Below are 72,089 nucleotides of genomic sequence, written 5' to 3' on the forward strand. Positions count from 1 at the left end.
GTTCTCAAATTTGCCCTTTATTTGCTTATTATCTATTCTTCAAATAGTCCTTCAGGTGCTGCCTCTTACAAAACATACATTTTGTTTTACTATCAAGTTAGTGTTATCTAATCATTTAAAAAATCCTATGGTATATTCTACACAATTAAGTGCAGCAGTAAAATTGCTGTGTATAATTTTGAGAACATCAACTATTTCAGCTTAACCTCATAACTAAGCTACTTGCCTTTGAAGAGCTATTTGAGTTTGTTAGCCTATGTTAAAAATTATCTAACTATGTGTTAAGTACATATTCAGCATTTAATGAATGTTTATTATTTTGTATTCATTCTGTAACGTATCAAACGCTCATCAATTTTATCTTTCTGGTGAAGTCCTGTGAAACTTCTATTTGTTTCATTTAATCTTGTCCTCAGGAAAGTAGTACTACTAAACATGTGAATATTATGAAATCTTAGTAATATTTGATTAACCAAGGAAGTAAAAAAAGGTACATGTATCATACCCATTTGGAGCTGAGTGGGAGGAATGAACCAACCTGGGCTTCAGTCAATGTGATGTTCCAATTACAAACAGAAGTAAAGATGACTATTTAGTCATAATTTACTAAGGCTAGCTAAAGTGGAAACTTTGATGATTTATAAAATGCTATTTTTCTTTCTAATTTCCCATGGGTCATATGGGTAGTTTAGTCAAGGTTGAAGCAGGTAATAGAGATTTCAGTACAGTATGCTTTCTCCTTGTTTCATGACTTTGTATTAGGCGTGTAGGACCAATTTTAGCACACTTATGCATATGCATAACTCCCTCTTTATGAGGAACACTCAGTTCCATAAGAGTTCTACTGCCATTCATACACACTTCCAATTAGTATTCTTCTTAATTATTAGAAATTTATTACATCCCAAGGAACTACTAGCCAACCTTACCTGGTACATATCTAAAGATGCAGATTATAAGTATCATTTAGGGAATGAGTTAAGGGAAAAATGTAACAAGAAGTATTCTGCAGGGCTCAGTTCCCATATCAGTTCTATTTAACATTTTCCCAATGACCAGGATGATGGACTATCAAGTATGCTTGTTAAGTCTGCTGATGACATCAGGTGGAAGAAATAGCCAATATCTTGGATAATGGAATTAGAATTAAAAATTGCCTTAATAGTATGAACAGTGGTCTAGAATGAATAAAAGAAAAAAAAAAGGTTGAATGTGTGTACGTCCCTGCTGCATATGCAATACAGGATTACATTATGTGCACTTAAGATAACAGAGGACAAAGAAAATGCAAACCAATAAGGAAACTTTTTTTAGGGTCAGAGGAATTAAACTGAATAGTATTGCAATTGAAGGTCATTTGCTTGTCTTAAAAGGACCAGAATAAGAACTACTGCAATAACAGCAATAATTGAATGTTCTTAGGAGCAAATACCAACTATTTATAAAAGAACCTATCTTCAGTAATAATCATCAGCCAAAATATCCATTTGCCTCAAACAGATGTCTTTTTTTTTTATAACCTATCATTTAAAAGGTAAGTGATCCACCCAAGATATTAACAACTTAAGAGAAAAGGGGAGATTTACACAAATTTAAGAAATCAGACATTTATATTTTTACTCAATTGAATCATCTTATGTAAACTTTTGACCTCAAAATTTTAACTCCTTTGTAAAAATTTATTCACATACAGCTTGTCTCATGGTGCAATTTGAGGTGCATGGACTGGGACCTCTAGAGGAGGAGTCATATTTTAGAGAGTTATTGATTTGAAATTGTAGAATTTCCTTCACTTTCTGAAACAACACTGTAAATAGCTTAGTTGGTAAGAGCATTTCCTTTATAAGTCAGAGTGGTCCCTTTGTCTTACTTAGCCTTTCAGGTTGCAAGAAGGTAAAGTTTTATAGTGTTGGGCTTATATGCTTTGTGGAGGTTACTTTCAATTATTCCAAGAGTTTTTTTTTTTAAATTTATTTAAGAAAGGAGACATTAACAAAACCGTAGGATAGGAGGGGTACAACTCCACACAATTCCCACCACCAGATCTCCATATCTCATCCCCTCCCCTGATAGCTTTCCCATCCAAGAGTTTTTAGTTTGGTCCAAAGACTTCTTGGGTAGTCAAGACCCATTCTAGTGGCGTGTGATGTCAAAGCTATTTTTTGATAATAATAAGGTGTTTGTGAATTTTTATGATCAATCTTTCATATAGTTAAGTTTTCTAGACGTGTGCTATTACAACAGATTAAGTGCAGAAGCAGATATGATAACCAAGTTATGCTATTTTAAGTCAGAAGTTGTGGTTTGTGTTTTAAATATGTTATTTATTTATTTTGGGTAGAAGCAGAGAGAAGTTGAGAAGGAAGGAAATATAGAAATGGAAAGAAAAGAGATCATTGCAACACTGCTTCGCTTCTTTTGAAGCGTTCCCCACTACACGTGGAGACTGAAGACTTGAACCCAAGTCCTGTAATGTGTGTGCTCAGTCAGATATGCCACCACCTGGCCCCCAGATGATAAGATTTGCAATAATGTAAAACATTACGAGTTCTCTCAATAAAATTTCATTTTGTGGAATACAATTTTAAAAAGAAACATATACCATGTTTAACATATAACAAATTTATTTTGAAATAAATTAGCACTTCTAAATTTACCAGTTTTAATATCTAATACGGCAAATGTTAAGAGACATAACTCTCTAATGAGAAGAAACTTGAGCAGGATTCATAGAACTCACCAGCCATGCCAACATCGCATTCCAGCCTGGTCCTCATTATAGTGGGAGAAGTTGCTCTGGAGTCTGTCTCCCCCACCCCACTCACTCTCTCTCTTCCTACATCCCCTCCCTCCCTCTTTCCCTCTTTAAGATTTCATAATATTCACATGTTAGTACTACTTACCTGAGGACAAGATTAAATGAAACAAATAGAAGTCTCACAGGACTTCACCAGAAAGATAAAATTGATGAGAGTTTGATACGGTTACAGAATGAATAAAAAATAATAAACATTCATAAAAAAAAAACAGCTGCCCCCAGAGCAGAAAGGTTAAGCCCCAGTACGAGGCAATCTAGGAAGTAGCAGACGTAGTGTTGATTCACATTCACGCATGACACACTGACTTTGATAAGTAGTACTGCATATGCCAGAGTGATGCTGTGGTTTTATCTCCCCCCTCCAAATATATGAAATTTAAACTTATTTTTAAAAAATATTTATTAATTTTCCCTTTTGTTGCCCTTGTTTTATTGTTGCAGTTATTGTTGTCGTTGTAGTTGGATAGGATAGAGAAAAATGGAGAGAGGAGGGGAAGACAGTAAGGGGGAGAGAAAAACAGACACCTGAGACCTTTGTGACATCTCTTATTCCTCTTCCTTCACCATCTCCTTCTCTTCCCTTCCCATCCTCCTCCTCCTCTTCTTCCTTCATATACATACATATATATATATATCAGAACACTACTGGATTCCAGTTGATGGTTATGCAGGTTGATGGTGGTGCAGGAAATTGAAGCTGGGACTTTGGAGTATCAGGAATTAAAATATTTTATTTTTAAATTTTTACTTATAAAAAGGAAACACTGATAAAAAACAGGATAAGAGGGGTACAACTGCACAAAATTCCCACTGCCAGAACGACCTAACCCATCCCCTCCCCTGATAGCTTTCCTATTCTTTATCCCTCTGGGAGTATGGACCCAGGGTCATTAAGGGATGCAGAAGGTGGAAGGTCTGGCTTCTGTAATTGCTTCCCCACTGAACATGGGTGTTGACAGATCGATCCATACTCGCAGTCTTTCTCTCTCTTTCTCTAGTGGGGTGGGGCTCTGGGGAAGCAGAGCTCCAGGACACATTGGTGGGGTAGTCTGCCCAGGGAAGTCTGGTTGGCATCATCTTAGCATCTGGAACTTGATGGCTGAAAAAAGAGTTAACATATAAAGCCAAACAAATTATTGACTAATCATGAACCTAAAAGCTGGCATGGCTCATGATGAGTTGGGGGGGGTCTCCGTTTTGTAGATAGTTAGTAGGCCTATTTTAGTTATATTCCAGAGAACCCATGACTATACTAGTTTTGTTTGTTTGTTTTTTGAGCTTGACATCTGATATGCAGGTGGACCCAAGTTATTGTCTGGGAAGATGATGTCATGGCTGGAAAAAGGACCAGAAAGCTGGATCAGGGAAGAGAGTAGCTCCCTAATATGGGGAAGGTATATAAATATTGTTGACTGTAAATCCCATTGATTTGATGTGATCTGGGGCCCATATTCAGCTTAGGAGCCTATGTGACCTCTGCATCCCTGTAGATCTGAGCTCACATTCTGTGGTCATGAGTAGGATCGTTCCAAGATGCCTCAGTTTCAGGACCCATCTTCCCTGGGTGGAACATAGAGTATATTGTCCATCCTTCCTTCAGAGGACAGAACATTCTCTACCACTGTTGATCCAAGTTGAGGACAAGGTCCTATGGGGGCCCACAAAGGAGTCTATTCTGTTGTACTGGATAGAGATGACTGGTAATATTAGGGAGAGGGATTTATTCGAAGTCTAGGCACATCATGACTGTTTTGGAATCCCCGACTACGGCCCCAGCTGATGGGGTGGCCTGATGGTGACTAAAGAGTCATCATTAAAGTGTGCCCATCTCTTGCCTTTGAAGTCTTTTTGAATAACTGTTTCTCTGTCTTCCCCACCTACACTAATGGCATATTAGTACATTTCTGTGGATCGCAACCAGACTTCCCTGGGCAGACTACCCCACCAATGTGTCCTGGAGCTCTGCTTCCCCAGAGCCCCACCCCACTAGAGAAAGAGAGAGAAAGACTGCGAGTATGGATCGATCTGTCAACACCCATGTTCAGTGGGGAAGCAATTACAGAAGCCAGACCTTCCACCTTCTGCATCCCTTAATGACCCTGGGTCCATACTCCCAGAGGGATAAAGAATAGGAAAGCTATCAGGGGAGGGGATGGGTTAGGTCGTTCTGGCAGTGGGAATTTTGTGCAGTTGTACCCCTCTTATCCTGTTTTTTATCAGTGTTTCCTTTTTATAAGTAAAAATTTAAAAATAAAATATTTTAATTCCTGATACTCCAAAGTCCCAGCTTCAATTTCCTGCACCACCATCAACCTGCATCACCATCAACTGGAATCCAGTAGTGTTCTGATATATATATATGTATGTATATGAAGGAAGAAGAGGAGGAGGAGGATGGGAAGGGAAGAGAAGGAGATGGTGAAGGAAGAAAAATAAGAGATGTCACTAATGTGTGTTCATTGTGATGTGTTTTCTGTAGAGGGGCATCACTTGTGCAAAAGTATGTGTAGATTAAAAGGTTATATTGTTAACTGTTTTCCATTTGCAGTGGAAAAACATTAGATTGACTTCATTTTCCCATATTTATGTTCAGTTCCTAGTTTCTCTGTTATAGAATGATTTTTAGTGATTTTTGTTGTCTCTAAAATCTAGTTTGCTACAAAGTGTCTTTTACTAAAAGACTGTTAATGAAGTATTAATATTAAAATATTTTAAAATATTTTTAAATCTGAGGTTTTTATGATAAAAATAAAACCCTTTTTTAATATATAGCAAATTAACCCTTTTAAAGTATTAATGCATAATAGGCTAAAGAGAAACATTGCATACTCATATACTTATAAATATACATATTTATTAGATATAATCTTTGCATAATTTACTCTTTATATCAGTTTCTGAGTAGTTAGTGAGAAGAGAAAATATTCTACTTGTGATAAAACCAGTATTTTAACATTTATTTTTTTACTTTCATATGCTATTTTATTTCCCTTTTTTCTTGATTACTGTTTTATTTTTTATGTCATGTATTTCTTGAGACAAAATCATTCTTTTTCTCTCTATGTTAATTCCCTGCTCATGAACTATAACGTATACTTTGTCCTCTAGTAAATACACATGAAATATTAATTATCAATAAGTGAAGCTTGTAAACTATATTGTGCCCAATTATATAACAGCCATATGGAAATACTTTGTTTCACAGTAAATTAGTTATTGCTGATATGAAAGCACAAACTATTCTTTGGCAAGATGAATGAAAATAATTATGTAGTCAGATAATGAATATTCTAAGAATCAATACCCATGTACAATATACTCATTGAATAAAATGCTTATTAATTTCATGTTATTGACAGTTGGGAGTCTATTCTTTTTAGTTACTCTTTTTTTTTTTTTTTTTACTATTTCATGAGTTTATATTTTCCATATCTAGGCACTCTATATTGCTCAACAGTTTTAACCATGATAAAAGAATAGCATCAAGCTTGTTTTATTCATTCTACACTAATTTATACTAATAAATCAATTTAGGGAACTTTCCTTAATTTTGTGTTGATTTATATTTTGATATCACCAACTGTATTTTCCTTTTTTTTTTTTTTGCTTCTTAAGTAGGAAAGAATATGTTATGTTCCTCATAGTTGCTTTTTCCTCGCAGAACTCCCCTGGCTCAACACTGACAGATCTTGATATCCAAGAGGGAGTTAGTTTGCAGGATTAAAGGCAAGAACCTCAATTAGACACTCTCTGATTTCTTCAGATGTTTTTTCTAATCTTTTAATATGGGATTATAGGCAGCTAGAACCTATGCTGCTATTGCAAAAAATAGAGAAGACTCTTTGTTCCAAATTATAAGCACTCAACATTTTTAAATAAAGTCTATTTTTCTTAATTTGAATTAATTCTGGTCTAGATGAGGATAATGAAGTTTGGTCAGCTCTTTGCAGTTCTGAGTACAAAATAGCTTGATGAGCACTGTGAAGCACACACACACACTTCTCAGAATCTGCTGGAAAACTCCCTCAGAGACTGATTAGCTCACACTTGTCACAAATAAGGGAGATAATTATGGGGCTTAACAGTCTATGTGGTAGATCTTTTGAGAGGCAATGGGTAGATCTAAGACTGTCTTTGGATCAACCCTAATTCTTATTATTGCACATATCGTGTGTGTGTGTGTGTGTGTGTGTGTGTGTGTGTGTGTGTGTTTAGCCTATCCCCAGGCACCAAATATTATCTCTTCCCAGAGAATGACAACACATTTCTTTTCCAGAAGATAAAATTGTCCAAATTAGATTATCTTTAATTAGTCTAATCTTATGAGCCATTCCATAAAGTTTATTGCACTTGTGCTGGCACCATGTTACAAGATTCTTATTGAATGAACTAATCTTTTGCCATGAAAATGATGCTTATAAACAATGTTGCTAATTCCTTTATTATAATAAAGATTTCCTTATCTGAAACTTCAGGTTTCAGTAGCTGTTTTATGCTTCTCAGTAATGCAAAATGACTTTGTTTTAATGAGAATGTTGACTAATACCAATTTTCAATTATTACTAAGTTATTATACTGAAAATGCCTTCAGAGTGACAAAAAAGCATATCATGAAAGTTTCAGAATGTTTCATTCCTGTAATAAGTTATTTGGGGAAATGTGATTTCCTGTTTTAACATTAAAAAAACAACAACTCATAGTTGGCAAGATATTACACCTGAGAGGGTGACTACTTTGCCATGTTTGAGACCAGTTTTGAGCCCAGTCTTCACAATACAAGGTGAAATTTTGTTGCTGTGGTGTCTTTCTCTCTTCTTCTCCATCTCTCTGTCTCTGCCTGTCTAAAAATGTTAGACTGGTGTGGTAAAACCACAGTACATATAAAAAAAAAAAACAGAGGAGGGTGGAGCCACGATGACAACTTGGAGGCAGCTGCTGGCGTGAGCTCCAGCAAGCAGTGGCTTGTTACCTAGGATTCTCTGGATAGGGTAGGATACTGGGCCATCAGCAGGAGGGTGAAAAAGGGGTCCTAAGTGTGACACCAAGGTGGGGTCCTGTAGCTCACTCTTGGGTTAGAAAATGGAGGCCAGTACCAAAGTAAAAACCCTGGGTGGAGGGTGAGGGTGGATGTTTAGCTTCATGGGGTGGAGCGGGGGAGGGCATGGGATATAGTCTTTTGGTGGTAGGAATGGTGTTTATGTACACAATCCTATCAATTTGTAGTCATATAAATCACTAATCAATATGAGGGGAAAATTGAATGTCTCAAACTTTTTAAAGCATAGACTGAGTCTTTTTAATACATAGGTGGAGTCTGTGATTTGTTGACTCTCTTAAAAGTTTAGTCCAGGGAGAACAAAAGCAACTGGTGGCATAGCTATATGCAAACAATGTCAAAGGACATGAAATATGGTGAGGGTGTGTATGATACAGCAAATCCTAACAAAGGAATTTTTCAAAGTTAACCCAATTACCACACAATGTGATTATTGCAATAACTATCTATTGTCTTCTTAAACCCTAAGACAACAGGAATCTCCTGCTTCCTCTGTAGAGCCTATGTTTCTCCAATCCTGGAAAGCAATACCAAGTGTTTTTACTCAGAAAAGCAGCTTTTATACATACTAGCCAAGTAGGGTATAAACAGGGTGTCGTATGCTTTACATTGGCTTGTTCTAGCCCTCCCCCTCCAAGAGAATTGGATGAGTCCTGTTAATTTCGTGGGCCTGCTGGGCCCCGCCCCGAAGAAACCCAGAGAGAGGGTTCCCGAGTGACAGAGTTCCTGAGTTCCGGAGTTCGAGAGTGCCAGAGTTTCAGAGGGCTCTCAAGTACGAGAGTTCCAGAGTGCCAGAGTTCCTGAGTTTCTGAGTTCGAGAGTAAGGGAGAGGGTTCCTGAGTTCCAGAGTAAGAGAGAGTGCTTGTGCCGCCGCAAAGAGACAGCCGAGTTCTGTTTGGTGATTAGTTTGTCTTAGTTTGTGAATCGTTGTTCCTGAATAAAGAAATACAGCTGCCCTGCCCAGCCGTTGTCTCCGCGTCTCTGTTCACCACCGTGAAGCTAGCCCGGCCAGCTGGAGCCGTCCGGAAATTTTAACAACACAGGGTGTGATGTAGAGAAGGTGAAGCAAAAAAAGAGATTGGTGAAAATCAGGGTGTGGCAAGGAGAGGGGGCAGAGCAGGCAAGAATTCTACCACAGAACCACCAATGCCCTGGAGGGAGGGTGGTGCTTAGTTAACAGTGGTTTACATAAATAGACCGCAGCTTTGAGTGGGATCAAACCAATGCCATGCAAGCATATCGTGCTTAGTTAAGCAGGATTAGAGACAGAAGCTTTAAGCTGGGGGAGCTGGCATACTATACAACACCAAAGGGTTAAAGAATAGAAAAGCTAGCAGTGGAGGGGATGGGATACAGAGGTGTGGTGGTGGGAATAGTGCGAAGCTGTACCCCTCTTATCCTATCATTTTGTCAATGTTACCTTTTCATAAATAAAAAATATAAAAAAAAGAAATAAAACAGAGGCCAAAAGGAAATCTTTTGATTATTTCTGAAGCTCACCCCTCTACCACCCCAGAATCAACCCCCAGGGGCTGGACAGCTGCTCCTAGCAGGCTTCATGCAGAGCTATTTTCTTTACCAGGATTCCTGGCTCACCAGGGGTGACATTCCAATATTTTTACTTTTTGCTTTCCTTCTCTTTTTTTTCTAAGTGGCTGGAGGTCTATTTGAGTGACAAAATATTTGACCAATCAGAGCCTCACCCCTGCCTGGGAAAGACTACCTGGAGGGTTTTTTTTGTTTGTTTGTTTGTTTTTGATACTTTTTACAATTGGCTGTCTTTGCTCAGGTTGCCTGAGCCAATCTAGGGCTGTCCAAGATGCAGACTGACTATTAGGGTTTTTTACTCTATTCTATTTTATTATTACTATTATATATATATATAATATATATATAATATATATTATATATATAATATATATATATATATGTGTGTGTGTGTGTGTGTACCTTTTCCCCACACCTTCTTCAGGTTGACCAAAATTAACTGTTATTGTTTTTTCTATTGCTAGGTGACTGGATGTCCTATCCATTGTGAGAGGAACTTGTTTCACTCTACCTCTTTCCTCCACTCTCCTTTTTCCCTTCTCCCAGCTAATTAAAAAGAAAAACTCTTTCCTTTCACTGCTATTTTTTTTCTTGTCTTCTTTTCTTCCTTCCTCCTTATTTTGTTTTCTGAATTAACTAACACTTGTTTATGAATTATTTTTGGGAAAAAATCTGACTCAGAGTGGACTCTCTCTGTGTGTCTCTCTTCTCTACTTCCCTTTCTCCTATTGCTATCCCTAGAATTTACAGTGGACAGTAGGTTTGAATAATTGTCTATTCTTGCTTTCTATTTTTTCTTTTCTCTTTTTTTTCCCTTTGGATTTGGTTGCTATTTTTTTCTTGGACTGGAGGTGTTGTTTAGCTAATTGGTATTGGTTAAACTGCATCAATCCTTGCTTGAGTTGCTACTGTTGTAATTTCTGAGGTTGATGACTGCATTTGTCATAAAGGTATTTAGTATAGCATGGCTTGTACTCAAAACACAACAACTGAAGAAAAACAGAACAGAAAAGTAAAAAACACATCAATAAAAAAAGGTTAAATCAAGAGCAAATAAAACTGCTACCACAATGAATCAAGACAGGAGCCCAGAAGAAACTCCAAATCAGTCAGAAGTAACCATAGATACGAAAAGTATGCTACCAATAATAAACCTAATAATCACAGAAATGAAGACAACTGTGGAGGAAAGGACTATCAGAATTAGGGAAACAACAGATGAGATCCTCAAGGAAAATACTAGCTACCTTGAGGTAATTAGAGAACTGAAAGCTGAAATAGCTGAACTAAAAGGTCAATTAGCAGAACAAGCTAATACTATAACTGAACTGAAGAAAGAAGCTGACAGAAGGGAAAGCAGGCTAATAAAAGCAGAAAACAGAATTAGCCAGACAGAGGATGAGATAGAGAAAACTAAGAAAGAGGTAAAAGAGCTCAAAAAGAGATTGAGAGACACTGAAAACAACAACAGAGACATATGGGATGATCTCAAAAGATCAAACACCTCATCACAGATCCCTGCAAGCTTCAATCCGGCTTTGACCTAGCACGTTATGATTGGGCCCTCCTCAATCGCTATCGAACAGGCCATGGCCGGTGCGCTGCTATGTTCCATCGCTGGGGAGCCAGAGACGACCCTAACTGCCCCTGCGGCTACAGACAGACTATGACCTACATAGTCAATGACTGCCACCTCTCCAGATTCAAAGGAGGTCTTGAAACTTTACATCAGGCTCAACCTGATGCTGTTGACTGGCTACGGAAGAAGGGCAAACGCTAGAAGAAGAAGAATCTCAAAAGAAGTAACATTCACATAATTGGCCTGTCAGAGGAAGAAAGAGAGGTAGGGGAAGCAAACATTCTAGAGGAAATAATAAAAGAAAACTTTCCAGACCTAAAGAACAGACATGACATTAAGATTCAAGAGGTCCAGAGAGTCCCAAACAGAATCAACCCAGACCTGAAAACACCAAGACACATCATAGTTACAGTGAAAAGAAGTAAGGATAAAGAAAGGATCCTAAAGGCTGCAAGAGAAAAACAAAAAGTCACATACAGGGGAAAACCCATAAGATTATCAGCAGACTTCCCCACTCAAACTCTAAAAGCAGAAAAGAATGGCAAGATATCTATCGAGCCCTGAATGAAAAAGGGTTTCAACCCAGGATAATATATCCTGCTAGACTTTCATTCAAACTAGATGGAGGGATCAAAACCTTCTTAGATAAACAACAGTTAAAGGAGGCAACCATCACCAAGCCTGCCCTGAAAGAAGTTCTAAATGATGTCTTATAAACAATGAAATTACCATAATACTTGCCAGATATCAGAGGAAATAAAAAAAATTGTTGAATAATGGCACTACAATACATTCAATTAATAATATCAATAAATGTCAATGGATTAAATTCACCTATTAAAAAGCACAGAGTGGGAGGATGGATCAGAAAACACAACACAACCATACGCTGCTTGCAAGAATTCCACCTGACCCACAAAACAAACATAGACTTAAAGTGAAAGGATGGAAAACTATCATACAGGCTAATGGACCACAAAAAAGGCAGGAACAGTCATTCTCATTTCTGATACCTTAGACTTTAAATTAAATCAAGCAATAAAAGATAGGCAAGGCCATTACATAATGATTGGAGGATCAATCAACCAAGAAGATTTAACAATTATTAACATCTATGCATGCAATGAGGGACCATCTAAATACATCAAACACCTACTGAAAGAACTACAAAAATACATCAATAGTAATACAATAATAGTGTAATACTTTAACACTCCACTCTCACACTTAGATCAATGAAGCAGAGAGTCAACAAAGAAACAAGAGAATTTAAAGAAGAGATGGACAGACTATACATCCTGGATATTTTAAGAGTTCTTCACCCAAAAAACTGGAATACACATTCTTTTCAAATCCACACAGCACATCCTCAAGGATAGACCACACAAAGACAATTTAACAAATTCAAGGGCACTAAAATTATCCCATGCATCTTCTCAGACCACAGTGGAGTAAAGCTTACAATTAACAACAAACAGAAAATTACTAAAAGTCACAGAATTTGGAAACTAGACAACATACTGCTTAAGAACAGCTGAGTCAGAGAGACACTCAAGCAAGAAATTCAAATGTTCCTGGAAACAAATGAAAATGAAGACACAAGCTATCAAAATATTTGGAACACAGCTAAAGCAATACTGAGAGGGAAATTCAAACCATACAATCACATATTAAAGAACAAGAAAAAGCTCAAATAAACGACCTTACTGCACACCTTAAGGACTTAGAGGAAGAGGAACAAAGGAACCCTAAAGCAACCAGAAGGACAGAAATCACTAAAATTAGAGCAGAAATAAACAACATCGAAAATAAGAGAACCATATAAAAAGATCAATGAAGCCAAATGTTGGTTCTTTGAAAAAATTTAAACAAGGTTGACAAACCCCTAGCCAGACTTAGTAAAAAAAAAAAAAAGGGAGAAGACTCAAATAACTAGAACTGTAAACAATAGAGGAGATATCACAACTGATACCACAGAAATCCAGAAACTCATGTGAAACTTCTATGAAGAACTATATGCTACCAAGCTAGAAAATCTGGAAGAAATGGAAGAATTCCTAGAAACATATGCCCTTCCAAAACTGAACCAAGAACTACAAAACCTAAATGCACCAATCACAGACAAAGAAATCGAAACAGTTAGTAAGAATCTCCTCAGCAACAAAAGTCCTGGACTAGATGGTTTTAGAAACAAATACTATAAAACCTTCAAACAGCTAATACCTATACTTCTAAAGCTTTTCCACAAGATGGAAAAAACAGGAACACTCCCTTCCAACTTCTATGAAGCCAATATCACCCTGATGCCAAAAGCAGATAGGGACACCACAAAAAAAGAGAACAACAGACCAATATCTCTAATGAACATAGATGCCAAAATATTAAACAATATCCTGGCCAATCGGATACAGCAGTATATCAGAAAGATTGTTCATCACAACCAAGTGGGATTTATCCCAGGAATTCAAGGCTGGTTCAGCATACGTAAGTCAATCAATGTCATTCACCACATCAATAAAAGCAAAACCAAAAACCACATGATTATCTCAGTCGATGCAGAGAAAGCCTTTCACAAAATTCAACACATATTCATGCTCAAAACACTACAAAAAATGGGAATAGATGGGAAATTCCTCAAGATAGTGGATTCCATATATAGCAAACCTACAGCCAACATCATACTCAAAGCATTCCCCCTCAGATCAGGGACTAGACAGGGCTGTCCACTGTCACCATTCCTCTTCAACATAGTATTGGAAATTCTTACCATAGCAATCAGGCAAGAGAAAGAAATCAAAGGAATACAGATTGGAAGGGAAGAAGTCAAGCTCTCACTATTTGCAGATGATATGATAGTATACATAAAACACCTAAAGAATCCAGCAGAAAACTATTAGAAGTTATTAGGAAATATAGCAAGGTGTCAGGCTACAAAATCAGTGGCATTTTTTTTTAGAATTAGAAAATTAACATTTATTGATAGATTTAAGGTGTAATACAGTTTTCCAAAAATGTGGCAGTGAGAATACCAGCATAAAAAAGAGAAACATGTGCTAAAAGCAACCTGAATTCATCATTGCAATATTACAGAATAATCAAGGCCCTCACATACTAATGATTTCCACTTAAGTCTATATTGCCAACCTCCCATGCATTAAAAAACACAAAACTAAGGTTATCAAACCTGGGAAGCATAAAGTACTCATCAATTTTAAGGTCATATTAGGAAAGTTTGGGATATTTGCAAAATATATCCTAATCATGTGTACAGTTGTATTATTTCTAATCATTTTTGCAGTGCTCATTAGTGAATAAACAAATGTACATGTTTATATAGTAGGGCATCTGAGTTCAACACAAAACTCTTACAAACTTTAGGCAAATACATGTTTCATAAGACACTAACAGAGGGATAAAATAAAATTCCAAAACTTGGAAAGCAAATAAAGACAAGACAACTAAGAAGCATTTTCCACCATTTACTCTTGTTATCAAAAATAGGTCAACTCTTCTTGCAAAACAAAAACAAAAAAATAGTACATACTGGACACATACATCACATTTTTCTTCCTATGGCTTTAGCCCACCCCCACCCCACCAAAAGAGACAAAAGGAAAAAAAAAAGCCCAACAACAAAAACAACTCTACTTGACCACATTCACAGAAAATGACACCAGGAAACAGAAGGAGGTGTCATCTGCTCTGTGCCCAAATGTTTCTTCTCCATGTCTTGTACTAGGCGAGTAACCATCATTGAGCATGCTGTGTGCCAAATCAAAATGTAACTTCAACATGTCAGATTTCATGAGATGATGAACGTAGTAGACACTGTAAAATTTCCAGCAGTATTTTTCTTTAAATAAGCACTTGTTAAAGCAGCAACTCTTCTTTGAGATCATAAGGTCATCTCTTTACAACCTAGTCAGTCCTTGTCTTACTCGGGCTGTGTGCTCTTTCAAGCAACTGACTAGATTTCCCTTCCACAGAATGTTTCTGACTCACTAGTCTCCCCCATTAAAATTAAAGGGAAGAAATACATTGAAACTGAAACAAAGTTTGTGCTTTACATGCAAAAGAGCATTCTACAGAAAACTCTGGCTTCAAATCTACCTAAATGCACAGGCTTCATAAAGAGACATTTTTATTAGGTCTCTATAGAAACCTTCATAACAAATAACACCCTAAAAATTATATATATATGGGGGAGGGCACATTTAAAATAAAGTCTGTGGCAAACTATTAGCAGAAACAAAAAAATTTTTAAAAATCAAAGAAGTGGTCAAGGGCAATTAGCATAACACATAAATCTAGGTGTGTTTAGAGGCATTATTCCAAAATGAAACATATCCCAATTTCTAAATAGAACGTTTTAATAATTTTGTCATATCCTATAGTCAAAATTCATTTACTTTCAGAATAAAGTTGCTCTTCACTTGTCTACCTAAGCATTGCTCAAAGTGAAGGAAGGATTTGGAATTTTTTTCCCCTAGGAATGAGTCAGACTTTAGGGATTCAACTCTGAAGAGCTTCACAGCAAAAACAGTTAACATCTTCAGTCTGACAAAATTTCAATTTGTTCACTTTTAAACATGAAATTTCTTGAATAGGGGTAAATAGCGTAATGGTTATGCAAAGAGACTTTCATGCCTGATGTCCCCAAGTTCAATCTCCCATACTACCATAAGCCAGAGCTGAGCAGTGCTCTGGTAAAAATGGGATGGGGAGGAGGGGGGAGAACACCAGATTTCTTCAACATTCTAATGAGGGGCAAATTTTATTTTTCTTTCATAATACTGCTGATTAAGAACTGCTACATACACCAGTAGCCAATTTTCATGATCAGAAATGGTATTGTGTCAGTATAAAGGTTGAGCTGGACACATCAGTTTTTCAACAGGGAAACATCAATGGCATCTGAAGGCAGCACTGAGTCTCCTGAACAAACTAATGGCTACTTTTCCACCAAAAAGGAGGAGGAAAAAAAAAAGAAAAAAACTCACAATCTTTATGGACTGACTAGATACCACTTCTTACATTTAATCATAAACTTTGATTATGCACAAAGCATGACCATAAACAATGAGGTTAATGTTATTTTCCTTGCCAAAGTTCATTTTGTATAAATCAGTTGCATCTGCATTTGTTCTCCAACTATGAGGTTCTGTAAGAACTAACGACATATATTTGTAGGATTACTCCTCCATTATCTGCAAACTATTTCCCTGACACTAACACATATAACTTAGCAGTGAAAATACTTGATACAAGTGATCTATGTGCAGGAGCTCTGGCAAGTTAAACCAACAAAACCATAGCTGCCGTGAAAACTGTAGCTATTTCCCTACCAGAGGTAGGTTTAAAGACCCACTGATTTAACAGTCGAATCTCATGTCTATAGCTTCATCCAAACTTTTATCATCATGTGTACTGGTAGCTAAAAATGTCATTACTGGGGACCCTGTGACATTAATTACACTGGTGCAGGTACTAGCACTGCACACAGCACATTAGTGCCCAAAGTGAGCCTGGTCTGCCCCAAGGCCTTTTCTGGCACAGCAAATGCTTCCAACTTCTTCTCCCCATTGGCCATATAGGAGTTTTGGCAGCCACGACATATACAATCTAAGCAGGCTTTGCGGTTAGAGTAGCAAGGGCAGCGTTGGCCGCGGCATGTAAGAACACTTGGATTTTGAGTAGCACGCCCAGATTTACACCCTTTCTTTTCCTGGGTTTTTTTGTACACAGTCTTGCTAGGACTTCCTGGCATAAAATGATGGGTAGATATCTTTTCTTTTACCGTTTTGTCTTTTTTAAGAATACCTGGCTTGGTTTTAGAGTACGATTTCTTGGATCCATGTTCATGACTCTTTTTCATGCTCTTAGTAGGTAAAAGTACAGTTTTACTGATTTGGGGTGTTGTGCCTCCATTGGGAACAGTTGCAATAGGTTGAAGAGAAATTTTGCTCTCCTGTTTCACTGTCACAGGAGCAGATGCCCCCAATGTTGGGCCTCAAATAATGGTAGAAATTGGAAGTGGCTGAACTTTTTCACTGTCGCTTTCTATTTAATTTTGCTACCTTCGGAGTTGCTGCTGTACATGATAACCCATGAATCGCAGGACTGGTAGACATAAAAATATTATGGCTAAGAGACTGAGAAGAAAGCTGCAGAAAAGGTCCATTAGACACAGTGGCTTCCAAATTGGGATGCAAATTAGGGCAACAAACCTCTGTATTTGAAACAGTTTCTAAACTGCGGAGTACTTCCTCTACACTCAGTAGCAAAGAGTCACCAGGTTTTATATCTTCACTGAAACTGCAGATATCAATGCCTGTGGAGCACAAGTCAGTGGCTACAGTGTCACACACACCCGTGTGATGGCAACCCATCAGACAGATCCTCGTTTTTTTATGTCAACAGTAGTATATACATCAATTGTATTTGTATGTTCAGGTGAAGGAATTTTATACCAAACCTATCTATCGAAAGCCCATTATAAGCAGGCAAACCGTTGATAACCAAGCTACCAATAGCAATGCTGAGAGTACTTTCAGATATTGGAGATAAAGTAGCTTGAGGAAAAGTCGTGAGTTCTGAGGTTGAAGGTAATGAGGAATGTGTCAAACACAAAGTAAAGGATGAGTCTGAGGGTTTTTCTGTCTCCTCACAAAACAATGATCCATCATTAAGCAAAGCCAAAATATCAGAAGAATAGTCGACTGCTTCTAAGATATCCCGTGCCAAAGTAGTCTGTGTTATATATTCACATAGTTTTTTTCAGTGGCATTTCTTTATGAACACTAAATCTGAAGCAAAAGACACCCATAAATCACTCCCATTCACTGTTACAGCAAAACCAATAAAATACCTAGTAATGAAGCTGACCAAGGAAGTGAAAGACTTGTATATTGAAAACTATGAGTCATTATTCAAGGAAATAGAAACTGATACCAAGAAATGGAAAGACACTCCATGCTCATGGATTGGAAGAATAAATATCATCACAAAAGAATATTCTCCCCAGAGCCATATACAAATTTAATGCAATACCCATCAAAGTTCCACCAGGCTACTTTAAGAGAATAGAACAAACACTACAATCATTTATCTGGAACCTGAAAACACCTAGAATTGCCAAAGCCATCTTAAGGAAAAGAAACAGAAATGGAGGCATCACACTCCCAGACCTTAAACTATATTATAAAGCCATCATCATCAAAACAGCATGGTACTGGAACAAAAATAGGCACACAGACCAGTGGAACAGAATTGAAAGCCCAGAAGTAAATCCCAACACCTATGGGCATCTAATCTTTGACAAGGGGGCCCAAAGTATTAAATGGAAAAAGGAGGCTCTCTTCAATAAATGGTGCTGGGAAAACTGGGTTGAAACATGCAGAAGAATGAAATTGAACCACTTTATCTCACCAGAAACAAAAATCAACTCCAAATGGATCAAAGACCTAGATGTCAGACCAGAAACAATCAAATACTTAGAGGAAAACATTGGTAAAACACTTTCCCACCTACACCTCAAGGACATCTTTGATGAATCAAACCCAATTGCAAGGAAGACCAAAGCAGAAACAAACCAATGGGACTACATCAAATTGAAAAGCTTCTGCACATCCAAAGAAACTATTAAACAAACAGAGAGACCCCTCACAGAATGGGAGAAGATTTTCACATGCCAGACATCAGACAAGAAACTAATCACCAAAATATATAAAGAGCTCAGCAAACTTAGCCGCAAAAAAGCAAATGACCCCATCCACAAATGGGCAGAGGAAATGAACAAAACATTCACCACAGAGGAGATCCAAAAGGCTAACAAACATATGAAAAACTGCTCTAGGTCACTGATTGTCAGAGAAATGCAAATTAAGACAACACTAAGATACCACCTCACTCCTGTAAGAATGGCATACATCAAAAAGGACAGCAGCAACAAATGCTGGAGAGGATGTGGGGACAGAGGAACCCTTTTACATTGTTGGTGGGAATGTAAATTGGTACAGCCTCTGTGGAGAGCAGTCTGGAAAACTCTCAGAAGGCTAGACATGGACCTTCCATATGACCCAATAATTCCTCTCCTGGGGTTATACCCCAAGGACTCCATAACACCCAACCAAAAAGAGGTGTGTACTCCTATGTTCATAGCAGCACAATTCATAATAGCTAAAACCTGGAAGCAACCCAGGTGCCCAACAACAGATGAGTGGCTGAGAAAGCTGTGGTATATATGCACAATGGAATACTATGCATCTATCAAGAACAATGAACCCACCTTCTCTGACCCATCTTGGACAGAGCTAGAAGGAATTATGTTAAGTGAACTAAGTCAGAAAGATAAAGATGAGTATGGGATGATCCCACTCATCAACAGAAGCTGACTTAGAAGATCTGAAAGGGAAACTAAAAGCAGGACCTGATCAAATTGTAAGTAGGGCACCAAAGTAAAAACCCAGTGGTGAGGGGTAGACATGTAGCTTCCTGGGCCAGTGGGGGGTGGAAGTGGGCGGGAGGGATGGGTCACAGTCCTTTGGTGGTGGGAATAGTGTTTATGTACACTCCTAGCAAAATGTAGACATATAAATCAGTAGTTAATTAATATGAGAGGGGGAAATCAATTGTATGTCTCAAAGTTTCTCAAAACACAAACTGAATCTTTTTAATATATAGGCTATGTATTTGATATACGGACTCTCTCAAAAGCCTAGACCAAGTAGATTAGAAGCTTCCAATAGCACAGCTATATACAAGATACTGGGTACTGTACAGCAAACCATAACAAAGGGACTTTTCAAAGTTAACCCAATTAACAAATATTGTGATGATAATATTAACTATTGATTGTCTTTTTGAACCCTAAGACAGCAGGAACCTCACATCTTCACTATAGAGCCCCTACTTCCCCCAGTCCTGGAACCCTTGGATAGGGCCCACTTTCCCGTATACATCTCCCAATCCAAACCAAATAATATTGCATCCGCCGATCACAACCTAACCAAAGCAACAATTGCCATCTCAACATGCTTCACCTCAGACTGTATCCAGAGACTTCACGTGTGGAATGACAACCCTTCAGCTTCATTACTCGGGTGAGACCTTTCCTTTAATAGTACACTCTAATTTCATCTCAGGTAGTTCACTTTCTAACAAAGTCCAATAACCTAGATATACACCAGTTTCTGTGAGAGAGAGCTTATGTGCACACGTATCCATAAACTACTGCAAAATATATACCTGAAAGCAGGATTACACTAGAGTTTGCAGTGAGTACCTCCCTAACACTTCCTCTCCACTATTCCAAGCTTGGGATCCATGATTGCTCAACAAATTGTTTGGCTTCATATGTTAACTTTCTTTTCAATCACCAGGTTCCAGATGCCACCAGGATGCTGGCTAGGCTCCCCTGGATTGAAGACCCCACCAATGTGTCCTGGAGCTCAGCTTCCCCAGAGACACACCCTACTAGGGAAAGAGAGAGGCAGACTGGGAGTATGGACCGACCAGTCAACGCCCATGTTCAGCGGGGAAGCAACTACAGAAGCCAGACCTTCTACCTTCTGCAACCCTCAACGACCCTGGGTCCATGCTCCCAGAGGGATAGAGAATGGGAAAGCTACCATGGGAGGGAGTGGGTTATGGGGATCGGGTGGTGGGAAGTGTGTGGAGTTGTACCCCTACTACCTTATGCTTTTGTTCACTAATCCTTTCTTAAATAAAAAATTAAAAAAAAAAAGAGAATAGAATATAAACTACAATAATTTATCTGGAGCCAGAAAACACCTAGAATCTCCAAAACCATCTTGAGGAAAAGAAACAAAAATGGAGGCATCACACTCCCAGATCTCTAACTCTATTATAAGGCCATCATCATCAAAACAGCCTAGTACTGGAACAAAAATAGGCACACAGACCAGTGGAACAGAATAAAAATTCCAGAACTAAACCCCCACACGGATGGGCATCTAATCTTTGATAAGGGTGCCCAAGTATTAAATGGAGGATGGAGGCTCTCTTCAATAAATGGTGCTGGGAAAATTGGGTTGTAACAGGCAGAAAAATGACACTGAACCACCTTATCTCACCAGAAACAAAAATCAACTCCAAATGGATCAAGGACCTGGATGTTAGACCAGAAACTATCAAATACTTAGAGGAAAATATTGATGGAACACTTTCCCACCTAAACCTCAAGGACACCTTTGATGATACAAACCCAATTGCAAGGAAGACTAAAGCAGAAACAAATAAATCAATGGGACGACATCAAATTGAAATGCTGCAGCACAGCCAAAGAAACTATCACACAAACAAGGAGACTCCTCACAGAACTGGAGAAGATCTACACATGCCATACATCAGACAAGAGACTAATCACCAAAATATACAAACAGCTCAGAAAACTTAGCAACAAAAACGCAAATGACCCCATCCAAAAATGGGTAGAATATATGAACAGCATATTCACTGCAGAAGAGATCCAAAAGTCTAACGAATACATGAAAAATTGTTCCAGGTAGCTGATTGTCAGCGAAATGCAAATAAAGACAACATTGAGATACCATCTCACCCCTGTGAGAATGGCATACATCAAAAAGGGTAGCAGCAACAAATGCTGCAGAGCCTGTGGGGACAGAGTAATCCTTCTGCACTGCTGGTGGGAATGTAAATTGGTCCAGCCTCTGTGGAGAGCAGTCTGGAGAACTCTCACAAGGCTAGACATGGACTTTCCATATAACCCAGTAATTCCTCTCCTAGTGATATACTCCAAGAACTCTATAACATCTAACCAAAAAGAGATGTGTACACCTATGTTCATAGCAGCACAATTCCTAATAGCTAAAACCTGGCAGGAACCCAGGTGTCCAACAACAGATGAGTGGCTGAGAAAGCTGTGGTATATATACACAATGAAATACTATGCAGCTATTAAGAACAATGAACCCACCTTCTCTGACCCATCTTGGATACAGCTAGAAGGAATTATGTTAAGTAAGCTAAGTCAGAAAGACAAAGACGAGTATAGGATGATCCCATTTATAAATAGAAGTTGAGAAAGAACAGAAAGAGAAACTCAAAAGCAGAATCTGACTAAGTCTGGAATAGGGCACCAAAGCAAAAACCCTGGGGTGAAGGTGAGGGTGATATTCGGTTTCCTGGGGTGGTGGGGGGATGTGAGGGGTGGTGGGGGTGGGATGGGAAATAGTCTTTTGGTGGTGGGAATGGTGTTTATGTACAATCCTATTAATTTGAAGTCATATAACTCTATTTAATTAATATGAGAGGGGAAAATTGATTGTATGCCTCAAACTTTTTAAAGCACAGACTGAGTCTTTTTAATACATAGGTTTTGTCTTTGATATGTTGACTCTCTCAAATGCCTAGACCAGGGAGAACAGAAGCAACTGGTAACACAGCTATATACAAATAATGTCAAAGGACATAAATTATGGTGATATTTGGTTATTATACAGCAAATCCTAAAAAAGGGACTTTTCAAAGTAAACCCAATTACCAAACAATGTGATTATAACAATATCTATTGTCTTCTTGAACCCTAAGACATCAGGAACCTCACATTTCTACTATACAGCCTTTATTTTCCCCAGTCCTGGAACCTTAAGGTGGGGTGCACTTTCCTGCATGCTTCTCTCAATTCATACCAGATAATATTGCATCTGCTGATCCCAACCTAATCAACGCAATGAATACCATCTCAGCATGCTTCACTTCAGACTGTGTCCAGAGACTTCAGGTGTGGAATGACAACCCTTCAGCTTCATTACTTGGGTGAGACCTTTCCTTTCATAGTATTCCCTAATTCCATTCCGGGCGGTTTACTTCCTAACAAAGTCTCAAAACCTAGATATAGACTGGTCCCATAAGAAAGAGCCTATGTTCACACGTATCCATAAACTAGGTCAAAATATCTATCTGAAAGCAAAAGTACACAATAGTCTACAGTGAGTAACCCCCAACACTTCATCTGCACTATTATAGCCTTTAGGCCTATGATTGTTCAACAGTTTATTTGGCTTTTTATGTTAACTCTCTTTTCAGCCACCAGGTTCCAGATGCCAGTATGATGCTGACCAGACTTCCCTGGACAGACGACCTCACCAATGTGTCCTGGAGCTCCACTAACCCAGAGACCCACCCTATTAGGGAAAGAGAGAGACAGGCTGGTAGTATGGATTGACTAGTCAATGCCCATGTTCAGCGGGAAAGCAATAACAGAAGCCAGACCTTCCACCTTCTGCATCCCACAATGACCTTGGGTCTATACTCCCAGAGGGATAAAGAATAGGAAAGCTATCAGGGGAGGGGATGGGATATGGAGATCTGGTGGTGGGAATTGTGTGGAGTTGTACCCCTCTTGTCCTATGGTTTTGTTAATGTCTCCTTTTTTTTAAAATAAATGCTTCTCTCAAGTCATACCAAATGATATTGCATCCACTGAGCCCAACCTAATCAATGCAATGAGTACCACCACAGCATGCTTCACTTCAGACTATGCATATACCTCAGGCATGGAATGTAAACCCTTCACTGTCATTACTCAGGTGAGACTTTTCCTTTCATGGTATTCTCTAATTCCATTCCAGGAGGTTCACTTCCTAACAGAGTCCCAAAACCTAGGTAAAGACCAGGTCCCATGAGATAGAGCATATGTTCACATGTAGCCATAAATCAGGAAAAAATATATACCTGAAAGCAAAAATACACAATAGTCTGTAGAGAGTCAGTATCAAGTTCATAATGGTATAGTGTCTACTTAGCCTTAGATACACTCATCAACTACTTCCTATTACAGTTCTCTCACTCACTCCAAAGCTAACCTCATCAAAACAAGGACTGCAAAAGCTGAATAAGGACAAGAGACTGGCATCCTTTAAAGATGACTCTTTAGTCACTATCAGGCCATTCTATCAACTGGGGCTCTAGTTGGGGTGTCCTGAAATTCCCAAACAGACTTGATGGGTCTATAACTCAAATAAATCCCTCTGTCCATTGTTACTGGTCATTTCTATCAGGGACAACACAATAGCCTCCTTTGTGGGTCCCCATAGGACCTTGTCCTCAACTTGGATCAACAATGATAATGTTCCATACTCCAAAGGGAGGCTGGACAGTATACTCTATGTTACACCTGAGGAAGATGGGTTGATATTGGGGCAGCATGGAATGTTCCTACTCATGACCATAGAATGTGAGTTCAGATCTAGAGGGATGCAGAGGTCACATAGGCTCCTAAGCTAATTATAGGCCTCAGATCACATTAAATTGATGGGGTTTACAGTCAACAATATTTATACCCCTTTCCCATATTAGGGAGCTACTCTCTTCCCTGATCCAACTTTCTGGTTCTTTTTCCAGCCATGACATCATCTCCCCAAACAATAACATGGATCCACCTGCATATCAGATTTCAGGCTCAGGGAAAAAAAAAAGGAAAAATAAACAAGCAAACAAAAAACTAGCATAGCCATAGGCCCTTTGGAATTTAACTAAAATATTCCTACTAGCTGTCTACAAAATGGAGGCCCCCCCTCCAACTCTTCACCTGCACCATTCCAGCCTTTAGGTCCATGATTGGTCAACAATTTGTTTGGCTTTTTATGTTAACTCTCTTGTAAACCACCAGGTTCCCATGCTCACATGATGCTGACCAGACTTCCCTGAACAGACAACCCTACCAATGTGTCCTGGAGCTCTGCTTCCACAGAGCCCTTCCCCACTAGGGAAAGAGAGAGACAGGCTGGGAGTATGGATTGACCTGTCAGCACCCATGTTCATCGGGGAAGCAATTACAGAAGCCAGACCTTCAACCTTCCACATCCCACAATGACCTTGGGTCCATACTCCCAGAGGGTTAAAGAATAGGAAAGCTATCAGGGGAGGGGATGGGATACAGAGTTTTGGTGGTGGGAATTGTGCGAAGTTGTACCCCTCTTATCCTATGGTTTAGTCAATGTTTCCTTTTTATAAAAAACCAACCAAACAAAAAAAACTATCACCTTTAAAAAACCTCAATTGACCTTCCTTTTGGTTAAATAGAAGTTCAAGGGGTTATTAATTATACACCACATAACATGGTCCTGCTCATTAAAAGTAGAGTCTGGATATAAAGATAAAACAAACTAACAACACTAGAAACTAAGTCTTTCTTACTTTTCAAGTCTACTTTCTCGTTTGCTTTAAACTTTAGAATATTTTAAAAGACATACTTATTTTATTTTAAACACATGCGCAAAATTAAATATAGCCAAAAATTAGAATTGATAATTATAATGATATTCCAAAACATGAAATATTTCTGACTCAAAAATCTTTGCTTTTCGAAGATCTTTAAACACACCCATATCAAGCTCCTTATTTTCAACTTTAAGAACTTCAGTGATTTGTGACATAAGTCAAATACGTCAGCTTTTTTGATTTCTCTTTTATGATCTCTGTAATTAGGTAATGGCATAAGAAAGGTTGAATATCTGTGGGACATTCTGAGTCTGTAATTTTAAAAATACTGTTGTTCTCTGGGGACTCTCATCTTTCCAGAAAATGCTGTCTAGTTGTTGAGAAGTAAAGGAATTGTTTTTGCTAAAGGGCTTCTTGGTTTCTGGAGTGATTAAAGTACCTTTAGTTGTATAACTTCTGATAGAATTATTTTAACAACAGATCTTCTAGTTCCTAAGAACTAGAAATGAGCTTTCTTTTTTTTTTTTTTAAAGTAAGCTTTCTTGAGAAAAAGTGGAATAGAAAATGGTCTTTTTACTATATGAATACCTTCTAAATGTGTTATATAATTCTTTTCCCTTAAGCTAACATAAATAAGATAGTGATGGTTATTAATAAACTTTGCTCTATTGAGATGTAAACAGAGGAAAGAATTTTTGTTGCATTAGAATAAAATCATCTGCTTCACAGTTTTTATAGAATGAAAAAAAGATTAAAGTTTTTCTTCTATAACTCCATAGAATGAAACAAAAGATTCAAAATGGAAAGTGTTTTTAATTCTTTAGACAGTTTGTATTTTTCAGCTTAATTACAAATGCTAGAATAATAAAGACTGAGATAATAAGAATTGGTCATACTGAGTACTTTAAAAAATGAAATTACTTTCATGTCAGTGAACTTGAGTAATTAGTAAAAAGATGAAATTATATGATTTCTTTTGGTACAAGAAACATCTTTTTGCATTCTCATTTCTTTTTTTTTGGCAGTATTTTTGTTGTTGTTGTTTTTCAGGAAAAAAGTGACTAAAATGGTTTAAATTGATTAACACTATTAAATCACATCTAATATTTGATACTACATGATTCAATACAGCTATACAATACAATTATACAAAATGTGTTAACATTAAAGAGTACAACCAAAACTGAGAGCAAACAAAACCTATATAACTTCTTTTTTTACAGGATAATACTTTTGGAGTATGCATGTAACTGCTCATTCTTTTAAAGAAAATCTACTGCAAGCAAAGTTATCAACCTCCAGAAAAATCACACGTAGCATTACTAAGCATATCCCCAAGAAGTGTACAATATGCACACTTGGAAAATACAAAATCAAAAAAATTGTAAGCAACAGGTGAGCTTCGTATTTATAAGAATGTGAAAAGAAGTCCCATTTTTAGCACTGTTGTATAAAGAATTGTCTTTTGATGCCAAGTTCATGAATTGTCCTCCTGTTGGGAACACACTTTACAAAAACACCGTGTTACAGAGCAAGATAGAGCATCTTAGCAAGGCCATCTTATTAAAGTTTGTTTTTAAATTTTACTACTTTATCAAAACATTTCCCTTAGGTGTGTAGGATTCATTTTTAAAATTCTTTCCTAGAAATAATATACAAAGGAGGGGCGTATTTATTCCCAATCATCTCCTGGAAGATGTTCCTGCGGTCGAGAAGGGTCCCTCTTCTTCTCACTGGTTGTTTTTGGCCTTCACATGTGTTAAGATGTGAGACTTCAGGTTAGTTGACTGAGCAAACTTCTTAATACAACCATCGAAGGGGCACACATAGGGCCTGTCTCTGGTGTGGATTCGTACGTGCGTGCATAAATTGAAGTCCAGTGAAAAGCGCTTCCCGCAGCCTTCGAACGTGCACTGAAAAGGCTTCTCTCCAGTGTGGACCAGCTGGTGCCGCTTTAGTTTGGAGCTCTCCACGAAAGCCTTGCCACACTCGGCACAGACGTGGACGCGGGGGCCGTGGGTGTGCAGGTGTTTCCTCTTGGTGGAGTTATCCCTGAACATCTTGGTGGAGCCCTGGCAAACTCAGCCAGCTGCTTGGGGTCTGAGAGGTCAATGCCAGGAATCCCTCCCGGAGGAAGCTTCTTTCCTATCATGTACTCCGAGTAGTCAGGGGGCGATTTCTCGCCAATGATCTGTTCTTCAACCACGGTCTCATGGTCAATATCTTTCTTTTCATCCCAAGCCCAGATCTCGCTGCCGCCACCGCCACACTCCGCTCGGAACATTCTCATTTCTTATCTTGCTCTCTCTCTTTTCTCTTTTCCTTTTCTTTCTTTCTATCCCTTCCCTAATACTTGAATTTAGCACTATGTGTGCTTAACTGGGTATGCCATTGCCTGGCCGCCTAAAATTTGAATTTAAAAAGAAGAGATCACTGCTTGGTTGTCTGAAGAGGTTTGTATAAGTAGACAAGACCAGCATTAGGCTTTTTCCACAAAGTAACTGAGACTCAGTCAATCAGACTCAGTTCATTGATTTTTGGCTATGACCTGCAATGGTGCTTGTTACTGTTAGCCACCCTGGTGAAGCTGTCCAAGGTCTCTCTAATCCTCTTAAACAGCAATTAAGAAATTAAGATAAAAGCTGGCAATTCAACTAGTTCAAATAACAGATTTGACAAATTAGGAGGGTTCAACACTATGACAATTTTTAAATCTCAGTGGTTATTATTTGCCAGAGTGCTACCATGTAGATGAACTGTATATTGGGTCACTGAAATGAAACGCTTAGGCTATTAAGAGAAGTGATTCACTTACTTTTGCATATACAAATGAAAACTATAATATAAATGAAATGCCATTCTAAAGAGCAAAAATTCCCTGGAATTCTCAAAAGGAAAATATTTCCCCAGGTTCAAACCTAACCCTCAAAGCAATGGAGGAAGCATTGTGCTATGGTGATTCTTCCTCTGTCTCTCAATGTCACTCTCTGTCCCTCTACCTGAAAAAGTCGTCCCAGAGCGGTGAAACCCCTGCAGAGCCAAATAAGAATAATGAATAAAAATAAATTAGATATTGAACACTTATTTTTGTCTTTTAATATAGAAAAACAACAGCATGAAAAAAAAAAGGTTTAGGCTTGAGGAGACAGCATAATGGTTATGCAAAAGATTTTCATACTTGAGGCTCAGAGGTCTCAGGTTCAATCCCCGGCAGCACCTTAAACCAGAGTTGAGCAGTGCTCTGGCCTATCTCCCTTCCTTTTTCTTTATCTCTCGCTCATTAAAAAAATAATAATAAAAAGAATAAAATATTTTTAAAAGAAAAATAAAAGTTTTAAAAAAACTAACTGCATATGTTATACCTTTGGTCTAGTGACTTAATAATTCTTTTTTAATTAAATGAGAGGGAGAGCAAGCGAGTAAGAGAGAGCCAAATTATCACTCTGGCATAGGCAATTATACAATGTCAGGAATTGGACTCAGGATTTGATACATGTAAATCAGATGCATTGGCAGTTGCGCCACCTCCTGGCTGATTTACTTATTAATTCTGTCAGGAAAGGAAACACGAAAATCTAATTAGTTTTAATATCTACATAATAAATATAGTGGAAACATGTGTACAGAGTTGATCACTCATATAAACTTTTAAATTAAGTCAAGTGACTTAATAATTCTACTGAATTTAATTAGTTTTGTATTAAGTAAAAAAATGTCAAAATACTTGCTAGGAGAGACACATGGTTTTTAATTAGAATGATGTTATTATATATTTGATATCATAACAGATTACAAAATAGTTTGTACATTATCCATATTGTTTTCATAAATAGCATTGGATGTCCTTTACAGGAGTATGATAGGAGATCCCTACATTTTAAAGCTTTCTAATATTTTATTTTCTTAATCATTTTAAGAGAAACAAATGTATCCATCTCACAGAAGGAAAAAAAAACACCTTATTTTTGTGAATTACACATATTTTTTTAATAATTTATTTCTTTATTGGGGAATTAATGTTTTACCTTCAACAGTAAATACAGTAGTTTGTACATGCATAAGATTCCCCAGATTCCCATTTAACAATATAACCCCCACTATGTCATTCATCATCTTTCATGGACCTGTATTCTCCTCACCCACCCACCCCAGAGTCTATTACTTTGGTGCAATATGCCAATTCCATTTCAGGTTCTAATTGTGTTTTCTTTTCTAATCTTGTTTTTCAAATTCAGCCTGAGAGTGAGATCATCCCATATTCATCCTTCTGTTTCTGACTTATTTCACTCAACATGATTTTTTCAAGGTCCATCCAAGATCGGCTGAAAACGGTGAAGTCACCATTTTTTACAGCTGAGTAGTATTCCATTGTGTATATATACCACAACTTGCTCAGCCACTAATCTGTTGTTGGACACCTGGGTTGCTTCCAGGTTTTGGCTATTACAAATTGTGCTGCCAAGAACATATGTGTACACAGATCTTTTTGGATGGATGTGTTGGCTTCCTTAGGATATATGCCCAGGAGAGGAATTGCAGGGTCATAGGGTAGGTCCATTTCTAGCCTTCTGAGAGTTCTCCAGACTGTTCTCCACAGAGGTTGGACCAATTTACATTCCCACCAGCAGTGCAGGAGGGTTCCTTTGACCCCCCCACCCTCTCCAGCATTTGCTGCTGTTACCTTTTCTGATGTATGACATTCTCACAGGAGTGAAGTGATATCTCATTGTTGTCTTGATTTGCATTTCTCTGACAATCAGAGACTTGGAGCATTTTTTCATGTGTTTCTCAGCCTTTTGGATCTCTTCTGTGGTGAATATTCTGTCCAAATCCTCCCCCCATTTTTGGATGGGGTTATTTGTTGTCTTGTTATTGAGTCTGGCAAGCTCTTTATATATGTTGGTTATTAAACTCTTATCTGATATATGGCATGTAAAGATCTTCTCCCATTCTGTGAGGGGTCTCTTGGTTTGGGTAGTGGTTTCTTTTGCTGTGAAGAAGCTTTTTAATTTGATGTAGTCCCATAGGTTTATACTTGCCTTAGTCTTCTTTGTAATTGGATTTGTTTCATTGAAAATGTCTTTAAAATTTATGCAGAAAAAACTTCTGCCAATATTTTCCTCTAAGTATTTGATAGTTTGTGGTCTAACATCCAAGTCCTTGATCCACTTGGAATTTACTTTTGTATTTGGTGAAATACAGTGATTCAGTTTCATTCTTCTGCATGTTTCAACCCATTGCTTCCAACACCATTTGTTGAAGAGACTCTGCTTTCCCCATGTAATAGTCTGGGCCCCTTTGTCAAAGATTAGATGTCCATAGGTGTGGGGCCTCATTTCTGCAAGGTTGGTTTAATATACGTAAATCAATGAATGTGATCCACCACATCAACAAAAGCAAGACCAAAAACCACATGGTCATATCAATAGATGCAGAGAAAGCCTTTGACAAAATACAACAACCCTTTATGATCAAAACACTATAAAAAATGGGAATAGATGGAAAATTCCTGAAGATAGTGGAGTCTATCTATAGCAAACCTACAGCCAACATCATACTCAATGGTGAAAAACTGGAAGCATTTCCACTCAGATCAGGTACTAGACAGGGCTGCCCACTATCACCATTACTATTCAACATAGTGTTGAAAGTTCTTGACATAGCAATCAGGCAGGAGCAAGGAATTAAAGGCATACAGATTGGAAGAGAAGAAGTCAAACTGTCCTTATTTGCAGATGACATGATAGTATACATGGAAAAACCTAAGGAATCCAGCAAGAAGCTTTTGGAAATCATCAGGCAATACAGTAAGGTGTCAGGCTATAAAATTAACATTCAAAAGTCAGTGGCATTCCTCTATGCAAACACTAAGTTAGAAGAAATTGAAATCCAGAAATCAGTTCCTTTTACTATAGCAACAAAAACAATAAAATATCTAGGAGTAAAACTAACCAAAGAAGTGAAAGACTTGTATACTGAAAATTATGAGTCACTACTCAAGGAAATTGAAAAAGACACAAAGAAGTGGAAAGATATTCCATGTTCATGGGTTGGAAGAATTAACATCATCAAAATGAATATATTACCCAGAGCCATCTACAAATTTAATGCTATCCCCATCAAGATCCCAAGCACATTTTTTAGGAGAATAGAAAAAATGTTACAAATGTTTATCTGGAACCAGAAAAGACCTAGAATTGCCAAAACAATCTTGAGAAAAAAGAACAGAACCGGAGGCATCACACTCCCAGATCTCAAACTGTATTATAGGGCCATTGTCATCAAAACTGTTTGGTACTGGAACATGAACAGGCACACTGACCAGTGGAATAGAATTGAGAGCCATATTTTTTTAATTGCAAGTGATAGGCCTAATTCCTTTCCTAACATTGTTTTTCATTCATCCTCTGTTTTCCTTTAATCTTTGGATACCCAATGCCTAAAATAATGACCAGAACACAGTAATAAGCTGCTTGATAGTTATTTTTTTTTGAAGAATGAATGTGTGCTTGCATGAATTAAAGCAGATATGGTAATGTGGATGCATTTCAGAAAAGAAAGTAGTTGGGGAGATTTTACTGTTCCTCGCTAGCATTCAGTATGCTATTTCTCTTGGCACAAGTGATGACAGACAGACTACTACTATATGTACAAATATAAAAAAATATTATTTGGGCATACATCAAAAAGGACAGCAGCAACAAATGCTGGAGAGGATGTGGGGACAGAGGAACCCTTTTACATTGCTTGTGGGAATATAAATTGGTACAGCCTCTGTGGAGAGCAGTCTGGAAAACTCTCACAAAGCTAGACATGGACCTTCCATATGATCCAGTAATTCCTCTCCTGGGGTTATACCCCAAGGACTCCATAACACCCAACCAAAAAGAGGTGTGTACTCCTATGTTCATAGCAGCACAATTCATAATAGCTAAAACCTGGAAGCAACCCAGGTGCCCAACAACAGATGAGTGGCTGAGAAAGCTGTGGTATATATACACAATGGAATACTACGCAGCTATCAAGAACAATGAACCCACCTTCTCTGACCCATCTTGGACAGAGCTAGAAGGAATTATGTTAAGTGAGCTAAGTCAGAAAGATAAAGATGAGTATGGGATGATCCCACTCATCAACAGAAGTTGACTAAGAAGAACTGAAAGGGAAACTAAAAGCAGGACCTGATCAAATTGTAAGTAGGGCACCAAAGTAAAAACCAAAGTAAAAAAAGTGGTGAGGGGTAGACATGCAGCTTCCTGGGCCAGTGGGGGGTGGGAATGGGCGGGAGGGACGGGTCACAGTCTTTTGGTGGTGGGAATGGTGTTTATGTACACTCCTAGCAAAATGTAGACATATAAATCAGTAGTTAATTAATATGAGAGGGGGAAAATCAATTGTATGTCTCAAAGTTTCTCAAAACACAAACTGAATCCTTTTAATATATAGGCTGTGTATTTGATATGCGGACTCTCTCAAAAGCCTAGACCAAGTAGATTAGAAGCATCCAATAGCACAGCTATATACAAGATACTGGATACTGTACAGCAAACCATAACAAAAGGACTTTTCAAAGTTAACCCAATTAACAAATAATGTGATGATAACATTAACTATCGATTGTCTTTTTGAACCCTAAGACAGCAGGAACCTCACATCTCCACTATAGAGCCCCTATTTCCCCCAGTCATGGAACCCTTGGATAGGGCCCACTTTCCCGTATGCATCTCCCAATCCATACCAAATAATATTGCATCCGCTGATCACAGCCTAACCAACACAACGATTGGCACCTCAACATGCTTCACCTCAGACTGTGTCCAGAGACTTCACGTGTGGAATGACAACCCTTCAGCTTCATTACTCGGGTGAGACCTTTCCTTTTATAGTACACTCTTATTTCATCTCAGGTGGTTCACTTTATAACAAAGTCCCATAACCTAGATATACACCAGTTTCTGTGAGAGAGAGCTTATGTTCACACGTATCCATAAACTACTGCAAAATATATACCTGAAAGCAGAAGTACACTAGAGTTTGCAGTGAGTACCTCCCTAACACTTCCTCTCCACTATTCCAAGCTTGGGATCCATGATTGCTCAACAAATTGTTTGGCTTCATATGTTAACTCTCTTTTCAATCACCAGGTTCCAGATGCCACCAGGATCCTGTTGGCCAGGCTTCCCTGGATTGAAGACCCCACCAATGTGTCCTGGAACTCAGCTTCCCCAGAGACACACCCTACTGGGGAAAGAGAGAGGCAGACTGGGAGTATGGACCGACCAGTCAACACCCATGTTCAGCAGGGAAGCAATTACAGAAGCCAGACCTTCTACCTTCTGCAACCCTCAACGACCCTGGTTCCATGCTCCCAGAGGGCTAGCGAGTGGGAAAGCTATCATGGGAGGGGGTGGGTTATGGAGATTGGGTGGTGGGAATTGTGTGGAGTTGTACCCCTCCTACCTTATGTTTTTGTTCATTAATCCTTTCTTAAATAAAAAATTTTAAAAAATTATTATTTGGTAATGTGGAAATTCATATTTGGCCAAGCCTATGAGTTGCTTCTATGAGGGATTGCTATGTTTCTTGTGAGCAGAGATCCAGTCTATTAATAATTACCGGACTTCTTTGGATACAAAGAATAATCTCCATATATTCTGATACCTTATGTATAGTAGGAAAGTAGCAAAGCCAACTAAATGGATGGCTGTACAAATATGTAAACGGTTTTATGATTACAAGATACTCCAGGCATGAGTTATATTCATTATACAGTTGCACTGAAAAACGGTAGTTAATTGCCTCAAATCTTCCGTCTTGGGAGCAAGGGCAATTGCAGGCAGTCATTGCTTATTTAATTTAATTTTCCAAACATTTATTGAGCAGGTATTGACTATGTGTCCACTATATACAGAATTCTGAAGTTGATCTTTTACAGAAAAAAGATAGAGATGAGAAATAGATGTAATAAGATATGTAAATAGATATAATATTGAATTAATATAAAATATGCTTAAGAGTATGTTAATTAAATAATTTAAAATAATCCAGATGCAATATAAGTGAAAGGAATGAAGGAATATACACATAACTAACTCTTTAGGAAGGTGTTTGTCTATCTGAAGTCTATCTGAAATTGCTCGTGATACAGAACTGGCTCCTAAAATTCTATGTTCATATTGTTGCTAGCTTACTACTCTATTTGATCATAAATCCCTTATCACTGTTCGAGGTTATCCAACTAAAACCCTAAGAAGAGCAAATAGAAAAAAAGCTCTAATTGTTGAGTGTCTCCTGCCTTTTACTAGAACCATATGTCCAGCAATGTGACTTCAAGACTTAGGACAAAGGTAGGAAAGTAAGGGTACTAATAAGAAAAACCGACAGAGGTAAAAAGGGTTTGTCATGAATAACTTACTTCATTTCCAAATAATCGCCGTAGGTGATAGTAGAAGTGGAAAATGCCATCATTAGGCACACAGAGCTCTCTAGGCCTAGCTCATGGCTTCCTCAGAGTTCGAATATCCCTACCCCAAGGCTACTGAGGGATTGTCACACATAAAAGTAAGACTAACAAATGTTCAAAAGCTTTATTACTTAGTCACTTAACAAAAGTTACCTAAACTACTTAAAATGCCATTATCTTTTGTGCTTTGGAGAAAAATAATGACAACTTAAGTAGTGACATGTTCTTTGTCTTTGTTAACTAAAAATAAAAGGAATTTTGCTGCATATAGCATTTTCACCACCTATTGAAAATATATCCAATAAACAGTCATCAAATATTCCCAAAGGAGATATTTAGGTCAAAAGATGTCAATATGGTGATCAAATCAATGCAAATAAGCATAGTACACCTGATTATATCTTTTAGGAAAATATGCATTTGTACAATTTAATGAAGATAGAATAATTTAGCAACAGAATTCTATCAGTATAGCTCATTATTCAATATCATAAACAGAAGTGCGTAAGTCAAAAGTCATATTGTCTGAATTATAAATGATACATAAAGCCTAATGTAGCAACTAGCCCTTAATCATTTGGAAAAAAAAAAAGTGTGTGACAAGAAGCAAATATTTTAAATTGACAAAGCAGTATTACCAAAGTCAATACACAAAGCAGAATTTTACTATTTGGAGCAAAATATGAAGGAGTGTTCTGCATTTGGCTCTCTCAAGTGGACATTATCGTCATGAAGCATGGAGATGTCCCAACTGCCAATTTCCTCCTTGAATCATATATGCATTTTATTACTGCAGTGAAAAATGGAGACCTTTCTTGAACAACTCATAAATAGCAACTGTTTGTATTCTTATAAGAATCATAAATGGTAGCTATCATTATATATATTTTATCATGACATATATATTAGAACCCAAGCTAATGTTCTCTCTCTCTCTATTTACTCCGTAATCACTTTTGATCTTTTTTTAATCAATAAAAATAGTTTATTTAAAAAAAATGGAACATATTCATTATGTACTTGATATCTATAAAATAAAGAAGAGTGGTGTGTCCTTTGTTCTTGCAAGCTGTAGCACTTAAAAGCTGGATGCAAAAAAATCACCCAGCTATGCAGATCTTTCATGTTCCATAAATATTTGTCGAGACCCTACTGTGTGTCAGGTTATGTTTGAGGCACTGGGGATATGCCAATAAATAAAAACAGGCAAGAACACATGTTTTAGTGAGGAAGATAATAAAGTAATGACTTATGTTATATTTCAGACTTATATTATATATATTTACATGTTAAAGATAAAATAGGTAAGGCAGCTGAGAATGAATTTATTTTAAATAGGATGTCTAGGCCAGAGAAGGCTTCCCAGAGGAGATGACATTTAAATAAAAGCTTGGAGAAAGTTGTGTGGAGCACTGGTTCAAGAACATCTCAGAAAGAAATAATAGAACAGCAAGTGTAGATTTCCTCAGGAATGAGTCAACATGGTACATTTGTAGAATAAAGACAACTATTATAGGGGAACTGGGGGGGGGGGGGAACTGAAGGCCGATGCTTGCTTCCCCCCGATTCCCAAAGTTTGTCACACATTTTTCTTAACAAAGAATTGAAAAGCATGATTATTATTCAGGTAAGTTAAACTTGTATTGAAAACAAAACATGTTAGGGAAAGAGAGAGAGAGAGAGAGAAAGAAGACTGAGAGCTGACTTACATGCTGCTCACATGATAATCCTGGAAAAAGAGTGAGAGAGCCAGAGAAGAAAGAGACTTACATAGTTTCGGTCTGGGCCCAAAAAAAAAAGCACCCCTTCATTTTTGGGTTATAAACTGAAAAATCCTATCTACACCTCCCAAGCCATACCTGTAACTACTCCCATCTACTCCCATCCCAGCTCCTTCCTCCAACATTCCAGCCACACCTGTAGCCACTCCCATTTCTGGGTAGTCCTTCTCTCCCTTAACACAATGATGAAGCAAGCTAGAAGCAAATGAATGGAAGTGTAGAAAAGAGAATGAGTTCAGTTAGGTCACACCATATAGAAACACGCAGATAAGAAAATGTTCTCTGAACAAAACTGGAAAGCAGTGGAACATATTGAACACAGGAAGTAAACTTTGACATTAGCTTGACAAGAGCTCTCTTACATGTTGGGAGTAGACTGAAGGGCTGCAGAAGTAGGGATAAGTATATTATCACAATATTCCAAATGAGAGATGATGATTCATGGGCTTAGACAAGGAGAGCAGAAGCAACTGGTGGCATTACTTTATGAGATACAGATATATATGACATCAAAGGACAAATTATGATGAGGTCCTATATGATATAGCAAATCCTAACAACAGGATTTTCAAAGTTAACCCAATAACTAAATGATTTGATTATAGCAATAACTATCTATTGCCCTCTTAAATCCAAAGACAGCAGGAGCCTCTCCTCCTGCCGGGATAGCCTGAGGGTACTTCTTCCCGAGCCGGTGCTCTCTGGGTTGGAGAGAACTCAACTGGAGCTGATCTAGGCTGCTGTGTGGGAGAGGGATCAGGAACGCGTGCTGCACCAACTTCTGCAGGAGATACACTCTGGAACTCTCGGAGCCGGAAAGCAATTTCCAAGTGTCTTTAATCAGAAGAGCAGCTGTTTTTATACTCTCCAAGTAGGGTGGAAACAGGATGTGATATAGAGAGGGTGGAGAGAAAAGTGACTGGTGAAAATCAGAGTGTGACAAGGAGGGGGCGGAACAGGCGAGAATCCTATAACTGAACCACCAATGCCCTGGAGTGCTTTATGTAAAAGTGATTTATGTAAATAGACCAAACCTTTGGATCAGTAAATCCCTATATAGCCATATGGATAAGAAGAAGCCAGGGGGAGATGGCAACTACCCAACATCTCCCCCTTTCTTTTTAACTTTTTGCCATAGTATCAGGAGTGTGGGGCACTTTGTGAGGCAGGGAGACTGATAAGAGGCACACCTTTTTTGGGGTTCTACTGTCCCTCCTTGCTCAACCTCTCCGTGGAGAGAGAGACTAACAGGATTGACACACCCCTCAGGCTCAAGCCCTTCCAAGCTCAACCATATCCTCACAATTCCCCAACATCTTCCTCTTACTTAATGGCCATATATAACTGGGTCAATGTCTGTAAAAGGCTTCATCTCTGTCAGGGGAATAGCAGTGTAGGGGTGAACGGAAATCTGTTGGGAAGAAAGCAGAATGATAGTGTGTAAGTGTCTTCAAAATAACTAGCACAAGACGGAGGGATAAGTAAGAGTAGCAAGAGACAGAGTGAGCCTGATGGGTGGAGGAGTGGGGGCCTGATAAGCCGAGGGGCTAGAGGGGTGATCTGGCATTGCAAAATCCCGAGTCAGCCTGCTACAGTCATTCTTCAAGAAGTCCAGGAGTATAAAAGGAGTGTCCAGCAAGTTCTATAGAAGCATCAGTCCAATGTCAACGGCCAGGAAATAAATGCCACACGTCTATCTTGATGGAGGAGGACGGCCACCGGAACTTTTCTTCTCTGTAGAGAGTGACCTGGAACCGCCAAAACATGATGGGCGAAACAGAAGCAGGAAGAGCAGACACCGATGGTTGAGAGAAAGGCAGTAGGAAAGTCTTGTCCTTCGGAGTCTGTGAATCAGGTTCTCCAGATCGTGTCAGGTCACATCATGGGTTTCTGGGGATGGCTGTAATTGTGGGTGATGTCAGAGGTCAGGGGTCCAAGATGGATTTCTGTGGATTCTATATGAGCAGATGCTTCTTTATGCGAAGGCTTGTCATAGCTGTAGTCAATTACTTATGAAAAAACTTTGTAACAAATTAGAAGTTTACTACAATTGATAACTCAATGATTATAACTGGTTTAGGTATCTTTATAATTTTGTGTAAAGGTCATCTTACGTGACCTCATGTAGCAGTCTTTATATAGCAAAGTTTTCATACCGAGTTTAAGTTACATATATTGATTCTTGACTATTTTTACATTGGGTTTTTAAGCAAACTCAGGTTACTAGAGTTAACACATTTTAGTGACAATTTTTTTTTTTTGGTACATTTACAATATCAGATTGATGCCAAATTTGTTGTGGATTAATTTCCACAAGATAGCTTACAGGACATTTTTGGGGGCCCTCCAAAAATGTCCTGTATAGAGAATTTGTATTTTAACTTAGGAGATGATGAATTGTCACATTGAATATTTAGAGTTTTACCTTAAACACTCAGTTACTTAAATGAATTGATTTTACCTCTTCTCGTAAAAATGTAACTTCGAAGTTACGATTTAACTGTCAAGTTAATGTTTACCAAACTTGAAACACGCATATTAAACATATAGTTTATAACACACAGGAGGAGAAAAACTTGTAAATAAGATATATCATTTCAAATGTGAATTTAGAACTACTGTCATAGTTGAACCATCTTTACTCACACAGTTTAAGACTAAACATTTCATATTGATATCAAGACTTAAAAAAGAAATCAAAAGGGGGAATGAACAATTTTTGGACTGTTTCTGGACGTCTCCAGAAACCATGGCTGCGTCCAGCCGTTTGATATAAAGTCAGTTAACTTTCAGAGTACTCTGAGCACAATGGGTCATACAAAAATTTTGGTCACTCAACTCACGCAATTTTTTTTTTTTTTCACTCACTCACTCACAAAACACAACTGGCCAGTCATAGCATAAGACATTCATTCGGGGGGGGGGGGAGAGTTCTGTGAATCAGATTTTTTTTTTTTTTTGATTCTGCCATGCTGTATTATGGATCCTGGGGTGCATCCTGTAGCCAGTCCTCTTGCAGCCAGTCTTCTTGCAGTGTTTCTTGTTCTTCAGGGATATCAGCACCATCATGTGGGTATTACCGGACATGGCGGGCAGGAACCCAAACAGGCTTGGAGTAATTTTGTGGAAAAATACATGCGAAACCCCTCCCCATAGTCAACAGGGGGTCAGGTCCTTTCCAAATTTTATCAAGTGGGTCTTTCCATTAGACTTTATTAGCTGGGAGGGTGGGTGGTGTTTGCCAATGAAGAATTATAGGAGGTTGGTCGGAGTTTTTGTAAATATTAAAGAGATTTAATGTAGTTAAGGCTTTTGCCAGCTGGATATTAGGGGGGTACATTTCCCCTTTTTCTTTATTTAATTGAGCCTTAAGAGTTTGATGGGCCCTCTCAACAATGCCTTGTCCCTGTGGATTATACGGAATGTCTGTAGTATGAGTAATGTTCCAGAGGGAACAAAAATCTTTAAATTGTTTGCTGGTAAAAGCAGGTCCATTATCCGTTTTAAGTTGAAGAGGTAATCCCATTACAACAAAACAGGAGAGCATATGGCTTATAAGCTTTTTTGAGTTTTCTCCAGTTTGAGCTGTAGCCCACATAAACTTAGAGAAGGTATCAATTGAGACGAACACATATTTTTGTTTGCCAAAGTTAGGTATGTGGGTAACATCAATTTGCCAAAGAGCGTTGGCTTTTAAACCTCGAGGATTAACCCCTAGAGTCTGAATAGCAGGTGTTTTGATTAGACCTGCACAGGAGGAACATGTAGCAAGAATACGTTTTAACTGTGGCAGAGGAATATCAGGAAATCGAGCTCGAAGACCTTTAAGATTAACATGGGTTAGGGAATGAAAGTCAGCAGGATTAGAGACAGAGGCTAGGAGAATTCCTGTGGAGGCAAGGCGGTCAGCTGCAGCATTCCCTTCGGACAGGGGACCAGGAAGAGGGCTGTGGGAACGTAGGTGCTGAACATACAGTGGATGGGTTCGAGAACAGAGCGTAGAGGCAATTTGAATTAAAAGAGGAGAAAGTGGGTTGTCATCAATTTTTACATAAGATCGAGCAAGCCATGGAAGTAAGTTAACACTATACACACTGTCAGAAAAAAGGTTGAAGGATTCTGGTACAGCTTTTAATGCAAGGAAAACAGCATAAAGTTCTTTGTACTGAGGGGAATTATCAGGAAGTTCAGTAAAGAGAGGTTTGGGGTATTGCTGGTCTGGATAATATATAAGGGCAGCAGCTCCCTTTTTTCCACCATCAGTGAACACTGTAGGAGCAGAGGGGATGGGATCTCGAGAGAAAAGTTTAGGTACTAGTAGAGGCAACAGAGGTAAAGAAGCTATCAAATTATTAGAGGGAAAATGATTATCTAATTGTCCTGGAAAACCCATTAAACTTATGGCAAAACGAGAATGGTGGCGTATGAGCCATTCTGTATCAGTGAGAGAAAAGGGAAGAATGATTGAATCTGGTTCCCTTCCTAAGACCTGAACCGATCTGTTTCTTCCTTGGCGAACCATAAATGCTAAGGCATCAATCTCGGTAAGGAGTCTTGGAGCTCCGCCTACTGGCGTATGAAGCCATTCGAGAACACCATGTTTCTGCCACAATGCCCCCACTACCGTGGGGGTGGAGTTAAAGATTAGAAGATTTACTGAAGAGGAGGGGGAGAATCGAACGAGGTGCATGTCCTGGAGAGCCTGGTTAACTTTTTCCAGAGCCAAGGATGCTTCGGGGGTTAACATACGCTTTGAGGAGGGCTGTTTGTTTCCTTTTAACAGATCGAACAGTGGTTGCAGGCAGCTCGTAGGCAGATAAAGATACTGCCTAAGCCAATTCAAATTTCCAAGAAAACTTTGTAAAGAAGCAAGAGTGAGACTAGAAGGAAAAGTAACACAAGGTTTTAAAGGACGAATCTGCGTTAGGGAAATCTCTGAGCCTAAGAAAGATATTGGAGGGATTAGCTGTATCTTCTCAGGAGCTACATTAAGTCCACTTCTCTTTAAGGCAGGGATTAGAAAATCACGTAGGGTGGAGAGATCTGTATCTAATTCTCCCCATATTAACACGTTATCCATATAATGAAAAACCTTAAGGCCCTTATGAATATATGGAAAAAGGGCAGATTTAACAACCTCTTGACAAATAGTAGGACTATTAGCCATGCCCTGGGGCAGTACCACCCATTCAAATCTATCGGCAGGGCTGGCATTATTAATAGAAGGAACAGAGAAAGCAAAACGTTTACAATCTTGTGGGTGTAAGGGAATAGAGAAAAAAACAATCCTGTATATCAATAGCTATGATTGGAATTCCTGTGGGAATTGCGGAAGCAAGAGGCAAACCCCTTTGGGGGGAGCCCCAAACCTGCATGGTTTTATTAACTGCACGAAGATCTTGGAGGAGGCGCCATTTTCCTGAGCGCTTTTTAATTACAAAGACTGGAGTATTCCATGGGCTCCGAGAATGACGAATGTGTCCCAAAGATAACTGCTCTTGGACGAGTTTTTTAAAAATTTCTAGCTTCTCCCTAGGCAAAGGCCACTGTTCCACCCAGACAGGCTCATTAGAAAGCCAATCTAAGCGGGGAGTTCTGTTACGAACAGTGGCAGTTAGTATTGGGGGTGCTGGTTGGGTCTAGCAGTCTCACAGGAGTGAGTGTGGTGTCCTGCAGAGGTGTCTGAGGATATCACTACATCTAAAGATTCCAGCAAGTCTCTTCCCAATAAATTGGTGCTTATATCAGCTATTAAAGGCTGAAAGCGTCCGGTAGTCCCTTCTGGATCTTCCCACACAAGGGAATCTCGTGTGCGGAATGCCTGAGTCAATCCTCCAACACCATGTAAGCGTGGTCCTGGGAGGAGTTCCCAACTCTGGGGAACCTCTGCTTGTCTTAATATTGTCTTATCTGCTCCCGTGTCAATCAAACACTTAAAAGGAATATTACCAATCTTTACTGTCATAGTTGGGTGACCCCTTTCTAAAACAGGGGTGGTCCATAAAATCTCAGGCTCTGAATTCGAGCTGTTTTCTTGCTCCAGCCGGTTATTTCTATGCTGGAAGTTCCCACATACCACGGGTTCCTCCTTCTGCTCACCCTCTGTTATTGTTACTTGGCGTGGTGGGTATAGCGACGGATTGGGTCCCAAGCTGGGCTTCTGTTTGTGGAAGAAGGGCACAGCACCAAGCGGGCGACCTGCTTCCTTCCCTCTTGGGGGCGGGGCTAAGGGAAGCCCCATACCTAGTTTAAATCCCTGTTTACATTTGGCAGAGGCGTGCCGTTCCTATGGAACCTTGACCAACAATCTCTCCTCCAGTGAAATCCTTTCTGGCATCTGGGACAAGGCATTCGTGGTCTCTGATTCCCTGTCTGGAGGCGGGGTTGCCCTGATTGGAGGCGGGGTTGCCCTGACTGGAGGTGGGGTCGCCCTGACTGGAGGCGGGGTCGCGGTCTATTTTCTGGACATTGGTTACGCCAATGCCCTTGGCGACCGCACTGAAAGCAAGCTCCTTTTTGCTTATGTAAGGTAGCTGCATAGGCCTGTAACATAGGTCCTTGAAAAGAGCTTGATCTGAGATCCTGTGTAGCTAGAATCCAAGTATCTGGGTGTTCATTTTTAAGAGTGATACAGGCCTGTCGAAAATGCGGAAGCATTCCATCCCAGACTATGGATCGCAGAAGGAGAAAACGAGCGTCAGGATTATAAATCTTCCTTTCCAAACTCGACTGGACCCTGGCAATGAATTTAGCGAGGGATTCATCAGGTTCTTGTTGCAGGGAGAGAATGGGGGCTGAGGCTGCTCCCATGGGTGGTGTTAATCGCTCCCATGCTTTCAATGCACACAGGCGTACTTGATCAAAATACCCCGCTGGAAACTTGGCTTCCGCCTGTTGAATCCCTGTTTCTAATTGGCCTGTTCCAAACAATGCATCAAAATTACCCTCTGGCTGATTTTGAATATTTTTCCGCGATTATTGTAAACATTCATCGCGAAAGAATGCCTCCCATTGCAGGAAGAGGGGGCCTGGGAGCGTAGCACGAGTCACATCTCTCCAATCTTGAGGGGTATTAAGGTTCTGAAGCAGGCCTTGTAAAATGGACCTGGTCCATGGGGCATGAACACCGTCATCTTTGATAGCCTGGCGTAGTTCCTTCAGGTCTGTGGCGGAATATGGATACCAGGCCTGAGGTTTTTGTCTATTGGGGGCAACATTGACCGGAAATGTGTGGACTTCCTCTGATAAGTGTGTAGTGGTAGGAGGAGTCACTGAAGTGGAAGCTTCTGGACAAGTGGCCGAAGAAGTGGTTTTGGAGGCTACAGGAGAATTCGGACATGTGTCTATCAAAACAGGGTGGGGTGAAGAAGCAGCCGTGGAGGCAGCAGGAGGTTCCGGACACGTTTCTGCCAAAATGGGGGTGGCCGAAGAAGTGGCTGTGGAGTCCAAAGGAGAATTCGGACACGTGTCTGCCAAAATAGGGGCCTCAGGGCAAGATGCCAAAATAGGGGCCTCAGGGCAAGATGCAGAGGAATTAGGGTGGGTCAAGATCTCGACAGGCCTTTGCTTCTTCTTGTTTTTAAGGTGCTGGTTAAGTTCTATGATTACTTCCTTTATCTCTTGGACCTCAGCCTCCCACTTCCTCTATAAAGCCCAAATTTTCCCCAGTACTGGAACCTCTAGGGTGGGGCTCACTTTCCAGCATGCTTCTTTCATACCAACTGATAATGCATCTGCTAATTCCAACCTATTTAATGCAATGAGTACCACCTCAGCATGCTTCACTAAGGAATGTGTCCAGAGACATCAGGCATGGAATGTCAACCCTTCAGCATCATTACTCAGGTGAGAACTGTTCTTTCCCATAGGACTCCTTAATTCTCTACAATAGTCTATCACTCTCTCAATTTCTGTCTTATCTATTAATAATAGAAGAAGGAGGAGAAGAAGAAGAAGAAAAACGGGGAAGGGGAAGAAGAAGAAGGAGAAGGAGAAGAGGAAGAAGAAGAAGAAGAAAAGAAGGAGGAGGAGGGAGGAGAAGATAGTAGAAGAAGAAGAAGGAGGAGGAGGAGGGGGAGGGGGAGGAGGGGGAGGAGGAGGAGAAGAAAAAGAAGAAGGAGAAGGAGAAGGAGAAGGAGAAGGAGAAGAAGAAGAAGAAGAAGAAGAAGAAGAAGAAGAAGAAGAGGAAGAAAAAGAAGAAGAAAAAGAAGGAGAGGAAGGGGAAGAAAGAGAGAAAGAAAGGGAAAATTAAAAAGGAAAAATGGCTTCTAGGAGTGGTGAATTTGTCATGTAGGCACAAAGCCCTGGCAATAACCCTCATAGCAAAATAAATAAACACACAAACAAATAAGTAGATAAATAAAAAAACAAATGATGGGATAGCTGCTAGGAGCCATAGATTCACCATATAAACACCAAACCCCAATTATAAGTCTGGTAGGAAAAAAATATTTGTTTCACATTTTAGAATAAAGATAAACTGAGATGGAATTATTTTTTAACAGAATAACTTACATGTTGTAAGTATTAAGTAAATACTTTCCTAATAAAGAACTTAATAAAACTCTCCTTATAGATTTATTCCAAGAATGAAAACTTCTTAGAAAACTGCTTGTACAACTTGGAACTTAACTAACACTTTTTTTTTCAGGAAGCCAGAGGCATACTTGCCACTTGCTTATAATGGTTGAAGACAAAATTCATGAAAATAAGTTTGAGCTCAAACATTGGTGGTTAGTGTCTTGAGTAACCTAGGAAAAATCAGTCTTCCAAAAGATTATCTCTCAAAGTAAATATAAACATATGTATATTTGAAACTATAAACTATTTTCTAAGTGGTGATATATTTCTTTCTATGATACTGAATACCAAAGTCTGTGTTCATCAGAGATACTGGCCTGTAGATTTCTTTTTTTGTTTTGTCTGCTTTTGGTATCAGGGTGATTTTGATTCCATAGAAAGTGGAAGGGAGTATTTCTGTGTCTTTATTATTTTGGAAGAGCTTAAAAAGTATAGTTACTAACTCTTCTTTGAAGAACATTTAATAACTTAGTATTCATTTGTGACTGAGTTCTGGTTTTCCTATATACTGTGTCTCTCATAAAATAAACCTTCTAATAATTTTTTGAAGGAAAAGATTTTTAAAAACAAAAACAAAAAACAAAACAAAACAAACAACAGCAACAAAAAGCCTCTTCTCAGAAAGACATCTTACCCGCCTACTTTGCCATGCACATAGGCCAGGTTAGGTTCACACCACACTGGGAGAAATTTCAGTGCTATAGTGTCTTTCCTTCTTTCCTTCCACCTCTCTGTGTAAAGAAATTCTCTGATTAGGAAAATAATTTTCCTCATATGCCATTTTGGAAATATATTAAGTATAAGATAAACTTTACATTTTAGTATTTAATATTTAATAAAAAATATTAAGTTCGTGATCTAAAACACAACAGAGAAGCAAAAAGGAATAGCCTTCTCCCTGTCTTACTATATGGCTGAATCCTGGCACCGCCTAAGAAGTGCCATGTACCATGGTCACCTCTGGTCCTGAGATGTTTTTTCCCTCTCTATGTAAAGGAAAAGGTAGCCTGGGAGCTGTACAATCACACATGCATAAAACCCTGGTTCATCAAATAAATGCAATGTGACTGAAGTAAAAAAAAAATTATATAATGAAGCAATAAATAGGAAGCTGTACTTTATTATTTTTTTAAGATACACAACTTGAGAATTCAATGAAATACAGTTTGACACTCATAAATACCAGAAAGTCCTTGTTTTATTGGACAGTATATGGACCTAAAGAGATAAGGACCTGCTCATTACTGAACTGAATTGTTTTCATATGCTTACTTCAGGTGGTAGTTAAGTGGTGAGAGCCCATAAAGTCATTAACACTAAATCTTACCAGAGATGACAACATAATTCAAGATGCCACATTTCCCACCCCCAGGGCCTTCAAGGGAGGTGAGAGAATGAGCAAACAAAACCAAGCAAATATTTCTCCATGAGTACATATGTAGGCATGGATGTATGTGCATGCATATGCAAGTGATGGCTCTCAGCGAGGAAACTACAGTCTGAGCACGCAATGGGGGAAACCAAGCTCATATTTCCAAAACAAAAACACACTGGGCGCCAGCAGGAAGCCTGACAGAGAAGCAGCACTGCTCTGGAAACTGGAGGCACACTTACTATTGTGCCCCTCTGCAGAACAATGGTTCTGGCAACAGATTATGGTGCAAAATATAAAGCTTTGCAAAAGTCACATTACCGGTGGGCAAGCACCTCTTTTCCCCTGAATCAAAGCTCTTATAAGGAATGGAAGCACAGTAACAAGGAAGAGACCCAAGAGTCGTCTAGGCCTACTTCAGTCTCTTCTAAGTATTCCCTCATCAGATTAGAATAATTGTATAATTATATGTGAATACTAAAATTTAAAAATCATCTGCATGCAGAGTTAGAAGAATACTTGTCACTCATAATATTTTGAACTACATCTTTGTTGACTCACAGAATGGGAACGTCCAAGGAAACATTAAAGGAATTTCTGATCAGAACTTCTTCGGGTTCCAGGTGTGATAATTAGCATCAAAGACAGAGTTACTTTTCTTTTAGATAGTAAGGTTATTTAGATACAATGTCAAGAGCAGAACCTTGTGTTTTAGCTCCATCCTCAGGCCCAATGCGCTCTCTCTCTCTCTCTCTCTCTCTCTCTCTATATATATATATATATATATATACTTCTTTCTTACAGTATCGTCACAGATACACTTCATTAAAGTTTTAAAACTGCTTGTTGTCAATAAGATATACTCTACTGCTAGACATTTCTTAGAATTGTCCCTTCCCTCTTTCAGATTCTTACAATGTTAGTCACATCACATATGAAGTGTAAGAGACCAAAAATTCTTACTCTGATAATACTTGAAGGCACACTGATTCCTTTGAAATTCACTCACCACACATGATGAAAAATGACTGAAATTTAGCCTGGGTAGAAGGCAAGTGGACAAAGAACTTTTGCGGCTTTAGGTCTAGACTTTAGATTGATTGGTCAATCAGGAACATGGTACAACATTGTCCTCACAAAGGTATATGAAATATTTATTCCATGTTATGCTCTTTCTTAAAGCTACAATAAAAAGAGGTCTCTTACACAATGCCCAGAGCCCACAGGTGACAATGGCTGAGGAAGAAACGGGACTCTGTGTAAAAATGAAGCTGAGACTCAGAGCAGGCATTGCAGGTTTGCATATGAATTCAATGCAGTGCTATAAGGAAATATGTAGCCCAAGGTTATGAGACATCAGTGATTCATTTATCAATAAAAGGAGAAAAAAATAGAAATCTCTCATTGAATATTATCAGCCTTAAATTTTGCCAATAGATTTATGACTTGACTTTAGTAAGGAGGGTAATAACAGTGTCACTTAGGATGCTATATTTTATGTGTGTAAGTATGCCTATAGTTAATAGAATTCATCAGGCAGTAGGTTTGGGCACTATTTAAACATGGGTCAGAGGGGCACTAATTCTATTCAAAATGTCCATCTGTTGCTGCCCAACTTGCACTGAGGGTTGCATAGCAACCCGTAGTACTGCATGGATCTGGTCGGCCTCCCTCTGCTGCTTTTGTTTGCCCTCTGAGAGAGTCGCCCTTGATGGAGAAACAGTAGGTGTTCTTTTATTTATTTATATATTTATTTATTATTATTATTTTTTGGCTGGAGCTTGGCCTGGTGAGTGGGGGCTCATTATAGCCTGCTGAGCTAGATAGCATTGTAAGGCAATATCTGACATATGAATGTAATTTATCTTCCTGGCATGATTCTTAGTCCCAGATTGATTCCCAAATTCCTAGGATTGTGGAGATATAGCAATTAAAAAGAAAATACCAGGACCTTCCACTTTTATACCCAGGAAATACACTCAGCAGAACAGACAGAAAGAAGATTCCAGAAGTTTGGTTCAATGTTGTGGCAGAGTCATTTTTAGGCTTTAGATTTTAGCATATTTCTGAACTTAAGGCCTATTCAAATCTATAAGTCATATAGTGTGTTAAATTACAAGATTCCTTAGGAATGTAAATATATTTTGCAACATTTATCATGGCTACATACTTAAATTTTTTTACTATCATATTTTTAGTTACTCTGTAAAATTTGGAATGAGTTAAAAAAAATTGTAATGTTCCATAAAGTAAATATTTACCTGGGTTACTTCATCTCTATTACCACCTGTAATTTGGAGGTAGAAGACACACTTTTATGTATTCTGTAAGCATCATGGATGTGACTGTGGGTGCTAATAAAAGCTTTAGCTGGCCATTGCCATTCAAAATCATCAATAAAGTGTTCTTGAAGAAGGCAAAGTCTTTGACGGAGCTAAGTATACCATTTTTTAAGAGAACCTGTTAGGCCTCACTAATGGAAGCATGTAATAACATGACACCAGATTATTTTCTGTTGATAGTTGTTCTCATTCCGTCTACCTGCTTAAACCTTATTCATGGTACAGTTTTAACAGTTTTAAGGATACTTCTTCCTTGATCCCATCCCCCACCGCACTGGAGGAAGTTTCTGTGCTGTGGTAACTTTCTCTCTGTCTCTCTACCAGAAAAATTCCCAGAGCAATGAAGCCACAGTGAGAACAACAGAAAAGAATACTTGTACATATAATTTTAAGTATTGCTAGCAGCTATTTTCTTTTCAGTTTTTAGTTTTTAAGTTTGGACACTTGAGAGCACTTCGTAAGTGCTTTAGCTATTAACACTCCAGCACGAGGGAAATTTTTATTTACATCATATTTGTGTAAGCATCATTGATTATAGTTTCTTTTCACTTTTATTTTTCTTCCAGTTATTTTCAAGTAGATACAAGAAATTAGGTTTTTTCAGTTTTTGAGTTTTCATACCTACAGGTCAGAGATTACTCAGTAAAGGGCTTCTGAGGTATGTGAGGTTCTTTCTCCTCCCGTTCTGCTTTTTGTTCATATTTCTTTCTCCTAACATTTTATCAATAGACTATATCATCTCTGTGGTTTTATAGGGAGAGTCTCTTTCACCAGCATTTTTTATTACGCAGTACCCAGGTATGAACCCAGTACTTATCACATACCAGAGAGTGCTGAGTTATGTATGACCAACACCATTATTCTATTTATCAGGTAGAGAGAAAAGTGGGGGGAGGGCGTTTGTCAAGATACCTCCCAGATCTCTTCAGTGATATTATATAAATAAATCAACATTTCTTTTCCGGTAAAGGCATGTGAAATTCTGAAAGAGTTTCTTTTAACACTTCTCACTCCCCTCTTACTATTTCCTCATTATTACTTCAGTTTGCTGGAAGTGCTACTTTCTAGATTTTCCTATCCTCCCCTAAGTGGTAAGCAGAAGAGCTCTCCAGCCATCTGGACGTTAGCCCATTTCAATTTTCTCTTCCCAGAATGAGCACACAATAATTAAGATTTTTAAACTTCTTTGAATTGTTTGATATTGATTAGGGTTGTTTACTTCACAGTTTTTTAGGTTCACACATCCAAAACTGAGTGCTTCATCCTGTCAGAACTGTATGTGGTTGTAGTCTGAGCTGAAGTACATTTAGATAGAGGGAGGGAGTATACAGCAACTGGTACCAACGCAGGTGCCAGTGACCACATGTGTTCTCTAGATAGATGAGCAAACGTTCCCCCTTACTTCCTGCTGAACATAGAGCACCTTTTCCCTCAAACTGTCTTCCAGCAAACAAAAAACCCACTTGGCCACATAGAGCTCACATTTTATTTATTTAGTTCCCCCCTGTAGTGTTTTCAGACCAGGCTGCCCTCCATGCAGGAATCATGTCTCCTGATTATCAAGGCTGTTGCTTGAGAAGATTTCTCATGACCTCTGTAACGGATTATTTGTTTGTTATGGGGAAGTCTCTTAACCTTGAGGTATTTCCCTTTCTGCACTCCAAACGAAGGAGAATAACTCGGGAAAAGAAAAAAAAAATGACTCGGTATCTACAAATGAGCAGCATCCTTACAATGTCTTTGTACACATAGACTTCCTGCCACAATAATAGTACTATTTCACCCTAGCTACGATAATACAGGAATGTTCTATAATAATTGTCTCTGAATAATAAAAACAATATATGGATTTCTTTATATGTAAAATTTATACAGATGTTTTACTTCATTGATGAGAAATTAAGTGGAAAACATATTTTAACTCTTCTATTTTAAAAATCATAATATACAATTTTACTCATGCCAAATAATTAATAATGCATATATGCCATTTTGCAAATGGAAAAATAAACATGAAATCTTTAGCAAAGTTCAGAAATATAAGAGAATACAAGTCAAACTGGCAGTGTTTGAGATTTGGTCCAACACTATATTTTATAGACTATCCTAAACAGAAGTGAATGCCAAAAATCAGGGAGAAAAAAGTCATAGGAAGGAAGCCAACCAACCTACAAATACGGTATTTGAAAATACTCATTACTATAAGTTTAAGTAAAGGTTGGAAAATACATGATTTACAAATAAAAGGCATGTGTTATGTAGCAGGTACAACAAAAGAAGCTGTACACAGTGGTATTTAAAAGGCTGTAAGATGGGAATCGGGAGATAGCTCAGCGGGTTAAGTGCAGATGGTGCAAAGCACAAGGACAGGTGGAAAGGATCCCGGTTGGGATCCTCGGGTTCCCATCTGCAGGGGAGTCGCTTCACAAACAGTGAAGCAGGTCTGCAGGTGTCTTTCTCTCCCCCTCTCTGTCTTCCCCTCCCTCTCTCCATTTCTCTCTGTCCTATCCAACAAGGACAACAACAATAACCACAACAACAATAAAAAAGGCTGTAGGACTGTCAATAAGTGAATGTTGACCTAAGAAAATATCACATAAAAAAAAAAAAAAACTTCTAGAATGACCACCGCATTTATAAGCAATGCCTTTTTGTAAACATGAATTCTAATATTGAGAACCATAAGCTTGTAAAGCTTTAGAAAACTGAGTATCTCACTCGGACAATAGCACAGCGGATTAAGTGCAGGTGGCGCAAAGCACAAGGACTGACGAAGGATCCCGGTTCAAGCCCCCGGCTCTCCACCTGCAGAGGCGTCCCTTCACAGGCGGTAAAGCAGGTCTGCAGGTGTCTATCTTTCTCTCTCCCTCTCTGTTATCCCCTCCTCTCTCCATTTCTCTCTGTCCTATCTAACAACGACGACATCATCAACAACAATAATAACTACAACAATAAAAAAAAGAAAATTGAGTATCTCTTTCTAATAGATAGCTATCTATTTATTGGATAGAGACAGAGAGAAATTGAGAGGGAAGGGGAGGAGAGAGGGAGAGAGAGAGAGAGATAAGTGTAGCACTACTTCACCAATAGTGAAGCTTTTCCCCTTTAGGTGGAGACTAGTGGCTTGAACCCTGGTCCTCAAGCACAGTAACATGTGTGTTTAACATGGTGCATCACTGCCAAACCTTCATTATTATTATTATTATTATTGTTATTCCCTTTTGTTGCCCTTGTTTATCATTGTTGTTGGACTCAGAGAAATTGATCAAGAGAGGAAGGGAAAACACAGAGAGAGAAAGACACCTGCAGACCTGCTTCTCTGCTTGAGAATCGACCCCCCCTGCAGGTGAGGAGCCAGGGACTGGAATCCCTTGGCACTGGTGCTTGAGATTCAAGCCATGTGCTACTGCCAGGACCCCTTTTACCATTATTTTAAAGGTACAATCACTTTATACAATTTCTTAACAAAGTATTATAAAGTGCATAGTATCATCTTGGAATAAACTACAGGTCCATAAAATAAACTTTTATCTACCTTTTTTCAGAATCATGTGCAGATTCCTTATGATCTACTCTCATCAATGTTCAAATAAATGTTTATATTGCTGCTTAAATTTTATTCACTGCCTACACTAAAGTTACTGAACTGAAAACTGGACATAATTCTTAACATTGAATTTACTTCTAAAGAAATATTTTCAGGTTATTCACCATTTGTTAACTAGAGTAGTAACAACAACAGCAAAGATACACAAAAGTAATGAATGTGAGCAAAACATATGAGTGAGAACAAAAACTGTTAGAGATAAATTTGTACTATGAAATAAATGAAGTTGATACAGCATGACCAATACAGTTATTATATCACAAGTGCAACATTTATGAAAATAATAATTATTAATGCAGCATGAATATACCTTGAGGATATTATGCTAAACAAAATAAACAAGAAACAAAGGCAAGTACAGTATGGTTCTATTTAAATGAGGTTGCTAAATAATCAGATTCATAGAAACAGGAAGTAGAATGATGTCGGTCAAGAACTGGGGTTGGGTGAGAATGAGGAATTACTTAGCAAGTATGGAATTTCACTTTCACAAGACAAAGTGATTTCTATAGAGAGGTGATGATGATCACACAAGCTAAAACAAAAGCAATCAGTTGCTCCAGCAACGAAAAGGGATTATTCAGAAATAAGCGACAATGTACAGGTTGAAAAATGCAAGTCTCATGGGGAGATCCACCAATTAATCAAGAGCAGTTTCATACAATCATCTTTGAAAGACCTCTTTCTTAGTGAGAAGAGAGGGGTGGATGGGAAGTAGATTAGCACATCAATTCCCATGGGAGACACAGGCATGTTGGGCCCTATTGTTTGCTGATTTACCTGTGCTAACACTCTCTAGATTCTTGACCTAATGCAACTAGGGCTTCTTTAATGGTCACCATAATTAGTGCCATCAAATTGTACACTTAAAATGTTAAAGCATTGTTTCTTTTGTGTGTTTTACAAAGTACAATTAAGAAATGTATTAATATATGAGTATTTATTTGAACATTTTAACTGTTATTACTTGGGAAAAAAAAAAGCTTCCATGCTTGTTCTGCTAAGACTGTTTACTAAACACTCATAGACCACCTATCTGCCACTAGTGGTTCAAGGCCATACTCAGACTATTCACTTCAAGGAGCCTTGTACTGTTCTATAGGTGAGTAGTGTAGATGTTGAAAAAATAGAGATTTTGAAGAGGTAAAAAATATTATTCATATCTCTATTTTCTCTGAGGAAAGTATTTCAGTTCTTTATGTGACTCTACCCTCTTGTAAGAAAGCTAGTACAGAGTCATTAGCTTGACCCTCTCTTTGTAGAAAGTATGAGAGAAACTATTTAATTAGCAGTTTAGTTGTATTAATTCAATTCTTCACTAAAGACATAGAGGTAAATAGACTTCTAATGTATCTCTCTCTGCACCCCCACTGGTCATGTCTATCAAGAATGTCATCAAAAGCCCTCTTGCAGGCCCTCTCAGGACCTTGCGCAGCTGTGGTTGGGATTGCCCAAGTCTCTGAAGAGAGGCTGGGGTATCCTGCCTTGTCACAGGAAGAGTATTTCTGAAATGAGTGCTGCCTGTACTGTTCCCAGCTGTGGCCATGAGCTTTGAGCTCAGACCAGTAGGGACTTAAAAGTTACACAGGTTCTGGTGCTAAATATATATATTAGCCTATACATCTATACATATTAAATATATAAATATATATATTAACCTTTATTTATATATAAGCCCTGGGTCAGGTGGATGGAAGTAAGTAGTTAATTCTATCCACAGAATATTTTCAAGAATGAAAGCTACTCTCTGCCCTAGTCCAACTCACTAGCCCTTTTCTCTACTCTGACAACATTTTCTCAGACAATGTCTTTATCCAGCTTTACTCTAGCTATGAAACTCAAGCAAAAGTATTATAGTTGTGGGCTCCTAGAAACATGCCTGAAATGGACTTCCTAGCTTTCTTCTATCCTAACATCCCTAATTTCATCTGCTCTGTTTCTTCTTTTTGGTCCCTGCTTATTAACCATTTTGTCTCACTTTCTGTCCTGCCACCTTGCAGACAGAAATAAGTAAATAAATAAATAGGTAAATAAATAAAACCAGCCACATCATGGAAGCTTCTCTGGAGTGCTTTCAGAGGAGACAGACAATAAAGTCTGTCTCTACATCCTTACTCTGACAGAGAGAAGACTCTGTGTGCTTTGATAACTCCACAAATTTAATGACTGCTACTTATTAGGAACTCTAACACACAGACCTGAGACCTATTGAGCTGGGAAACCAAAATAATATTCATACAAGGGAGATGAGTCATAAACAGTGAAGCCCACATCTAGTATCTAGAGCAGTTAAGCAAATATTTGACAACATGAGAAAAGAATTACTGAGAGTAAAAAATTACTGGGAAATAAGAATAGAAAATAACTTTTTTCCTTTTTTCTTCCTCTAGGATTATTGCTGGTGCTCAGTGCTTGAACTATGAATTCACTGTTCCTGGTTGCCATTTTTTCCACTTTTTTCCCTTATTTATTATTGAGTAGGATAAAGAGATATTGAGAGGAGAGAGAGGGAGAGAGAAAGATAGACATCTGCAGACCTGCTTCACCACTCATGAAGCTTCCTTGATGCAGGTGAGGAGTGGGGGCTTGAACCTGGATCCTTGAGCAGGTCCTTGTGCTTAGTACTAAGTGCGCTTAACTGGGTGTGCCACGGCCCGCTCCCTAGGAAAAAAAAAATCTTAAAATAAGGTAGGAGAATACAAATAAAAAGGGGAAAAGGAAACATTATTGAAATTGATAACTTCTGTCCTTTTTCAATTTTAATTTTATGAGCCAGAGATAGAGAGCAAGAGATAGAGCAGAATACAGCTCCCAAATTTTCAGGAGATCAACATTAGATCACAGGATTAGTATATCAGAGGCCCTAGAGGCTGCATAATTTCCCGTGCCAGACCTGAGCAGAGCTCTGGCCTCTCACTCTCATAAAAATAAGTAACTAAAATTTTTTTAAGAAAAGAGAGAAAGTTTATGAAATTACTTTGTAAAGAATTTTATGGACTAGGCTAAAGAGTAATAGCTCAATATTAAATCTTATTTAATAACATACTGCCTCAAATAAAAAAGTGGGCTGCCACTTTTTTCCTTGTGTACCCAGAAAGAAGAGGAAACACAGGCCAGGTGGTGGTGGCTCATTCAGTTGAGAATATACATTATAGATTCAAGTCCAACTACCGTGGGTAAACCTCATGTGTTGAAGCATTGCAGATATTTCTCCTCTCTGTCTCTTTCTCCCTTTCTGCTTGTTTTTTACCCTATGACTGTCAGGAATGGTGAAGTTATACAAGCATTGAGTGGTAAACCTTGTGACAAAAATTTAAAAAAAAAAAGAGGAAACTGCTGATCTCCAGTCTAGCATGTAAATAGAAGTAATTTTACAAAAGTAATTTGGTATCATCTAGTAAAGCTGCATTTGCACACAATGTATCTCTCCCTCTTGCATGTATGTATATAGGCAGACTTGGAGAATAAAGTCATGTATTTTTAATATACTACATATCATAATAGAAAATAATCCAAAAACCCATCAACTATAATGATTATAAATGAGCATTACAATCAAATATACTATAGCAATTAAGAAATACTGTTTTCGGAAGTCGGGCTTTAACACAGTGGGTTAAGTGCAGATGACACAAAGCGCAAAGACTGGTGTAAGGATCCCGGTTCGAGCCCCCGGCTCCCCACCTGCAGGGGAGTCGCTTCACAGATGGTGAAGCAGGACTGCAGGTGTCTTTCTCTCCCCCTTTCTGTCTTCCCCTCATCTCTCCATTTCTCTCTGTCCTATCCAACAATGACGACATCAATAATAACAACAATAACTACAACAATAAAACAACAAGGGCAACAAAAGGAAATAAATAATATTATTTTTTAAAAAAAATACTGTTTTCAATCCTGAAATATCCAGCCAACACATTTACACATAAAACTCAAGAAAATTTATTCACTTTGCAAAGTGATCAATATTCAAAACAAAATATGCTTCATGCAAATACACATGAAAAAGTCATAAGGTTCAGAGAAGTGACCATTTCTCAGGAGGAAATAAATAGAATGAGGAAAATAAAATATCTTTCACAGATGGGCAACAGTAGTTTTTGCTTTTATTGAGGGGCTAATGGTTTACAGTTGAGTTGTTGACACATGGGTAAAATTTCTCATCGCACCATAACAGGTTTCTACAAAACACTCTCACCACCAGCCTAAATTCCTTTCCACCATCATGCACCAGGATCCAACCTATACCATCCTGCCCCTCTGTTTTGTACCTAGAGCTCTTTGCTTGGGTGCAACACACTAAATCTAGTCCAAACTTTACTTTGGCTTTTCCCTTTCTGTTCTTGTTTCTTCAGTTCTGCCCATCCTTAAACAGGGAGCTCATATGGTGGGTGCTGTGCCATCACTCTTTAGTCTTTATGTTTACCTACATTTTGTAAGTGTTCCATCACAACTACTCAGTGTTTAATTATGAAACTGATGCTTACATTTTACTATTCTTAAAAAAAACATTAAAAAAAATTCTTAATAAACAACACAAATAATGTGTCTGCATTTGTAGGTCTATGAAACAAACTCTCTATCCTCAGTAAATGTGATATACTCTCACAGGCATATCTGTCCTGAAGGCTAATAACTACTTTTCATTTAGTCATTATCTTTTAACTTCATTCAATTACTTCTATGCATATTGGCATCAGCATTACTTTGCTGTTAGAACTGTTTATTGATTATGGGCCAGATTCTGAGAAAAAACAAACTCTTATACTACACTAAGACAAAGATCTTTTCTCTTTAATTTCATATTGCTTTACTAGCAACCAGTTTTTTTTTTTTCCTGGCACATCATTTTTCTGTGTCCACTAAACAGTTTCTCTATTTCCCCTTATTTTATAATTATATTGGTATACTTTACTTACTAGCTCCAGTATCAGAATTTTAGGAAATAATAAATTCAAATCAATATATTTTATAACTTTGTTTTTACCTGTAAAATTCAGTATGATGTCTTATATTGAACAGCATGGAACCATATTATTTCTGCCATGAAATAGCATCACTTCTTCCATACAGTCTCTCATTTATCAGGGTGAAATACTTTCCCTCCAATTAATTATTAATACGATTTTAGCATGAAGAGATCTTATTTTATATCGCATGGTTTTATAACTACATCCTCATGAAAATAATCTCTGAAAACTGAAAAACTGAAAAACTGAAAAAACTGAAAAATATTTCAGTGTACAGTAAATGATGCAGTCTCTAATTGCAGGCACTGCTTGGAAAAAATGACTTAAAGAAAACTATAAATTAGGCAAAAAATTCTCTGGAATAAAAAAAATTCTCCTTTCATTTTTTTTCTTACTCTTAGTTTACATGCCTAAAGAAATATCTGAGCATTTAATTTAAATGCCTCCACTTGCATAAACAAAGAAAGGGGCTGGGTTCTGCTAGTATTTTCTGGGTATTTGAATCTATGAGAACTAATGACAACAAATAGTTGAGTAAGGATTTCCCTAGGAATCTGTAATATGTTATATATTGGGAAAAGAGGGAAATGAGGAAGAAGGATGTAAGAGGACAGTTATATACACAGCATAGAGAGATAATAGAAAAGCAGACAAATAAAAAAGTATAACCTTTTTGATTTTAAGTTACTACCATTGGTCATCTGGTTATGGAAAGTTTCATAATATTGTCTATGTGTCAATTTCTCACCCTGAAATGCCAGACCTACACCCAATAGCACTGGCCTGCAGGATGATGAAAGAGATAGTGTAATGTTAAGCAACAAAAAAGATTCAGCTCTACATCAATACTCCATTAACATCCAGAGACAGCCTTGGGGGAGCTATAAAGTTACTTTGATCAAGCATCCCCTGCATGGCCAAGCTAGGCTAATCCTAATAATATCTATGCACATCTCTCAATTGCAAAGTAAAATTGGTATTCCAAGGACATTCCTTAACTACTTATTACCTAGAGTGGTCAGATGACACAGGTTAGTTCCTGAAACTAGGCATATGATAGACAGATATCTAGAGGGAAAAGTCAGGGTTGGCCCTGGAACTGAGCTCTGACCTATGTTTTATATTCTATAGGACGATGTTTTATACTACATCATGCATTGGAATTTCCTTTACCACAATTCGCCCCAACCCCCAATTCTCTAGATTACTATGAGTCTCTACAATTATCTCAGGAATATAGCATGAAAGTTCTGTTACTAGGCTAGGATGACTCTAGAGAGATTCAGAGAAGAACTTAACATCTTGTGACATTTTCTGAGCAATGTGACTACTATGAAGAAGTCCAATAGCCAGCACTATGATTAAAACCTACCCTATAAGACTTTCAGTCTAACACTATTCTAGATTCAGTTTTTCTACTATGATTTGTCAGTTTTGGATCAATCTTGAGAAAACAAAGGAAACAGAGACTTGCCTATAGATGAGCTTTTTTTTCTTGTTAACTATATTTAACAAAAAAAAATATGATGTTCTTGCCTTTCCTTACACTGTAACTTCTCCAAAAACAGGATCCCAAGCATGTATACTTTTGAATAAGGGGCAGGATATATATACATATACATATATATATATATATATATATATATATATTTAAATTTTTTGTTAGTGATTTAATGATGATTGACAAGATTTTTTTTCTTTTTTTTTATTTAAGAAAGGATTAATTAACAAAACCATAGGGTAGGAGGGGTACAACTCCACACAATTCCCACAACCCAATCTCCATAACCCACCCCCTCCCCTGATAGCTTTCCCATTCTCTATCTCTCTGGGAGCATGGACCCAGGGTCATTGAGGGTTGCAGAAGGTAGAAGGTCTGGCTTCTGTAATTGCTTCCCCACTGAACATGGGCGTTGATTGGTCGGTCCATACTCCCAGTCTGCCTCTCTCTTTCCCCAGTAGGGTGTGTCTCTGGGGAAGCTGAGCTCCAGGACACATTGGTTGGGTCTTCAATCCAGAGAAGCCTGGCCAGCATCCTGGTGGCATCTGGAACCTGGTGATTGAAAAGAGAGTTAACATACGAAGCCAAACAAATGGTTGAGCAATCATGGACCCAAAGCTTGGAATAGTGGAGAGGAAGTGTTAGGGAGGTACTCACTGCAAACTCTAGTGTACTTCTGCTTTCAGGTATATATTTTGCAGTAGTTTATGGATACGTGTGAACATAAGCTCTCTCTCACAGAAACTGGTGTATATCTAGGTTATGGGACTTTGTTAGAAAGTGAACCACCTGAGATGAAATTAGAGTGTACTATAAAAGGAAAGGTCTCACCCGAGTAATGAGCTGAAGGGTTGTCATTCCACACGTGAAGTCTCTGGACACAGTCTGAGCTGAAGCATGTAGAGGTGGCAATCATTGCGTTGGTTAGGTTGTGATCGTCGGATGCAATATTATTTGGTATGGATTGGGAGAGGCATACGGGAAAGTGGGCCCTATCCAAGGGTTCCATGACTGGGGGAAATAGGGGCTCTATAGTGGAGATGTGAGGTTCCTGCTGTCTTAGGGTTCAAAAAGACAATCGATAGTTAATGTTATCATCACATTATTTGTTAATTGGGTTAACTTTGAAAAGTCCTTTTGTTATGGTTTGCTGTACAGTATCCAGTATCTTGTATATAGCTGTGCTATTGGATGCTTCTAATCTACTTGGTCTAGGCTTTTGAGAGAGTCCGCATATCAAATACACAGCCTATATATTAAAAAGATTCAGTTTGTGTTTTGAAAAACTTCGAGACATACAATTGATTTTCCCCCTCTCATATTAATTAACTACTGATTTATATGTCTACATCTTGCTAGGAGTGTACATAAACACCATTCCCACCACCAAAAGACTGTGACCCATCCCTCCCACTAACTCCCACCCCCCACTGGCCCAGGAAGCTGCATGTCTACCTCTCACCACAGGGTTTTTACTTTGGTGCCCAATTTGGTCAGGTCCTGCTTTTAGTTTCCCTTTCAGATCTTCTTACTCAACTTCTGTTGATGAGTACTCATCTTTATCTTTCTGACTTAGCTCACTTAACATAATTCCTTCTAGCTCTGTCCAAGATAGGTCAGAGAAGGTGAGTTCATTGTTCTTGATAGCTGCATAGTATTCCATTGTGTATACATACCACAGCTTTCTGAGCCACTCATCTGTTGTTGGGCACCTGGGTTGCTTCCAGGTTTTAGCTATTATGAATTGTGCTGCTATGAACATAGGAGTACACACCTCTTTTTGGTTGGGTGTTATGGAGTCCTTGGGGTATAACCCCAGGAGAGAATTACTGGATCATATGGAAGGTCCATGTCTAGCTTTGTGAGAGTTTTCCAGACTGCTCTCCACAGAGGCTGTACCAATTTACATTCCCACCAGCAATGTGAAAGGGTTCCTCTGTCCCCACAACCTCTCCAGCATTTGTTGCTGCAGTCCTTTTTGATGTATGCCATTCTTACAGGAGTGAGGTGGTATCTTAATGTTGTCTTAATTTGCATTTCTCTGACAATCAGTGACCTAGAGCAGTTTTTCATATGTTTGTTAGCCTTTTGGATCTCCTCTGTAGTGAAAGTTTTGTTCATATCCTCTGCCCATTTTTGGATGGGGTCATTTGCTATTTTGGTGCTAAGTTTGCTGAGCTCTTTATATATTTTGGTGATTAGTTTCTTGACTGATGTATGGCATGTGAAGATCTTCTGCCATTCTGTAAGGGGTCTCTCTGTTTGTTTAATAGTTTCTTTGGATGTGCAGAAGCTTTTCAATTTGATGTAGTCCCATTGGTTTGTTTCTGCTTTAGTCTTCCTTGCAATTGGGTTTGATTCATCAAAGATGTCCTTGAGGTGTAGGTGGGAAAGTGTTTTACCAATGTTTTCCTCTAAGTATTCAATTGTTTCTGGTCTGACATCTAGGTCTTTGATCGATTTGGAGTAGATTTTTGTTTCTGGTGAGATAAAGTGGTTCAATTTCATTCTTCTTCATGTTACAACCCAGTTTTCCCAGGACCATTTATTGAAGAGAGCCTCCTTTTTCCATTTAATCCTTTGGGCCCCCTTATCAAAGATTGGATGTCCATAGGTGTGGGGATTTATTTCTGGGCTTTCAATTCTGTTCCACTGGTCTGTGTGACTATTTTTGTTCCAGTACCATGCTGTTTTGATGATGATGGCTTTATAATATAGTTTAAGGTCTGGGAGTGTGATGCCTCCATTTCTGTTTCTTTTCCTCAAGATGGTTTTGGCAGTTCTAGGTGCTTTCAGGTTCCAGATAAATGATTGTAGTTTTTGTTCTATTCTCTTAAAGAAGCTTGGTGGAACTTTGATGGGTATTGCATTAAATGTGTATAAGGCTCTGGGGAGAATATTCATTTTGATGATATTAATTCTTCCAATCCATGAGCATAGGATATCTTTCCATTTCTTGGTATCAGTTTCTATTTCCTTGAGTAGCGACTCATAGTTTTCAGCATACAAGTCTTTCACTTCTTTGGTCAACTTTATTCCTAGGTATTTGATTGATTTTGCTGAAACAGTAAATGGGAGTGATTTCTGGATGTCTTCTTCAGATTTAGTGTTTGCATCAAGAAATGTCACTGATTTTTGTACATTGATTTTGTAGCCTGATACCTTGCTATATTGCCTAATAACTTCCAGTAATCTTCTGCTGGATTCTTTAGGTATTTCTTTTTTTCTTTTATTTATTTATTTATTCCCTTTTGTTGCTCTTGTTGTTTTATTGTTGTAGTTATTATTATTGTTGTTTTCATTGTTGGATAGGACAGAGAGAAATGGAGAGAGGAGGGGAAGACAGAGAGGAGGAGAGAAAGATAGACACCTGCAGACCTGCTTCATCGCCTGTGAAGCGACTCCCCTGCAGGTGGGGAGCCGGGGTTCGAACCGGGATCCTTATGCTGGTCCTTGTGCTTTGCGCCACCTGCGCTTAACCCGCTGCGCTACAGCGCGACTCTCTCTTTAGGTCTTTCTATGTATACTATCATATCATCTGCAAATAGTGAGAGCTTGACTTCTTCCCTTCTAATATGTATTCCTTTGATTTCTTTCTCTTGCCTGATTGCTATGGCAAGAACTTCCAATACTATGTTGAAGAGTAACGGTGACAGTGGACAGCCCTGTCTAGTCCCCGATCTGAGGGGGAATGCTTTCAGCTTCTGTCCATTGAGTATGATGTTGGCTGTAGGTTTGCTATATATAGACTCCACTATCTTGAGGAATTTCCCATCTATTCCCATTTTTTGTAAATTTTTGAGCATGAATGGGTGTTGGATCTTGTCAAAGGCTTTCTCTGCCTCTATTGAGATAATCATGTGGTTTTTGGCTTTGCTTTTATTGATGTGGTGAATGACATTGATTGACTTATGGATGTTGAACCAGCCTTGCATTCCTGGGATGAATCGCACTTGGTCGTGATGAACAATCTTTTTGATATGTTGCTGTATCCGGTTGGCCAAGATATTGTTTAATATTTTGGCATCTATGTTCATCAGAGATATTGGTCTGTAGTTTCCCTTTTTTGTTCGATCCCTGTCAGCTTTTGGTATCAGGGTGATGTTGGCTTCATTGAAGGTGGAAGGGAGTATTCCTGTTTGTTCAATCTTATGGAATAGCAGAGGAAGTATGGGTATTAACTGTTTCCTGAAAGTTTTGTAGAATTCGTTTGTGAAGCCATCTGGTCCAGGACTTTTGTTGTTGGGGAGATTCTTAATAACGGTTTCAATTTCTTTGTCTGTGATTGGTGCATTTAGATTTTGTAGTTCTTCTTGGTTCAGTTTTGGAAGGGCATATGTTTCTAGGAATTGTTCCATTTCTTCCAGATTCTCTAGCTTGGTGGCATATAGTTCTTTATAGAAGTTTCACAGGATTCTTTGGATTTCTGTGGTGTCAGTTGTGATATCTCTTCCATCGTTTAATCCATTCTATTAATTTGAGTCTTCTCTCTTCTCACTTTAGTGATTTCTGTCCTTCTGGTTGCTTTAGGGTTCTTTTGTTCCTCTTCCTCTAAGTCCTTGAGGTGTGCAGTAAGGTCGTTCATTTGAGCTTCTTCTTGGTGTTTAATATGTGATTGTATGGCTATAAGTTGCTCTCTCAGTACTGCTTTAGTTGTGTCCCAAATATTTTGATAGGTTGTGTTTTCATTTTCATTAGTTTCCAGGAACATTTGAATTTCCTGCTTGAGTGAGTCTCTGACCCAGCGGTTCTTAAGGAGTATGTTGTTTAGTTTCCAAATTCTATGTCTTTTAATAATTGTCTTTTTGTTGTTAAATGTTAGTTTTACTCCACTGTGGTCTGAGAAGATACTTGGGATGATTTCAATGCTCTTGAATTTATTGATGCTGCCTTTGTGGCCTAACATGTGGTCTATCCTTGAGTATGTGTTATGTGGATTTGAAAAGAAGGTGTATTCCAGTTTTTTGGGGTGGAGGAGTCTGAAAATGTCCAAGAGGTCTAGTCTGTCGATCTCTTCATTCAATTCTCTTGTATCTTTATTGGTTCTCTGCTTTGTTGATCTGTCTAAGTGTGAGAGTGGGGTATTGAAGTCTCCCACTATTATTGTATTACTATTGATGTATTTTTGAAATTCTTTCAGTAAGTGCTTGACGTATTTAGATGGTCCCTCATTGGGTTTTCCCTTGTATGTGACTTTTTGTTTCTCTCTTGCAGCTTTTAGGATCCTTTCTTTATCCTTACTTCTTCTCATTGTGACTATGATGTGTCTTGGTGTCTTCAGGTCTGGGTTGATTCTGTTTGGTACTCTCTGGGCCTCTTGAATCTTGATGTCCTTTCTGTTATTCAGGTCTGAGAAGTTTTCTTCTATTATTTCCTCTAGAATGTTTGCTTCCCCTTCCTCTCTTTCTTCCTCTGGCAGGCCAATTATACGAATGTTACTTCTTTTGAGATCATCCCATATGTCTCTGTTGTTGTTTTCATTGTCTCTCAATCTCTTTTTAAGCTCTCTCACCTCTTTCTTCGTTTTCTCTAGCTCATCCTCTGTCTGACTAATTCTGTTTTCTGCTTCTGATAGTCTGCTTTCCCTTGCCTCAGCTTCTTTCTTCGTTACAGCTATTTTAGCTTTCAGTTCTCTAATTGCCTCAAGATAATCAGTATTTCCTTGGGGGTCTCCACTGTTGTTTCCCTAATACTGCCATTCCTTTCCTCCAATGTTGTTTTCATTTCTGTGATTAATAAGTTTATTATTGCTTGCATACTTTTCTTATCTATGGTTACTTCTGGCTGATTTGTAGTTTCTTCTGGGCTCTTGTCTTCATTCATTGGAGTAGCAGTTTTATTTGTTTTTGATCTACCCATTTTTTTGATTTATGTGTTTCTTTTTTTTTATGCTCTGTTGTTCCTCAGTTGTTGTGTCTTGAGTACAAGTAACACTGTACTAAATACCTTTATGACAATTGCACTCACCAACCTCAGGAATTACAGTAACAACTGAAGCAAGTATTGAAGTAATTTAATCATTACCAGTTAGCCAAACAATTTTTCCAGTCCGTGAAAAAATAGTAACCAAATCCCAGTGAAGAAAGAGAAAAGAAAGGATAGCAAGAATAGACAGTTATGCAAATCTACTATCCACTGTATATTCTAGGGGTAACAAGAGAGGAAAGGGAACTAGAGCAGAGATACACACATAGAGAGTCCACTCTGAGTCAGATTTCTTCCCCAAAATAATTCACAAATTCAGAAAGGCAAAGAAGAAGGAAGAAGTGTATGACAAGATTAAAAAAAAAAGAGAGAGAGAGAGAGAGACAAGAGAGAGAAAAGGAAAAAGATAAGAAAAAGAGCTGTAATTAAAGAGCAATAAAAGGAAATTCCCAAATGTGTATCAGTGAATTCAAAAAAGCACACTGTTTGTTGGTGTGGGGGCTGGGGGCTGTGACTTTGGAAGCTGTAGGATTAAGGAAGAAGGGATGACAAGAATGAGAAAAAAAAAGAAAGAGAGAGAGAGAAAAAAATAAAAAGATAAGAAAATGAACAGACATAAAAGGGCAGTGAAAGGAAAGGGTTTTTTTAATGTATTTATTTTTAATTATTTAATTAGCTGTGCGGAGTGAGGTGGGGAGGGTTGGCTACTTAGAAAGAAAAAAGGCCAGAGGTTTCAGAATGGTATAGACTTAGAATTAATGATACTCTCTGGTGGGACATGAATTTGGTAAAGAAAAGGACTGGTTATGGGGGGGGCAGGAAGGAGGTATGCTTGAAAATTAAAAGGAAGAAAAAAAATTTTTTTTTCCTTTTTTTTTTTCCCCTTTTTTCCCTACTCTAATTCTTAACCCAAATTAAGTTTTAGTCACCTCCTTGGTGTCGCTGCTAGGACCCCTTATTGGATGGCCTGCTAAAGGCAGAAAATCCTACCGTTTCCAGGAGATGTGGTCAGAGCTCAGCCACTAGCAGCTTCTCAGTCCGCCATCTTCTGGGAAACCCCCTGATTGACAAGATTTTAAGGTAAGGGTATAATTCCCTATATTTCCCACCACCAGAGTTTCATATCCCATCCCCTCCATTGGATATTTCCCGATTATTTATCCTTTTATGGGCCTTTGAGCCAAAGTTCTTTATGGGGCACAGAAGGTGGGAGGTCTGGCTTCTGTAATTGCCAGATGGACATTGGCAGGCCAATCCATATCTCCAGCCTGTCCCTATCTTTCTCTAGTGAGGTAGGGCTCTGGAGTGGTGAGACTTTGGGGCACATTGGTTAGGTCATCAAGGACAGGATATTTTGATAGGAAGGTAGACAGAAAATATGGAGGCTAGCCACACTTACAAAATCTTGTATTTCTGCATCTTTTTCCTTTCAACACTAAAGTGTACTGCTTTCTAATTCTTCTCAAGTTCATTTCCACCCTCTCCAGAGCCTTGGAATATAAGACATATTTTTAGCAAGGGAATATTTGCTACATCTTTGGACATGTATCATTGTCTTCACTGTGTACTGAAAATAATTAAAATGCCTCAGAAAGGTATGGCCCCAGGCATTAACTCCCTGCTTATTATATTTACCTGCCTTTGAGAAACCAGCTCAGACTCTTTTGACTGGGCATGAGGAAAGCTAAACTGTTATAAATGATTTTAATAAATGCTAACTACAAGCAGAAATTTTAGGACTCTAGGTCTGGCCTTTTAATCTGATTATCAGTTTATAACATATTTTGTATACTGCACACATGGATTTTATAGAAATAATAATACTACATGTGCACAGTTGTCGTTTATCATGAAAAGTCACATGACCCCATACTTAATTTTTATGGCCCAAGAATGTTCAAAGGTTTTTAGTAGTTAGAAACTGAAATGTATATAAAAAATTTAACCCTAAAGTGAGCAAATTGACACTGAATAGCAATGTCATTATCACTACTAGACAGAAATATATTATCTTCCACTCTGTAAATGGGTATACAAAGGTCATTCACATCTACTTAAGTAAGTATTCCCTACAGTGTTTGTGACAGTCTTTGAGATGAACTAGAAGCTCTGTTTACAGTTTTCTCTAACTGCATTTTCTATTCTGTTCATATCCTTCTTTCATATGTCATTAAATAATCAGGGTTCTTGTTCAACTGTTTACATTTTCTTCTCAACTTAAACAAAACTGTTGATTTAGAATCATGGTTGATTCTGCTGTAGAGAAAGTTGCCTAAAGAAAGCTTACAAGAAGCTATGTGCAAGAACTTGTAGGCTCATTACTGGTGACCTGATGGGTCCTAAGACAAAGAATGGAATGGTTATCCTTGCTTATGTTTGATTCTGTACAAGGTAAAGCACATATAGTGTCTATAACAACTAGGGCCTATTTGTTCTTCTCTGACTTTATGTCAATAAAAATATCTGAGTGGGGGATTTTGGATAATACACATCATGATTTATAGTTGAATTTAAAATCTGAGTGCAAACATATAAAAATAGTCTTAAAGTGGCTAACTTCTTTTATTTGTTTGTTTTTACTGAGAGAGGTAGATTCAGGAGGTAGAAAATTGGTTATACAAGCAGACTTTCATGCCTGAGGCTCTTAAGTTCCAAGCTGAATTGCAGGTACCACCATAAACCAGAGCTGAGCAGTGCTCTGGAGAGAGAGGGGGATGGAGAGTCAGGGAGGTGGGGGGGGGGAGAGATAGAGAGAGAGAAAGAAGAGGTGAGAAGAGAAGGAGGAGGAGGAGAAGGAGAAGGAGGAGAAGAAGGAGGAGGAGGAGGAGGTGGTGGTGGAAGAGAAGAAGAGAAGAGAAGAGGGGAGAAGAGAGAGGGATATACACCCATAACACCACACTGACATATGTGGTGCTGAAGGTGGAACCCTGTGCCTCACATATGTTCTTTCCTGTGTTCTACTTGCTGAGCCACCACTTCCTGTCTGCAAAATGGCTAACTTTGTACAAAGCTTTAATCTCTCTATTTTTACTTCTTTGGTTAAGAATGTCATACAAATGTTTTTCTCATTGAAGTGGATGATATTAATGGTGGTAATAATATGCAGAAAATATTAAAAACAGATTAATTTGGTAGTAATAAAGCAATTTTAGGTAATGTCTCTGTCTTCAGCTCTTTATGCTTTGGGGTATAGACCTAAAATAATAAGCATAAATCTTATAAATGTTAATAGTCCAGTTATCTTAATTCCCTGGCATGTCTGAATGTTTAGGTCAGACTGTAACAAAATCATGCATTAGTTTACTATGCAAAGGTGCACTGGCAAGATAAAATGGCAATAACTTGTTTTATCTGTAAGGTTTGAGGTCAAGCAATATTAATGGCTGGTTAATGACTTAATGAGTAGACTACAAACCATTTAAGCATGCAATGAACCTTAGCTTTTCAATGACTTTCCTAATGAAAGATCTATATGACTGCATGTCTTATGTCACAACAGAGATAGTAGGGGAGATACCTAATCAATTGTGATGGTAAGTCAATTGATCCGTAACCCTGTATTCATACACTGAGAAAGATATGGAGAGAGCATTTTGCTATAGCCTTATTTCTAGTTGAAGATCAATAACTAAAAGAGACAGCTCACTACTTGACAATGTTTCCTCTTACTATGCTCTGAGAGCTGAGGCCAGCAGATTGATGTCCTATTTCATGGTGGTGTTAGTTTCCTTTATCACATATCAAATACTTAAACACTCAAAAATCAAATATATGATTCAGAATATCTGTGAGTCTACAGTCTATTATCACAACTAAAGTACAGATTAAAGGTACATTTTTAGTACAATAAAATTTACTTTTTGGTTTTGTAATATTAATGGATACAATTCTTAATATTTCCACCAAAGAAAAGGTACTGTTATTATTAGCTGATTATTTTTAAGAAGAATATAGAATATGAGAAATTAATCATATTACTAATGTTAGCATTTCAAAACACAATAGTTTGTAGGCCTACATAAAGTCAAGTATTTATTATCTGGCTCTTTGTAAAAGAAGATTTCTAGTGGGCAGGTGGTGGTATAGCTGGTTGAATGTACACAGTACAGTGTACAAAGACTGTGGTCAAGGGGCCAGTCCCCACCTTCAGGGGGAGTTTTCACAAGAAGTGATAATGTGCTACAGGTGAATCTTTATCTCTTCCTTCCCTCTCAGTTTCTCTGTTTCCATTTAAAAAAAAATCACTGGAAAAGACTTTCTCCAGTCTGTAGGTTCATGATTAGTCAACAATTTGTTTGGCTCTATATGTTAACTCTTTTCAGCCACCAGGTTCCAGATGATACCATGACGCCAACTGGACTGCCCTGTGCAGATGACTCCATCAATGTGTCCTGGAGCCCAGCTTCCCAAGAGCCCCGCCCCACTAGGGAAAGAGACAGGCTGGATTGACCTGTCAATGCCCATGTTCAGTGGGGAAGCAATTACAGAAGCCAGACCTTCCACCTTCTGCATCCCATAATGATCCTGGGTCTATACTCCCAGAGGGATAAAGACTCGGGAAGCTATGGGGAGAGGGTGGCATATGGAGTTCTGGTGGTGGAAATTGTGTGGAGTTGTACCTCTCCTATCCTATGGTTTTTGTCAGTGTTTCCGTTTTATAAATAAAAATTTTTAAAAAAAAGAAGGAGAGAAAAAATAGATTCCTAGGGATGGTCTGGGATTTAAAATCCATTGAAACCCTTGATCTTTTTTTTTAATTTTTTATATTATTTACTATTGGATAGAGACAGAAAGAAATTGAGAGAGGAGTGGGAGATACAAAGGGAAAGAGAGATAGAGACATCAGCAGCCTTGCTTTACCACTCCTGAAGCTTTCCCTCTGCAGGTAGGGACCAGGGGCTTGAACGCAGGTCCTTGTGCACTATAATGTATAGACTTAGCCAGGTGCATGACAGCCTGGCCCCATGATCTTTAAAATATAGTATTTTATTAAAGATGATGAAAATTTAAACAATGCAAATACAAATGCAAGAAATTCCTTTAGTTACAATTAATCAATTTCTATATTTACTAAGAATCTACCTAATTATATATCAATCATTTAAATGTAAAATAACTGGCAACAGGGGAAATAGTTCAACTGGTTGAATGTGGGACTTTCGTGTCTAAGGTTCCTGGTTTGATAACCAAAAACACAGGTACAGAGAAACAGTTTCTCTATTTCTCTCATGTGACACACTCACTTCATATATAAAATAAATTTGAAAATCATTAAATAAATGAGTGTGAAACAACTATTTTGCCAACTTAAAATTCAATTCATAAAACTAAGTTTGCACTGAAAAGGTCTATATTAAGTTTTAAGAGATAGCTTTTATTTCACTAGACATTACTCTTTTCCTTTCCCCTTTCCACTATTTTAATTCAGAGTTTGAGTGTTCAATGGATTCCTGGATAATTAACTAGTTCACCTTTATACCAAATGTGTCCTGGCATCAAAAACTTGCTATGTTCTTCCTTAATAAATCCCACAAGCCTTTGTTGGTCTTAAACACCTTAGGGTATAGGTAGAGTGCCTACCACAATGTAGTCTCAATTTAATAAGTATCCTTATTAACTTCTCATTTTTATTACTAGTATTGCATATTTCTGCTACTCTAGACTACTCCAAGTCCTCTCACCCAAGATGGTTTTGCTCCGGTTATACATTGCCTTATTTTCCTTAGAAGCTCTTTTTTCTAGTTTTTCTGCCTCCAGGATACTGACTACTCCTCAAGGCCAGGAGTATTAGCCAAAATCTTTGTAAAATCTTGCTTGTCTCATTGCTTCCAAACAAGTATAAGGCACTCATTGCTTCTTCCCCAGTGTTTCCATAGTACTTGATTGAATCTGTAAGTCTAACAGTCCTGATGCTGGACTTTAATAACTGTGAAAATTTGTCACCTTGCTTTGGTTACGTGTACACTGACATGAGGGCCCACACCTTGTTATTCAGTGTTCATCTTCCCAGTACTTAAGCTTGTATACTGCTCCTAATAATTTACATGCATACCACACCTTAACCTTAATTACATTCAAATTTTGCATAAGCTATTTTTATAAATTCTCATCAGTCATGATAACAAATTCACTAATTATACTGTTTTATGTTGTCTGTACCTCCAGCTACACTATATACCTACTTTTTACATCCCCAATATCCATATCCATAGCAGCCAAATATATGGAGTTTACCACTTAGTTGAAACTCACCTAATCATCTGGAGCATCTTTATGTTTATTCTGCTTTTTAAATCTCTTCCTGTTTTTTAGTTCAAACCAGGACAAATGCCTAGGTTAGATCTAGGTAAGGTCTTACTAAAGGCATAACTTTCAGGATTCAGGCAGATCAGCTTCTCACCTACTTCCTCAATGGGTGTCATCCCTTCAGCCAACTGTGCCTGGGTGGACAAGGGTATTTTTATATATTTAAATCTGCCTGTACACTATGGATTATGCCTCTGATCACTATCCTGTGATGACTACCTTTGGATTCCACATATAGAAAGTGTCATTGCTTTTAGGCGTTTTATTTTGTTGTTGAGATGGGGTATATTTTCTTTTAAGGTGAAACACCTAACTCAAGCCTCATAGATGATAAGACTTGCATTCTTAAGGAGCCAGACAGTGATATTCCTAGTACAGTTTACATGCTATCACGCACAAGGAAAGACTCAGGTTCAAGCCCCTGGTTCACAACTACATGAGTGGTGGAATAGTGCTGAGGGTATCTCTCTCTCTTTGTCTCTGTTTCCCCATTTCTCTCTCTCTCTCTCTCTCTCTCTCTCTCTCTCTCTCTCTCTCATAAGAAAAATAAGAATAGCTAACAGGAATGGTGGAGTAGTGCACTGATTGTCAGTGATAAACTTAGTAAAAAAAAAAACAAACTTGCATTCTACAGTTAAGCTATCTCCAAGTCACTGGTTTCTTATATGATAGCTAAATGAATTATTTGTACTAAAATAGTCTATTTTCCCTTTGCTCATCTGAGTTGTCACCTTTTTTTATAACTGAAACTCACAAATGTGTATCCATTTCTATGCTTTCTTTTCTTTCTCATTCTTGGTCTCTTTACCTATTATGCATCCTAATTATATTTAATATTTGTACTAATATACTAGAAGTGTTAACTGATATGAAAAATATGGATGCCATTTCAAATTGACAAAATGAAACAATTATTTGTTAATTCTATCTCCTGCTGTTGCTAAAGTTTACATTATCACCTACATCTCTATTTCTAGCTTGTAGTCTGGTATATATACCATTATAGATCATATTACAATATGGATGCTTTTGGAGCCTT

At 38.2% G+C, this 72,089-nt stretch overlaps 2 pseudogenes; both read right to left on the reverse strand.

Moving 5' to 3' along the window:
* Positions 1 to 16,018: 16,018 nt before the first annotated feature.
* Positions 16,019 to 17,778, reverse strand: LOC132538638 (E3 ubiquitin-protein ligase MSL2-like; annotated as a pseudogene).
* An 8,986-nt stretch (positions 17,779 to 26,764) lies between these two features.
* On the reverse strand, positions 26,765 to 27,490 carry LOC103118781 (transcriptional repressor protein YY1-like; annotated as a pseudogene).
* Between the last annotated feature and the right edge of the window lie 44,599 nt (positions 27,491 to 72,089).

The sequence above is a fragment of the Erinaceus europaeus genome, chromosome 5 (assembly GCF_950295315.1).
Source record: "Erinaceus europaeus chromosome 5, mEriEur2.1, whole genome shotgun sequence".
Lineage (NCBI taxonomy): Eukaryota > Metazoa > Chordata > Mammalia > Eulipotyphla > Erinaceidae > Erinaceus > Erinaceus europaeus.